This window comes from Centruroides sculpturatus, unplaced genomic scaffold (genome assembly GCF_000671375.1).
Source record: "Centruroides sculpturatus isolate CEXI.00-Female unplaced genomic scaffold, Cexi_2.0 scaffold755, whole genome shotgun sequence".
NCBI classification, from domain to species: Eukaryota; Metazoa; Arthropoda; class Arachnida; order Scorpiones; family Buthidae; genus Centruroides; species Centruroides sculpturatus.
This window is the reverse complement of record NW_019384882.1, coordinates 241,363-302,995: the sequence shown is the minus strand read 5'-3', so window position 1 is coordinate 302,995 and position 61,633 is coordinate 241,363. Positions and strand designations below refer to the sequence as shown.

Here is a 61,633-nt window from a genome sequence, read left to right as displayed (position 1 = left end):
GCCTTCCTACTTTCGGATTCTTCGAACTCGTCGATTAATCGCGTTTTTAGGTCCGTGTAGGGCGTGTTCGTCAACGGTTGGGATATTAGATCGGCGACCAATTCGGCTATTTCACAGTCAAGCGATCCTAGTACATGATGGTATTTCGTAACTTCTGTCGTGATATTAGAGACAGCGAATTGTGATTCCACCTGTGTGAACCATACTCTAACGTTCTTTCTCCAAAAGGGTAGAATTTTCACCGATACACGTGCTACCTCGACGGGGTCTTCGCTCTTGCTCATGACGGAAATATATAATATAAATACTCACAAAATTGGGTAAATAAGTTCTTGTGGTCATGTCCGGCTCACCACTTTGGGGTCTTGATCAAATAATTGCAGATTTCAATTAATAAAACAAATTTATTAAGCGCTCGAATACTGTACAGAGTGCCGGCAGTGTCGTACACGTGGTCAGACAGACTGTCCGGGAGACAAAGACTGAAAACTAAGGGCACGGTAAGTGTTGCCAGGTTGGCCACAGTTTGTTAAGTTATGGAACCCAACACTTGGGAGATCTGCCTATGTAAGAAGGACAGGACACAACACTCCGACGGCCATCGTCTCAAATGGCAAATCAGTTCTCCAGGCAGTCGCCAATGTTAATTTTTCCTCTTCAGCGGTTATTATTGACCTATCTGCAACTATCAGCTCCCACCCAACACCCCTTGAAATCGGGTGGACCCCTGGTCACGTTGGCATTCACATAAATGAAGCGGCAGACCAAGCCGCTAGTCATGACACTCCCATCGGCTCCTGATGGAGACCTCTCATGGCACGTGACCTCATACGTCAGATGCAGGAATCGATCATCCGCAACTACACAGATACCTGGTCTACTATTCTTCGGGGAAAAGGTCGCGAACATCTCCGACCTTTCGTCCCTTGGATATACCATCATACCTCGTCTCGCCACACAGAAACCCTATTGGCTAGACTTCGAACCGATACGGCCACCTTAAACAACTTCCTCTATTCTCGACGCCAATGAGACTCGCCTGATTGCCCCCACTGTGGCTCGCCAGAAACTTCCGTTCACTATTGGCTTGTCTGCCCGAAATACACACGGACCCGCCAAGAGCTAGGCCGTCTCTTAACCTTGGACCTTACGATCGTCCGTACATTAACTCTGATATACTGGCCTTATACCGACCTTCCTCCTCGCCAACATATCGAAATCTTGGAGCGTTTTGTTCACCGCACCAACCGCTTTACCTAATTTCTAAGCGGAATGATTCGGAAAAAAAGCCAACAGGCTAGAGTCTCCATATTAATAAGACAAGAAAGAAAGAAAAAGAAAGAAAGAAAGAAAAAGGTCAGGACACGCTCCCGTGATTCTATGCGGCAGCGGCCATTTTGGGGCTTATGGATAGATTATACTCCACACGTAGTTCCTGCATGAGTCGACTATTATTACGTATATAAGTACACAAAACTTTAAACAAATTGTAAAAGTAAATCTACAGACATTCGATTGTTTAGATTTCCCGCAAATAAGCAGAGGAAAGCAAAATGTAGCGTAGGCATCAAGGGATGGTTCATGACGCAATTCAAAGAGTTTGCAACAAGTGGTTTAAACCCGTGGATATTCTTCGTATCCATGAACGAACTATACATGGAAATTTATAAATGACATTGGCAATCCAGATATAAAACAAATGAATTTTTTTTAAATTTTTCTATTTGATGATAAAATAATTAAACATATAACTGTTTTAATATGACCATATTGTATTTAAAAATAAAATTATGATGATGGTATTGACTTATACTCTCAATATTTATTAATAAAACATTGCAAAAAAATTTAGTTTAATAATAATTTATACTTAATTCAATTTAAATAAAATTTACATTAATTTTATTGTTAGAATTTTTATTTTAAAAGAAGTGATGGAAATCTAAATACAGTAGAGCGTCGTTTATCCGAATCAATCGGGGACTGGAGTTGTTCGGATAACTTATTTTTCGGATAACCGATTATGTACGAAAAAATATATTAACCTATCCCGTGTTGAAATTTTTCTCCGTTGCGTGTCGCTTCGCGTTGAATTTTCGTCGATGTTAAGCCTAACGTAAAGTTTTTAAAATAATCGTGGCTATTGTATCGTTATAAATGATTTTTTTATGTTTTACAAACGAAATAAATACATTGAGAAATATAAAAACAAATAAAAATTATACTTTAGGCCGACTGGAATTCTTTCGAATAACCGACTTTCGGATAAACGACGCTTTACTGTATATGTAATTCTTATAATCTAGAGATTTTATAATATTGTTATTGCATCACTTTACGAAGTGCCTATATACGTAATTGCATCAGTTTTAGCACCTATTTAATTAGTTTCAATCACGACAGCGAATGATATGCATGATTGTTTCTTTTAAACTACAGTAGAGCGTCGATTTTCCGAAAATCAATCATCCGAAAAAATTCCAGTCGCCAAATTTAAATTTTCGCCAGTGCTGTGGCGCTTCAATCTTTGGCTATGTCTTGGATTACTCAAATATTTTACGTTTTTAATACTAAATTAACATCTGAAGTATAATTTTTTTATTATTTTTATATTTTTAAATATATTTATTTTGTTTGTACAAAATAAAAAAATAATTTTTAACGATACAATAGTTATTGTTAGGCTTAACATCGACGAAAATTCAACGCGAAGCGACACGCAACGGATAAAAATTTCGACATCGGATACGTTAAATTATTTTTTTGTACGTAAATCAGTTATCCTAAATATCAGTTATCCGGACAACCCCAGTCCCCAATTGATTCGGAAAATCGACGCTCTACTGTATTTGATGAAAACGTTACATAAAACTGGGGTTGAGTAATCATCCGAAATTATTATTATATTTTCGACTAGAAATCATTGGATTTATGCAATTTTAATTTAATTAATGTCGTATAAAACTGACTGCTCGTACAAGCCCCAAAATGGCGGCTCAAGAAGTAGGTCACGCGTGTCCTGACCTTCTTATATAGACCTTGCTTTAAAAGAAATGGCATTCAGGATACGTATTACCTATTATTTGGAACTGTGGTCATACTTAAGCATTAATATTTAAACATTTTAGAAGATTTTAATGAATCTTTTATGTGGCGTATAACATGAATATTATATTTATCAATGACTATCGTATAGACTTTATAGATTATCAATATTGAAAATGCATTATTGCAACTTTTATACGTTGCAATTCTTAGTTTTATTGATTTTCAGATGAGAAAATTCGTGAATGGTATAAAAATATAATGTTAATAAAATAAAATTTTATTATTAAGTTATATTTTCTATTTTGTTTTAGTGGATAATAAAAATAATATGTACAATTTTTCAATAACAAAAACATATTCACGGAGACAAACACATTCATATTTCTTTTTTTCACAACCTATAATACACGGAATTATTGCACGATATTGCTCGTTTACGTCTGAAAAAATGTCATATTTTGCATTTGAAGTTCAGTGTTATTTACTGCTGCTGCCGCCCAAGCAGGAAAAGTGTCTAAATTAAACATAACTTTGCCTAATGTATTGATCATGGTAAACTGTACCACTAAACAGATGATATTCATGGCAATTCCAGCTTTCATCTATAAAGAGAAAAATATCTATCTTTATAAGCTATAAAACTTGTAGAAGAAGATAATAAATAGAGAATTTACCATGTCAGTAACCTTCATTTTTGAAGCATCGAAAACAATGGCATTTGGAGGAGTGGCAACTGGTAAGAGAAATGCATAAGAAGTGGATACCGTAACGGGTAACATTAAAAATAAGGGATTTATTTTTAAGAATACTGCCTGAAAAATTTTGAAAATGTTCGCATATTAATTAAAGATTAATTAATAAATTTATAATATGTTATCTTATCTATTGTAAATACTTACTAGTTGTATCATAACGGGTAAAACTATAGTTGCCACCGCCGTATTGCTAGTGATTTCAGTAAGAAATAAAGTAATGAAACACATCAGTGCAATTATGGCTTCTGTGGGAAGATACTCGAAATATGTCAATTGATGTCCTATCCATTCGTCTAAGTGTGATGTCTAAAATTTCCAATAACATTAAAAAGTAATCAATTTTACAATATTTTCTAAATAAACTAATATAAAATGCATTAAACTTACTTCAGCACCTTTAGCCATGGCAAATCCACCACCAATTAGCAAGATAATCCCCCAAGGTAATTTCAATTGAGCCGTTTTCCAGTCTAATAATGGTGGACTTCTTCCTAATTGTTTAGGTTTGGCCGGAATTAGAAAGAGTAATATGGCAATGGCTATGGCTGGTGTGGCATCATCTACTTCCCTGTTAAAAATTTATAAATTTAATACAGATAAATTTTAATGATGGCATCAGGCGATACCTCATGCACCCAAGTTAAGAAAGTATGCCTTGTAGAGTTGGATTTTAAGTACAAATTGCAATTGGATTGAACTGAAGATAATACAGTATATATTATATCTTGCGTACTGATATAAAAACTGCTGGAAATCGCGTACACAACCAAAGGGTTTTAAACCTCTGAGTACCCTATATGGCTTTAACCGGGTGCAAATTAAAATTATTTGAAACTTTTATATTTTCTCTTTATTTTAGAAGCGATAATATGATATTTTAATTTAATTTTACTTTTCTAATAATGTTTTAAATGTGTACATACACCGTTGGATCGAACAGTTCCACCCATCCTGGAATGAATTTCGGATCCCTGAACAACCATAAAATCACTAAAATAATAAACAATATTAAAACGGCGCATTCGTGGAATCTGAAATTAAATAAAGAAAATATTATTTTGAATAAAATTGCATAAATAATTTCGTTAAATACATAAAATACATTACGTAATTCTTCCTAATTCTAAGTACTTTTTTCTTATCGCTTCCGTTATTGTTTGATCATCGGAATCTTTTCCTCTGAAGATAATATGTAAGTTAATATGCTATAATATATATTATGATGATGTTAAATATTTAAATTTATTACCTGTATTTCATGATAACAAATGTCAAATATATCCACGCTAAAAATACACAAATCAACATCCCAGGCACATTGTACATCATCCAGGTGGCAAATGTTATTTCTCTGGATTGTGGAAATTTTCTAAAAATATTTAAAAAATACGTTAAAATTAAACACTTAAAAGTTGAGATTCTTAGTACTTTTTACGTCCTCTCACTATCCTTGTAAGTGAATTTAATGTTTGTGTTACTCGGCTTTTCTGCAAATGCAAAAACTAATCTCAGACCTTCCTACAGAGGAACTTGTTGCTCCAACTCGTACGCTTCCGTAGGGAGGGAATTTGAATGGGAAACTTGCTGTTCCCTTACAAAATCGGAGGAAGCCACAACAAAAAAAAAAAACGAGGAAAAAAGCGGAGAAAGTAAAAAAGCTAACAAATTATTAGTGATGAAAAGTTAAAAATTGATACTCTTTCTTTCAGAAAAATCAACTCTCTCTACCTCCATAATTAAAGTGTCTCTGTAAGCCCCTATATTCGTTTTTCACCTCTTCTGGGTAAATGAAAAAAGGTATTTGTTGCATATTTGTCTTGAGTGAAAAAGGCGCATACTTATGTGAAGTCGAAATGTAATTACAGCATTTTAAAGAAAATAAGCATGCAAATGCCCCATATTTATCGAATTGTACAATAATTTTCTTCATTATAGTAATCTGTTCTACTCCTTTGTGGGGTATTGTTATTTTTTTGGTGCACAGAACAAGTTTGCTGTAAAATGCACGTGTAACTTTCCTTATTTCCAACAATTAAAATAAATTGAATCAAATTTAAACGCGTATCAAATTAACAGAAGCAAAAATTTAAACTCGTTATAACGTAATCCATTATAACTAGTTTAATTTAATAACAGTAATTTAATGATTGTAGCAATTATCAAACGAACTTTGTTTTCAGTAACACCGCGTAATTGCTGCCGTTATAACAATAGATAAAAGCAATGATAAGTATAAGTTATGACTTTTTACGAATGTTCATAACCCGAACAATGCTTATAATTTAAATTTAACGCATGACTATACACTTTAAGTAATAACTTCACACGTTTTTATAAATGCAACTTACTCTTCGAGCATCCCTTTCATAACTAAGTTAGGGCCAGTTCCTGTCAATGATCCAGTTCCTCCGCAATTGGCAGCGTAACAGATGCTCAACATTAATGCAATCCGCATTCTTTTGAATGTTTTATCATTTTCATTATCTCTAATAATTTAAAAAAAAGCAAAATGTTTAATATCTACTCAAACATAACACGGGATTTATCATATAAAATAATCCTCACCCATTAATTCGTTCTATGTTCGAGTTGGATACGGTACAAATCGTTTTCACTTCTTTATCGTTCTGCACTATAATAATTATTTAATTTGTTTCTATAAATGTCCTTACCCTAAGTTACAAAGATAGCCCAAAACTACAGGATCAAACTTGAGCATAGTTTAAATGCTCACCTCGTGCATGCCCTATGTATTCTACGAACACGTAAATTAATCATTAAACTTACCACTAATGTCTTCCAGATTTATGGCATTGTATTTGTTAACCTTTTTCTTAAGTTCTTCGATAATTGCCTCGATGATAGGCACCATCATGGCAGTAGTGGCAGTGTTAGAGATCCACATAGACAGGAACATAGTAATTAACATAAAACCCAACATCAACCTATTTTTGAGTTAAACGATTTTAAGTTTAACAATTTTAACTTCCACAGATCAATTTTAATGATTTTTTTTACCAGTGTACTCCTCTATTCATCACTAATAAAACTTTAAGTGCAACCCTCTTGTGTAAGTTACAATGTTCTATGGCCACAGCCAACGTCAATCCTCCTATAAACATCATAATGGTTTCCTGAGAAGAAAATTAATGATATTTTAATCAAATTTGTAAGTAGTAAACACGAATTTTTATATGTAAATCTTACTTTCATATAAAGTCGACTAAGTTCATCCGTATTAACTACACCGAATATAGGAAGTAACACTACAGGCATTAACGATGTAACAGGCAAAGGTAATATCTCCAACATCCAAAATATTGCCATTAGAATGCAAACACATCCCGCTCTCAATTTCTGGAATAAAAAAAAAATAAAGTATAATATAATAATTTCGAATAATAATTCAGACTTAAAATATGTTAGGTTTGCTTTTAAAATTATTAAAATAATCTGTTAATTCGAGTGTTACAGGTTTTTTAGAGCCTGTAGCTATGCTTCACTGCGAAACAAGATGATGGAATTATGATTCATCGCACTTTTTCACGCCATATTTTTTTATTTCCAACATAAAATTACTTTTATACAAGTTAATTATTATCGCTAAACAGTATTTTAGCGTGTATACATTAATAGCAAATCGTATTTTCCCTCTCAAACTGATATTTATCGTGTTATTTACGACATAGTAATGTACAGTACAGTTTAGAGCTTCACAACTTTACGTGTATTAAAATTTAATGGAGGGAGGACCCTGTAATATATTATTACTTAGATCCACAAGAAATCTAAGTCTAGATCTAGTTTAGTCGAAAATTAAAGATATGCTTGTTATATTTAGGTTCTTAACCGTAAATCTAATGGTTTATATACTTTTTCATGGGTTAAAATGCCGGGTATAAATCATTTTTACCATTACAATTTAAAATAATGTAAATTATGCGGAATTAAATGCGTACAAATTTAAAAATATTTGAAGAAAAATTGTGAAATATGAAAACAATAAGAATCACACTGTTCCAATTAAACACAGGGTATAAAGCAACCAGCATGTGGTTATAAACGGAATGCACTTGTTAAACGATTGTATTCGGTTGCAGCGAGAAAAACTTGGCATTATTTCAAAAATAACAACGTCAAGGACGTATATTTATAGATCCTTTTACAATAATTTCATTAACATGAGAAAGCTAAAGGCTTCAGGCTAACAATAAACTAGGCCAAGAATTTAAAACAAAAACTTAATATACAAGATATATATTACATAGAAGATATTGTAGACAAAATTTATTAACCCACCAGTGGCCGAAAAGATATAAAAAATCACTGAACACTGATAGTTTGTCTTGAGTAACCACATGGAGTTTTCTGTGTTTTCTTCACGTTTGCAACACCTAAATAGGAGCCAGTTTCCTTATTTAGGAGTTGCATCCACTCGGCACATCGCCCACGTGTTAAGTAACAAATAAAACAAGCCAATCCTGTATCTTTGACATTTTTCTAAACTGGGCATTCTGTAGGATCACTAATATCCAAATTAGGTTTTTTTTACTGTATTTTTCATTTAAAAAATGTTTCAAGAAGCAAAATTAAATAGTATTGCATTTAAATTTTATTCGTCTAACCAATCATCGTTCTATTAATCACATTTCCAACCAATAAGATCATTACAATTTTGAAAAACTTAAAATCATTAATTTCTTCAGATATGTCAAAGGACCGCCTATATTATCATGAAATAATATAAAATATTTGTAAATCTTTCAAAATTGTTATGATTTTATTACAAAATTATGTATATCTAGAGCATAAATTTCATTTTTTTACGTCGAAATAATGTAAGAATAAACCATTGTAAACATTTACAAGCCATTGCATAATTATCGCGGAATTCCAAAATTTAAAAAAATACATACATCATCATGTTATATTGTTACATAATTATTATATATTTTTAAAAAATACAATTATATTTATTCGAAAAATTATTTAAACATATTTGATGGATGATATAAAAATATATGCAACGTTGCAAACATCTTTTCATCGTCCATTGCAAAATATATCGAAATATAAATAAGTGACGTTTTCGAAGTATAAATATACACTTAATGGCAGCTACAAAGGAAAATAATTATATAAAACTTTTTAAATAACAGACTTTAATGAATGTTTCAAAAGAAGGTTAATACCGATCAATTTAACTTAAATAAACTCATATTGTAGATGAAGCAAGACTTAAAATTATTTGGAGTACCACACTTGTAATTGGATGCTTCAAGAGATTTAACAATCCTCACGTGTTCAAAACAGCTATACGAGTTTATTTTAGAGCATTTATAGAGCAACATTTTGTAATCTGGCATACAGATTGGTTTATTTATGTGTGGTAATACCTGAAATTCAATAACTACCAGAGAATCTTGTGATAACTGTAGAAGATTTTTGAGACATCCTGAATAACAAATTTGTTGTTAAAGATCTACTGAGGCTCTAAAACTGATTGAAAACTACTGTTCTAGAGTCTTGAAATGAATTTATACAAGACATTTCTCATATATTTGTTAGCATTTTTGAAGCACTCTGTGTTTTATGTACACAGTTAAAGAGTAAGATTTAGAAAATAGTCTAAAATTCATATGTCATGTATAATAATTGGTTTATATGGAAGATCTTCCGGAGGGGTGTGTCCTGGGAGTACTTCCTTTGGGAAATTGGTCCCTATTTTAGGTGTTATAAACATGAAGAAAACCCGTGGTCAGGAGACCAGTGTTTAGTAGTTTCATCCACTTATGTGCACGTATAATAATACATTTGCCTGATGACACTTTGTATTCATTATTTGATAGTTTTCAATGCTAAAATATGCAATAAATGATACATAAATTCAAAAATAAAATTTATTTTCAAGATATATGTTTACGATATAAAATCAAAGTTCTAAATACAGTACAGGAAAATTTTCTATTTATAAAAATTCAAATTTCATCATTTTGTTACTGATACGGGGAAAATTTAGTTATTGTTCTATTGAATATTTTTTATTAAATATTTAATTAATTTTTATTTATTTTGAAACTACTTTAGTAACTTCGTTTAGGTCAGCAAAATTTTTATAAATATCGAAAATTTCCGAATAAATTTATGGATATAATTTAATGAAAATACGTGTTAATTAGCGTACTTTTAAAACAAATATTTATGAATATTTCTTGCTAAATAACAGTAAAATCTTCGAAAATATCTGAATAGAATAATATATCCTACAATATAGAAATTTCATGAGGGCATTACTCTATAAAATTCTTCACGAAGGACAAATTCCTGTTTGACTTCTTGAACTCGGCAATGGTGAATAATAATGAATTTTTCCTTTCTTTAAACTGTTTATTCATAAAAAGAAAAAGAATTATAAAGAGAAAATAACTCTTACTTCTGTAATTTTTCCTTGTATTGTTTTCCTTTTCGTGATATGATAGGAGAGGCAGAAAACTTTGATTTGTTTCTTTAAACGTAATTTTATCTATTAAACAATTAAGAATATTTAGGGAAGATCTTATAGAATGAATATCTTTTCTATAACATTTAAATATACAGAGTGTTCTTAATTAAAGTTCACATTTCAAATATATATAATTCGGAAACTAATCAGAGTGACGACGTCATATTTTACACGGAGGCTTCTGTGGTGATGGAATTTTATTTGAAAACATAAGAACAGTTAGTTACAAAAATGTGCGATAGGGCGATAACTGGCGCTGCGATACCGTAGCAGATATTTTCATAGTTTTGAATAGATGTTTCTCTAATATTGCGTGATAGAAAAATAGAGTCAATTATCCCCGAACTGTCTGCAAGATTCCCTCAAATTAAGGAATTTTATCGAAAAAAATCCTCGCAATAATACCGAATTTTCACGTAATGATTCCTTTCCTGTATTTCATACTTTGAAAATTCTGTAAGATATTTAACATTGTATAAACTGGTTGGAAGAAGGAAAAACATACGTAGAACTGTATTTTCACTTTATATTATTTTATTTTAAAATCTTAATACGATCGTCGCACTTTTTTCTTTCACTTATTTACGTAACTTATGATGATGATAATATTAGCGAGGTTGCGGCCGAAGTTTTCATCTCTAAAACGTGAACGTCGAACGTCGAGCGCTGCTTACAAGATAGCAGCGCTCGACGTTCGACGTTCACGTTTTAGAGATGAAAACTTCGGCCGCAACCTCGCTAATAAACCAAATACTCAGTGGCTCGTTAAAGCTACATGGTACCCAGGCGAATTTGAATTAGGAAGCTCTGTGAACGGTGTTGGCTTCAGACATTTTTCTTCAGAGAATTTATGGAGGAAATATTTTCTTATAAAAGATTGGGTTGATGACCTCAGACAATTGCCCTTTTCATACTCTCATCTTGGGTACATTCAGGATGGGATTTTATATTCTCTTTGCTCTGTTCTTTGTATGTATTAAAAATACTGTATATTTAATGACTTTATACTGTATATTTGAAAACTTTACAATTGTAAATTTCAATTAGAAATAACGAATGAATCAGTAACAGGAAAAAAAATACTAGAATAAAACTGGAATAAACAACAAAGTAAATAAACTAAAGAAGGAATATACTGAACACAAGGCATTTGAACTTTAAACGTAAGGTTAAACAGCATAAACAACGAACAGCTTCTGTTCGTTGTTTATGCAGTAATTAATATGTATGCAGTAATTAAATTGTATAAAAAAAAACTTAATTTAAAATACAAGAATTATATCCGTATTAAGGTTAACTGTACACAATAAAGCTTTCGTGCAAATTATCTGTATGATATAGGACTTACATGAGATAAGAGTAATCAACCGGTTGAGAGAGATCTATTAAATATGTTTATAGACATACTCATCGTTATCCACTTCAATTTTTCAGCATACTCTATAATTATAATGGAAAATTAATCTTATAAACTCAATATGTCATTCATCATTTTGATGTATCTAATTGAAAACTAAATTGTAACTTCCGTAAATATAGGAAATAAAGAGAAAATTTCACCAGTTTATTGGCTTTATGATTGAATTTATAAAGGGAGAGGAGAAAATTAATTTTGAACTAACAGGATTTTTGTATTATTTATCATTGTAATAAAAGTCTATGTAGTTTAAATGATGTGGAAACTAAAATTCTATCCGAATTCAGTCATATTAAACTGTTTTTCTCCATAAATTGGAAAGATATGATGCTAAACTTTTAATACAGTAGAGTCTCGAAAACTCGGCACTCGATAACCCGGCAGTCCGGATAACTCGGCCACACCCTGGCAGGGAAAAAAAATCCTTAGTTAATTAATTTTTATTATAGACAGCTTTATGCCTCATAAAGTATTTTCTGAGGTCTGTCTTATCAGGTAAATTACTGTACACAGTGTATTCATTAATTTTCATTTTCATGTAGTAAAGGCTCTATGCCTTCATAAAGGTCGTACTTTTCCTTTGTTTAAGGGTATTTGGGCAGTTTATTCTCTGTTGTATTCTCAAGCAAACAATACATACAAGTACAGTACAGTATTTTCTGAGGAAACACTCATACTTATTTTTTTTAATCCCATTCCCAATAACCCGGCATTTTCACAAACTCGGCCACCCTTCGGTCCACATTAGGCCGAGTTTTCGCGACTCTACTGTATTATAAAAAGAAAATCAGGAAACAAAAACTAGATGTGATTATTGAGGTCAAATTCACTACAATAGAGATGCATTAACGTGCCTCTTATCTGTCTACTCTCGGTTAGTAACATATGGTTGCTTCAATTATGCGTGACAGATTCGTTAAAATTACTATCATATAAATGAAGACAGGTTGGGAGATATCATAAAAAAGACCGTTTAAAATTGTTTAAATAAATAGGCCATACAACACTTGAAAGAATTAGACTACATATGGCATTTTACATGAGAGATTTTCAGTGGGTTAATGATTCAATTGTTGAATTGTTTTGCAGATTGTATAGAAATTGAATTAACATATATTGCTGAATACTTATTAATTTCAAAATACCTGAAAATAATATAATGACTAGCAAAGAATGGAACTGGAGATTGCTTTAAATGGTATAATTACACATACCAAACAGGTGAGCTTTGCAACTTCCTATCTATATTAAAATAATTTTTCTACTTTAATTTGCCTCAAATCTTATGAAAATCTATGAGAATTATGTTAAATATTTCATTACTCTAGTAGTATCTTTTTTAAGTAAACATTTAATTATTAATTAATCTATTAATATTTCTTATAAAATCATAAATGATTGATTTATTGTTAAATTTATTTCTCTTTAACCTAACAGGAGGTTTAAAAAGTCAATTTTTTTCCAGTACAAAGTCGATTCGAACAAAAGTACAAAGTACACTTATTGATCTAACCTTATTTTATGAAGGGTCATCCTTAAGTATAGCCAATTTCTTTTACAAATGAATAAAAATATGATTTTTTTCTGTATCTACCTTTATAAATTTTAAACACTTAATGACTTATGCCTTAATTTTATATTTAGAAATGATTAAGTTTTTCAGGAAATTTAGTTTCTTGGAAATTTCTTAGATTTCATCATCTAGTTTAAGTTGAGGACAAACAAACAGACTAATCATTTATGCTGATATTGTAGCCTTTGGTCTCCAAAATAATATATTTCATCATATATGTCTGAAAGATCAGAAACAAGTATTTGATAAGAAAATATTGTTGATGAGAGACTTAAAAATTTCTTGTTTATAAGGTCATAAACATATTTTATATTTATTTGACATTTAACATGTAATTCAGTGCAGTTCAAGATGCATAAAGAACAAAACAAGTCAATGTTTTTCAGTTTTGAAGAAAGTAATTCATTACTATTTATGTTTTTACATGTTAGTTTACTAAAAGAATTACATTTTTTGAAGAAAATCATACCAAAAATTAATTATTTTATGAATTATTTTAATTAAACATCAAAATTTAAAGCGAAAAGCAGAAATATAAACAATCTTTAAGTGTTTTAATGTTTAAATCATAATTTTAATATTTAATATACAGGGTGGCCCAGAAATCAGTTAACTATACTATGTTTTGATACAGAATTATGCCAAACACTTTGTAATTTATGTATTGAACAAGAATAATCTTCATTTTAAAGAATTGTTAAAAGCTGAACTAAAAAAAAAAGACAGAAATTTAGTCTTTACAATTGTTAATTGACTATTGGGCCAGCCTGTATTAACCAAAGAATATTAATTTAAAAATAAAAAAACAGTAAATCTTGTAAATGTAATGAACTTTATGTAAAAACTATATGAAATTGTATTTTATTAAGTTATAATTTAATTAAATTTGCAGTTTTTAGATTTTAATAGGATTCAAGTACTAAAATATTATCTAAATTCTGTAATTTGAAGCTTGTAAAGATAACTTTAATGACTTCTTAATGGTTGTGAATGATGTAAGATATCAAATTTTATAAAATTACAAAATATATTTATCTAAAAACACTTATCTTGAATAACTTGAGTTGTTGAAAGATAATAAATCTCATTAATTTATCTTTCCATAATAATATTATTTTAAACATATGATAATTGAATGTTTCAACAGTTTGCTTCATCATTTACTTAGTCAGCCATTGAGAAAGGATAGTGAAGGTTAAAAAAACATCTTGACCTTTTTTTAATGATGAATAAGTGTCATTAATAAGTTTCTTCTTAAAAAAACATTAAGAAAATTTATATTTTATCCAATAAAAAAAATTAAATTCTAGGAAACTCTCCTTGGCCTATTTGCTCAAATATGTTCTTAATTAAAAATGATTCTAAACAGGTTGCATTTTCAAAATTATTATCTCTAAGTATTGCTTTTGTTACAGAAACTTGCTGAATAATTCTTAGAATTTCACATGGGTTGTTTAAATATTCTTCCTTTTAAATTGCTGATATAATTTATATAATAACAAGACCAATGTTCTTGTTATTATATAAATTTTGTTAAAATTATAGAACTGATAGAGCAAGTGATATAGCAATATACACATATGAGGTGACACTAAAGGTTTAAATGCAATTTTTTTTCTGTGAAAAGTGAGTATAATTTCTGTGAAAAGTGAGTATAATTTAAAGAAACTTGAATATTTCAGTGCATATTGAATATTATACTGTAAGTATTGTAATTCCAGATTGGATTTTGATTTGTTGTGGCCCTAAGCTATAAAATACAATAGGCCCTCCATCAAATACATGTAAATATGCAAAGTCCTAAGTTGCGGATTGGTTAGCTTACATGAAAATCCAGTCCTGCGTTACTCAAATACTTCAGTGTGGAAAGAAGTAATCAAACTACTAGACTAAACTGTATTGAAATATTGAAACTACAATACTACTTTAGGATAAAGGTAGAGCAAGGTAAATTTTTCTAGCTTGCTCAATCTTACTAGTGTACACGAGCTCACCAGTAAGGCACATATACAAAATGTAGGTGTGCTAAATTATTTTACAGTTTATTACATATGCATTATTCTGCACATATGGTCTTTAAGTGAGTATGTAACCTTTGGACATACCACACCAGACAATACACCAGACATTTTATAAATAAAAATATGAGTCTTGCAAACATATGAAACATAATTATTATAATTAATACAATACTCAGAAAATAATTACACAAAAAAAATGATAAAAATTTCCTTAATTTATATTATTCTATTTAAAAATTGATAAAATAATTCCTGTAATATATACTTTTTTAAAATGATCAGGAAAACATTCTTTCATTATTTACTTTACTATTTACTAATAGAACTTATATATCATATATTTATATTAATTAAAAATACCTTAATTTTATTTTAAAATTTAATTAAAATTTAAGTTAAACAATAAAAAAATTAATATTAAATTTCTGTTGTTTTAGCAAGAAGTTTGCTAAGGAAAAAAAAAAAGAATAATAGACAAGGTTGCTACTTTTTTTCACTTGTTAATTGAGCATTAACTAATGTTAAACCGGATCTTGAAAATGATTTTAATGGTCCATATAACATTTAAAAAATGCATTTAAAAAAAGTATGCAGTTATTTGAAATGATATATAACATTAAAAGTGACTTTTAACATGATTTTGCAATACAATAATCCATAAAAAAAAAAAATATATATTAAAATAATAACCTCACAAAGTAATATAAAACTCAAATAAAATTAAATATTGTATAACAAAAGTGGAAAATTCAGCATTAAAATCTCCTTTTAATTTTAATTTAATTTAATTATCATTTTAAATTAATTTATTTAGATAATTATCAAAAGTTCTTTCATAATCATAACCTGTTATATCAATACAATTATCAAGTAACTGCATTTTTTTTATCAATTTGTATTATTAAAAGCTTTTACTTTTTTAAATTGGAAAAAAAACAAAAATTATAATTTAATTACAATTTTTTTAAGTTGTAGAATGTGTTTTTATAATTAAAAATTTTATATAATAATGTAAAGAATTTGTTACGCACGTAAAATTATTAAACAGAACAATATTTTCATAGTTCAGTGCGCTTTTGGAATAGTTTTCTTTGATCAATTGTAAATACCATTTAAAAAAAAAGATTTTAATTGTAATTAATGTATTTTATAAAAGAATATTTATTTAAATCGCACGTGTTTTAGAACATTTATTGTAATAATTTATCTACAATTTTACTTATTTTAAAAGTAATTAAAGTACGTTAAATCACTTTAAAAGAGTTAAAAAAAAACATTTTTTTTAATGCCCATAAATTTAATATTTTTGCTGGTATAATTATAAAAGTTAGGTATTAATTAAGTAATAAGAGCTCGCGAATTACTCACCTTGTCTGGACTTACTAATGCTACAGGTATTATGATGAAAAGTAGAACAAAACCAAGAATAACTTTCCATAATTTTAATATATTCCGCAATGTTTTACTTGCCATTTATACAATCTACACGCTGCTTCTCCCCTCAATAATACTAACTAACGATGTGTAGTATATATGACCGTGTGTGTATGTGTGTGTAACGTAACTTGAAAATGACGTCAAAAATCACATTCCCCTGTATAACGAATCATATATTTAAACTAGAATTTAAAATATATATATATGTGTGTTTGTATGTGTGACGTATTTTTTTTTTATTTTTTTATTTTTAACAGACCTTTACGTCATAAATTTATGCAACAAAATGTACTATGAAAATCATGTGAACGGTTGTTTGGTAACAGGTTTATTTTATTTATTTATTTATTTATTTATTATTTTCGTTTTTATATTATTAATTTAAATACATAATTGGTAATTTTTATAATGTATTTATTTATTTTATTAATTCATCCTGCTTCTGATATAGATTTAAATGGTAAATGAAGGACACTTTTACTGATAATTTACGTTTGTCATTGAGTGATGTATGCGTGAAATTTTAAGTTTTTGTGTAATTTTATCACTATAATTTTTGATAAAAATTCAATTTTAGTGCGTATTTTTTTTAGTTTTATAATATTTTAAGGGTGTCAGAGTTATAAATTTAAAAAAAAAAAAACAGAACAAGCCAAGGATATTTTACGATAGAATGTGAAGGTAATAACCAAAGAATAGAGCGGAATAAATACATATATATTAAAATNCCCGCGAAAAAAAAAAAAGTCAAAATTATGTGTGGTGTCATCTGTTACCAGAGTTTATTTAAATAAACATTTTATATTATTAATTATTATAAAATGGCATAAAACTTCATTTTGAGGATAGAGATGAGTTTTAAAAAAATTTACATGCTAATAACGAGTAAATTCATCATTCATTCCAACCCACTCGAGATACTACACATTACCTACTCTATCTACCCATCCCTTGAACCTATAATCATCAAACTTTAATGGCATCAATTCACCTAATACACAAACCTCCCTTCAAAATTTCAGAAATTTTCGACAAAAGGTACAAGAGTTATAACGCTTCATATAAATGAGGATGTTTGTTTGTTTGTTTGTTCACTATACACTCCTAGGCCGCTCTACCAATTGCTACGAAACACGCCGATTACTTTAATATAGTTCAAACTTAGACAATGTCTTACAGCCTACCTCAAAATATTTATTGTATTTCTATATATTAATCTATCGGCAAAAATTTAATTTATAATTTAAAATATATATTACAATGTATTCACTTAATTATTTGTGTTATTGTCCTTATTTTCCATTTATGTCTTTTAGGATTTATCGGTTTGGCCCAAGACAAAACTGATATTAAAAATCCATTAGAATATGGCCTGATACGAAACAATATTAAAGTATTATTATATTTATAGCTTATGAGAAAATAATTAGAACAGTTGACAAGACGACAGTGTAATTTATATCTTAGATACCTAAATTATTCCCTTTGTCCTCTTCTCTCATAAGTAATTATACGTAATTTTTACTTATGAAGAACTGAAAGTTTAGACTATATTGTGTATAGTCATGAATTAATTTTACTTATACTTTTGTGTTAAATATTTTTCTCCTCTCAAATTTTAGCCTGTCCTTTACAGAGATTCAAATATATTTCCTATGAAAATTACACCCATTTTAAATATACTTCCTGTTTATATTGCATCCTTTATAACGTATTTCCTGTATAAATTGTGCCCGTATACGGTGTATTTTCTATACAAAACTTTTCCATTTGTAACGTATTCTCTATTTAAAATTGCACTCGCTTCTAACGTATTCTCTCTGTAAATTAACACTCGTTTATAATATAGGGGAGATCGGGGCAACTTCGGCATGCGGGGCAAGGTTGTCAACCGCTTTTTTTAAAAAACAAATTAAAAGGAGACTTTGGTTATAGGTTAGGCAGTTGAGTTTTATTGGTGGCTTGTTGAGTGTAGTGTTTTTATTGTTCTGCAACAACTTGACCTCATGAAGATTTTGCAATGAATGCAACTTTGGACTTGGATCTTAAGATAATAATTTTATATTATTTATAATTTATGTACTGTACATGATGGTAAGAAAGTGTTGCATTAAATAATAGTTATAGAATTTTTATGGGTTTTTTTAGAAATTAATTTAAGGTTTTGTAGGTTTTTCTTAGTTCATGGCTAACTGGTAAATGATGAGATATCTATTAATAGTTGCAATTTTCTACGCAAGGTTTTGTCTAAAATGATCATAAATTGCATAATATATTGCAGAAAATGTCTTCTATTAAGTCAAGTACGTTACCGGGAAACAAAGAAAAGCTCATTTGAATACAGTAAACTCACGATTTTTACTCATTTGAATACAGTAACTCACGATATCTCATTAGTTAGTATTTTAATTCTTTCCATCCTGTGGCACCAAGAGGGCCTTTTTTAATCATATCTATCACAAGTTCGTCCAGGCCCAGTGATAAGTGATGATGCACAATGCTTTCGACAGAGATCAGGAAAAATTCCCATGGTTTCTTATTCTAACTCATACCCGAGCTTACAAAGCCAAAATTATGTGTTGCAGGGATACCAAACGCATCTTAACTAGTTTACTTTGGTACTGTACCGAAGTAAAGTTAAGGTACCAAACTAGTTAAGATGCGATCCTCAACAAAAAACCCAATAATTACTTTATTAATCATTACAATGACTAATTTGGCATATATTTAGAGGATATACCAACTGTTTAAGTACAAATCACAGTTTATTATTTGTTTAGATTATGTAAAATCTATTTAAACAAAACCTATAGATAATTTTACACTCTCAATAACTGATTTCTAAAAGTTTCCCGAAAATAGTCACTCTAACAATAATGGGATGAAAAAAAAAACCTAAGTCATGGTTAAAACGAAAACTTAGCAGAAATAATTGAAGTTTTGCTTATCAGATATATACACAGAAAATATTTTAAAATATCATTACACATCACCCATGAAATCTGGAAAATCGATTGTGCTTTTTAGATTTCCGAGATGATATGCAATCATTGTGTTCTCAGAAACAAACACTGTCGACAATATCTTGATAATAGCAATTGTATAATGTAGTTAGTTGGATGTTCGACAATTATTTTCACTAGAAATACTTTCATAACACCCGGTTTCCTGAACTCGTTCATAGAAGATACAATTTCTGATTTGTACAAACCGAGAAAAACACATAATACAGTATTAGGAAAATGGCACACACTACAGCATTGTGTCGTAAAGCCAATGGTATTTTTGTTATTTGCTTTGTAATTTATTTATATTAGTATAAAGAAGTGCTATGTCACCATTACTATACATCATCAGTCTGTTCTTTCCTTGCTTATCTAAACAGAAATAAATGTTTTGTTTATTGTAAATACGTGATAAAATATATCAATGGAGTTGCTACGTAATACCTCTAAGCAATATTATAATTCGAATCGTCACAGATTCGCATTCCCATCATTTAACTTGTGGGTTAAATACTTTAATTTTACAATAATGGGATTTCATGGTGAAGTTTCTCAGTTTTCTTCACGTGTCTAATACCTAAATAGAAATAGAATCCATAATGGGCTTGCTAAAAGAGTCCCTCTTAGTGCCAATAGGGTGGAAAGAGTTGAAAAAAAAACACCGAAATAGGGACAAGGTTCTCACAGAAGGTCGTCTCGGAAGGCATCCCTTTTGGCACATCGCCTTCGCGTTGCGTTGCATATCCTATCAAACCAATCATCGTAAGTTGTCTGAAGAATAAAATGAATTCAGTAAAAATTAATACAAAAGTAAAATGTATTTCGGCAATTCTCTAGAAATTTAAAACGAATTTCCTGTTTATTTCATATCTATAAAAACTTCAGCACTTTCCCGGCAAAAAAAAAAAAGTCAAAATTATGTGTGGTGTCATCTGTTACCAGAGTTTATTTAAATAAACATTTTATATTATTAATTATTATAAAATGGCATAAAACTTCATTTTGAGGATAGAGATGAGTTTTAAAAAAATTTACATGCTAATAACGAGTAAATTCATCATTCATTCCAACCCACTCGAGATACTACACATTACCTACTCTATCTACCCATCCCTTGAACCTATAATCATCAAACTTTAATGGCATCAATTCACCTAATACACAAACCTCCCTTCAAAATTTCAGAAATTTTCGACAAAAGGTACAAGAGTTATAACGCTTCATATAAATGAGGATGTTTGTTTGTTTGTTTGTTCACTATACACTCCTAGGCCGCTCTACCAATTGCTACGAAACACGCCGATTACTTTAATATAGTTCAAACTTAGACAATGTCTTACAGCCTACCTCAAAATATTTATTGTATTTCTATATATTAATCTATCGGCAAAAATTTAATTTATAATTTAAAATATATATTACAATGTATTCACTTAATTATTTGTGTTATTGTCCTTATTTTCCATTTATGTCTTTTAGGATTTATCGGTTTGGCCCAAGACAAAACTGATATTAAAAATCCATTAGAATATGGCCTGATACGAAACAATATTAAAGTATTATTATATTTATAGCTTATGAGAAAATAATTAGAACAGTTGACAAGACGACAGTGTAATTTATATCTTAGATACCTAAATTATTCCCTTTGTCCTCTTCTCTCATAAGTAATTATACGTAATTTTTACTTATGAAGAACTGAAAGTTTAGACTATATTGTGTATAGTCATGAATTAATTTTACTTATACTTTTGTGTTAAATATTTTTCTCCTCTCAAATTTTAGCCTATCCTTTACAGAGATTCAAATATATTTCCTATGAAAATTACACCCATTTTAAATATACTTCCTGTTTATATTGCATCCTTTATAACGTATTTCCTGTATAAATTGTGCCCGTATACGGTGTATTTTCTATACAAAACTTTTCCATTTGTAACGTATTCTCTATTTAAAATTGCACTCGCTTCTAACGTATTCTCTCTGTAAATTAACACTCGTTTATAATATAGGGGAGATCGGGGCAACTTCGGCATGCGGGGCAAGTTTGTCAAGCGCTTTTTTTAAAAAACAAATTAAAAGGAGACTTTGGTTATAGGTTAGGCAGTTGAGTTTTATTGGTGGCTTGTTGAGTGTAGTGTTTTTATTGTTCTCCAACAAGCGTAGTTGAATTATCAAGCAAATTTTCATTTTCGTTCAATTCCATATAATATTTTTTTTCCATTTATATTGAATTGGCAGGTTTTGTTATAATTCCATGATAACGAAAGTTACTTTTCCTGTTAGAAGGATGTAACTTCAACTTATTCACGTGGCCAGATCGTGGCTTGGCATTCTGTTCTCAGGGTTGTACTTAATGTTTCGAAATCATGACTAGCGGGGTAAGATCGGCAACATAAAGCCACATTAGAAGCAAAGGATAAAAATCAAACAGATGATAAATGAAAACATGTTTGCATTTGTTATTCATGTATATATGTCTTTGAACTTGCATTTCGTTGTAATAATATTAAATGGGTGTTGGATTTGTATTTCTTTGTTTTAATAGTGAATTCCAACTTATACATTGTTAATAACATAATTTTATATACGTGCCTATCTTGCCCCATTACTGTTGCCCCTATACCAGGGGCAACTTTAATAAAAATAATTAAAATAATTACAACTTTACAAAAAGAGAGAAGTTGCCGATCTTGCCCCTATACCCGGGGCAACTTCGTCAATTTCTCTCTTCTTGTAAAGTTGTAATTATTTTAATTATTTTTATTTCCAAACTGATTTTAACCAGTTCTATAGTAAGGTAACATTCCAATAGACAATATGCAAAGCTTTTTTTTCAGTTTACAGCAGTATTTATTACACAAAATTTAAGTAAAGCTTAACATGCCGATCTTGCCCCGATCTCCCCTATTTCCTATGTAAACTATTATATTTTTAAATTACACTTTATCTATGCAAAAGAACAAAGCACTCAACCCATAATTTGAAGATTATAGAACAAATCTAGGCATTATTCATACGACAGGTATTTACTTTTTTAAATTTCTACTGTTTTCCCCTTGGAAATTCTTAACAACAGCAGAAAATAATGCTGAAATGCCTTCTAAGAACGAAAAACTATCGAAATAATGATGTTTTCTACTCACTTCCTTATTATGAAGACAAAAAGAAATATAAAAAAAGAAAATTAATTGTTTGGTGTTGAACTTCCCAACCTTTTGCAGTAATCAACCTTCTTTATGGTTAGTGAACCCAGTTTGAGTTCGCGAACTACCGGTTGGGAAGTAAAAGTGCCGATTCGTTATATCACATTATGAGTATAGTCAATTAATTTGAAGTGTGTAAACAGCGTTAAAATTGAATAAATTTACGTGATAAAGTGTGTTATTATATTCGTAAGTGCCCATACTTTCATTTAATATCGAATGACATATCCTCGTTACGTTTCAGGGTTAATACCTTTAATAATCCGTCACCAGTGTCGGAAATGGAGCAACGATCGTTTCGTAAGCTTGGAAAATGAAAACAAATAACATTAAATAATCGTCACGTTTATCCACTATTTATGTGGAAATGTATTCAGCGAAAAAAAAAATGCATCTGTCTTCATACGTAACAACTGAGTTTTCGTACGTAACAATTCAATTTTCGTGTGTAAAAGGGGATATTTTTTATTTATTTAATATCCATAAATTTAAAAAACGCATTTGTATGTACAGTATATAAAAAGTGAATTTTTATACGTAACAAGTGAATTTCTACACGTAATAAATGAATTTTCACCTGTAAAAAGTGAATTTCCTTACATAACAAGCAAATTTTTATATAGAAAAATATGACTTTCGTGTTCATAAAATGATTTTCCACGAGTAATAAACAAAATTTCCGCTTAGAAGAAATGATTTTTTACGTGTAACAAGAAGAATTATCCTTTCATTGTTACGAATTAAAACGATTATTAACACGAGAATAGAAACATTTAAGTAACAAGAATGGTGTTGGACTCCGTGTAAATTTATTACTTTCAATCGAAAAACATTCTAGAAAGGGGGTAAGGAATGAACAATTTGACAAATAGTTAAGTCAAGGTCGACTTTTGTAGTAAAATAGAATTTCCTTGAACTCGATTAAATGTCGTCATACTGTAGTTTTAGATTATCTATTGTTATGTAGGTCTTGCGTGTTCTTTCAACATTATGATAATTAATAATTTATAGTGTTATATTTGTTATTTTTAACACTTTAAACTATTGTTTTAAACCCAGTTCCACACACTACAACTGTTAATGATACTTTTTAATTTTATTAATTATTGATTACTACAGTTTAAATATGTTTACAAAGGTATGTCTATCTGTCTGGATTTCATAAACGGTAGGTGTTTAATTAATAGATTTGTTTACTAGAAGGGGGAGTATAAGTACATTTAGACGAATTAAGGCTACCTACAGACCTCCAAATATCATTGAAACTGGCAATAATAGGTAGATTAGTGAGTTTATCTACCTGTGTGCCTGTTCGTAGTGGAATAGATACCGTACAAACTTATTTATATATAGTCTAAGAAGGAGATTCTACGTAAATATATTTTACATTTCCTCTTTGTTCGTCTAGAAATATAGAATAAATTTAAATATATTATACATTTCTAAAGGAAGGCAACAGACAGACAAACTCACTCACCTATTTATTTATTCCGTTACGAAGAATAACGAGTTTATGTGCCTCTCCCATAGAATATATTTAAGCAATTAAATTCATACGTACTGTACGTCTGTGTGTCTGTCGTTAAACAATAATTACACATTACTAACTTTTAGATTAATTTTTAATTTTTATTAATTAATTTAGCATATTAATAGATTTTAATTATAATTTTTAAAAATTTAAATCACATTTTTTTACAGAATTAAACCGATAAATCGGGTGTAGGAAGAGAAAAATTTCTACCGCCATCTGTTAGCGGAATGGGAAGCGAATTTAGATCGAATATAAAATTCGCGTATAGATATATACTGGATAAGGTTATAAATATGGAAACACATTTAATAATGAAGCCTATGAACACCTGCAAAAAAGAAAATTAAATTTAATTACGGCACATTTTATGTAAATGAGGAATAAATGGGCTTACCATATCCTTGATTTTAATTTCTGCATGCGAGCAAATTATGGCGTTAGATGATGACGAGATGGGAAACATAAATGCTAAAGAGCATAAAATGGCTACCGGGATAGACATCATCGACGGGTTTAAACCAAGATTCATTGCCTAAATATCATAAAAATTGTAGATTAAAATTTACTTTTTTTAGTATTTTAATTTAATAAATGAAATAGCTATTTAGTTTCTTGTGGTTACTCGTGGATCCAAGTGTGGCTCTGCACGTATTTCAATATGTGTACGGATCTACGAATGCATCGTTTTAGTATTTTGTTAAATTAGTTAAATAATTTAAAATAATCAATTGCTTTTAAAATTGAGTGTGAAATCCATAAAACAGAGTCTGAAATCTAAAAACAGAGCCAGAAATCCATAAAACAGAATCTGAAATCTAAAAACAGAGCCAGAAATCCTTTAAACAGAGCCTGAAATCCATAAAACAACGTAAACTTCATAAAATTAACTCTTTACACAACAGCATATGAGAATTTCATCTTAATTATTGAGGAATTCTTATCTGTTTTATTAAAATATTTTGCAATCTTTACAATTAAAATTCTTCCAACGTTTTCATTAAAAAAAATATTTAATAACTTTTTACATAAATTTTCGTCATTACCCGAATACTTTAACCTCACTTCGTTTATCTGCCATTTTATAGTGACCTTCACCAAAGTAAAGGTTATTAAAATGATGTCAGTAGGTTTATCGAATAATTTTAATTATTCACATAAATCATTCGAAAAAAAATTAATTTATTTTTGTATAATATCAATATCAATTATAGAAAATTTATTTTTAAAAATTTACATAAATTCGTACTTTGTCGTTTTATCTTGCATCTAACAGGTTACTGCTATATAACTGAATATCTTAACCTTAAGGTAAGCAATTAAGATGCATGCAACACTCTCGACAGACAACCAGTTACATGGCTGAGCGATAAAGGTTTTCCTTTCTAGGAACTGATATAAAACCATGGTTAACTGAAATATTCAAGAATAAGTTCGTCCGAATGCAGGGTCTTGCTCCTTCATTTTGAGCTTGACCGAACTTACATGCATACATAAAATGCCCTTTTAGTGCCCTTAAAGTAGATATATTTAGATTTTAAATACGATTTTCTATGGCATTAAAATTTGGATACTGATGATGATGAGCGCAAAGACATAATCCTACTTTTTTTTTTAAGATTTAAATTGATGACATTCGGTTACTATCAGATTTAAGCTTGTGGCCTTCGGCTATGTTGCATAAAAGGCTCCTGTTTCTCTTCTAAATAATAATAAATTTACAAGCGTGATATCTGTACTTATATTATATGCAAGACCTTAAAGTTAGCGATAATCAAAGTCACTTTGTGCGATATTCTGTGAGTGGAAAGTAATTAGGCATTGAAAAATTGCTATAATTTTTGTAATAATAATAATAATAATGCGATTGTAATAAAATTTGTGACCATTTATATCAATTAATAGAATTTTAGAATTCTTGCATCGGTGACGAAAAGCAGCGACAGAGAAAGGCCGTGTGCATAGTGACAATAAAGATGGCCGATCACTTGTCTGTTCGGGAGCGAGCGCAGATTACTGCACGCTATGAGGTGTGAAAATCAGTGATTGCTATGCAGAGATGGTGGCGTACGGTGGAGGACGTCATGCCACAATTCGTTTAGAAACAAGAATTGCCATTCGAAGCTAATGACCACAGGTTCGGTTGAGGGCGCACAGATAAGCCATCATCCATCCACATCAGGATCACCGGAAGTTTGAAGAAATTGGCCTTTAAATTGAATTTTAACATATACATCCGTATTTCCATTTAACGAGGTACACATAAAATAATTTTTATCGTCTTTGCATTAGAACTATAGAAAATACAACAATTTCTCAATGCCTAGTTACTTTCCACTCATTCTCTACGTATTTGGCTCACTAGTGGTCAAGTGGTTCCGTTTCTCAAACACTGGGAGTTCGGTCGTGAGTTCGCGCCTCGCCAGAACGAGTTGGCAACATGGAATTTTCCGGGTTTTCTCCACGTCTGTAACGCCTGAATAGGGGCCAGTTACCCTTAAAAAGACATTCCCCTAGGTAGATCGCCCAAGTGTTGCGTTGCCATAACTTAATCAAATCAAATATGTACGTACTGTACCTCGTATTTACTTTCAGATCATTATTTTCAATTGTGAGTTCCGGATATTTTTCTATTATAAACAATTATTAAGGTATTATTTTAAAAAAATAATACGTACCGCTTGAGTTACAATAGGAATTATTATAGTGGCAGTTGCCGTATTACTCAAGATCTCCGTAAAAATTGATGCAAAGATGGAGAAGATCACCAAAATTGCACTTTTGGATAAATTATGAAAGGATGCTAAATGATGTCCAATCACTGCAGATAATCCTGAATCCTAAATTAAACAAAAGGATACAGTCCAAAAATTTACATTTGTTAGATTTATACACGGGGTTGCCCAAATACCAGTTAACGGATTCTGTTTTAATACAGCAGGTTGAGAAAGCGCGCCAAAGCCGTTGTAGTTGTATATTAGACAAGAAGGATGACATTTCGAGCACTTATAAATAATAAAGTATTTGAATAAGAAAGTAATTTATTCTTTAGAATGATTAACTAACTTTTGGACCACCCTGCGTTTTAGCATAAGATATCCATATATAATGATATCATTAAGTTACTCACATTAATGGCACCCGCAATGGCAAAACCACCTCCACGAAGCAAGAGGACACCCCATTGCAATTTACTTTCTACAAGCTTCCACTTAACAGAAGAGAAACCATTTTTACTTTTATATGGAAGAATAAAAAGAAGTATGGCCACGAAAACGCAAACACTTGTATCGCTTGATTTCCTAAAAGAGTATTTACTTTTCTTGAATATTTCATAATTAAATTTTGCAATGATTTCAAGTTTGCCATACTTACGAGTATGGGAATAACGTACTCCATCCTTTTATGTAATTCGGATTACGAAAAATCCATAAGATCATCATTAAGAATAGCATTACCATTACTAAAATCTCGTTGTATCTATAATATTTTCCTTTAAAAGTTAATTTATGGCAATTTATGAAAATGGTAAAATAGTGAACTTACTTCAGGGATCCTAATTCTTTATACTTTTGGTCAATTATAATAGTTGATATATTTATTTTCTTAAGCTTTAATTTCTTCCTAAAATTATGTAAATAATAGCAAAAACTTAATTATAAATTGTATAAAATATTTCTATATAAAATGTTTCTCACGCATAACCGTAATGAAAAGATTTGATGCTTATTAAAAATCAGTGCACTGTTATGCAAATTTTCTTGAAACTACAAATTGAGTTCAATGTAAAGAGTCATTTTTAATAAAAATAATTGATTTTTTAACATTTTAAATTTAAGAAAATTGCTTGAAACAGTACAATTTTGCGATTCAGAATGTTGAACTTCCATTGCTTCTTGTATCATCCATAGATTCAAATTCGAAAACTTTCAGAATTATCATAAATTAAATAAATAATTCTAAACTTTTATGAAAGAATAGGCTGTTTTTTACTTACAAGCAACATAAGCATGCACAAAATATGCTCCAAGTTGATATAATAAGCAGCAAACTGAGTGGCACTCCATATAATAACCAAGTACCATAAGTTATCGTCACTGATTTGTAAAGTCTGCATACAAATATTACAAAATTATAAATAAATTATTATTATTATTATTATTATTATATACTGTAATACACAAAGAAACTTACTCTTCCAATACAAATTTCAGGACTAGATTAGGTCCTGCGCCCGTTAATGTTGCTAAGCTTCCTATATTTGCTGCATACGCTACACTCAAATAAATATATTTTCGAAGTTTTTCAACTTCCAAAAAATATTTTCCTTCTCCCATTTTGATACTAAAAAGAAACAAATTTTAATATTTTTAAATAAAAAAAAAATTCTACGAATGTGAACTCACGTCATCTTGTCAGATTTTGATTTTGAATTCTTGTTTTCAGGTTCTAAATAATAAAAACAATGCAAAAATTTTATATTTATATGAAGGAATTTTACGAATTTGAAATTATTATCACCTGATAAATTATTTTCGTGTACAGTTTTCATCGATTCTGAGTAAATTTCATTGACAGCAACGTCTATGATTGGTATCATCATGGTCACTGCTACGTTAGATATGCATGCAGCAAGACATGATGTGGATAGCATAAATCCCAAAATTATCCTGATTTTATGATACAAATTCTTAATTAATTACTGTAAAAATTATTAAATTAATTAAGGATTAATTAGAGAAACGAAATATTACCATTTCGGATCGGACGAAAATCTCTTCAATATTGTTAGAGCAATTCTTTTGTGTATATTGCACTCTTCGGCAAAACTTGCAAATATCATGTTTCCAATAAATAACATGTTATTTTCCTGAAATATTATACATTTACATTATATTTAATCTTTAACAAAGGATACTAATGGTAATTTACCTCGAAGTAATATTGGCAGATTCTTTCTGTTGATATTACACCTAGAAGTGGGAATAGTACCACAGGAAGCAAGGATGTCACTGGAAGTTCTACTACTTCAGTAATCCAATAGGTTATCATTATTATAATTACATAAGCACATTTTGATTCCTGAAATATGATAAATTAGTGATCTGGAATTTATTAAATTATGATTGAATGGGACGAAGGATAGAGAAAAAGCATCGTTAACTAAATAATCAGGAAAAATAGATATAAAATTAAATATGACGCTTATTTTATAATAATTATATGTAAATAATACTTGTAGTTTAATACAAATCCTGAAAACTTATTTTTTGGAATGTACATTAAAAGGTTTCCAGAAAATATTATTAAAATGTCTATCCGAAGAAGTGTATAAGAAAGAAAAACAGCCAAATGTTCCCCAGAAAAGGTATCTCGCACTCTCGTGGGCATGCAACCGATGAGAGTGTGAAATAGTTTAGAGCCCCCATCAGTGGTCGTGTGGAACCGCTCCCAACTACCACTTGAACACCGGTAGTTTGGCACGTTTTTGTGCCTCATCAATGTGCCAGCCATGTAAAGTTTTCCAAATTTCCTTCACTATGTATAACACCTAAACAGAGGCCAGTTTTCTACAGAAAGTTCGTCTGAGAGGTGTTCCCACTTGGTAGATTTGGTTTGGTTTCCTCCTGGAAGGGCTTTCATGGGAAAACTGGCCCCTATTTAAGTGATACTAACGTGAAGAAAACTCCACGTGGCCAGTCAGTTGGCGAAGCGCGAACCCTCGACGAACTAGCCGCATTCAGTGGTTTTATCTACTCGTCCACTGGTGGATCCCCTCTCGGTACATCACTCACGTGTTGCATTGCCATCAAACCAAACTCAAGTAAAAAACCATTAGCAGAGGATGTAATTTACAGAAAGGTAGTACATGCAAAAATTCAAAATTAAACTTACTTTTGTGTTTATTGTGATGATCAATGGTAAAAGTAGAATTGGAGTTATGGATATAACTATAATTTTCCAAAATCCGTATAAATAGTGCTTCATATCCACTTAGCCAATCTGAAAAAGCATATAGAGAATTGTTAGTAAGTGATCCCTTTTTCAATTGCTTAATTATTTAAATATGTTAAGATTTATTAGAAATGTTAAATACCAGAGCTGAATATATGAGCTTGCTTAATTTGACTTCTTTTGAATTAAAGACACGGTGGAGTGCACTTATATACTTCATTCTTACACCCATTATAATAGGAGCGGCCCTGAAATTTCATAGAATTAATTTTTAAAAACTTTTTTTTAAAGAAATAATGAACAGCAAGACGTTTCTTCAAGATTTTTTTTTTTTGGAGAAACGTCTGGTTGTTTATTATTTCTGTAAAAACATTTTGCAGTGTAAAATTGAATTAATGTTTAAATGGAATTTGGTCATATTGGATTTCCAAAAGTATATCATCTATATAATAGTTTTAAATTTCTAAAAAGTAGCAAAATTTAATATAAAGATTAAGTACGTTTATCCAATGAATAAAACACAATTAAACTTTTATTTTTACATCTTAACGGTTTCTTGGATACTCGTCGTAAAGCGAACCATCGGAATTCTTATTGATTAACTGCCACAAATAACGTTACACTATATACATACGAACTACGTATCATCACACTAAGATAATAGAAAGCTCCCGTGCGATTTAAATAAGCATTTTGTATAATAATTGTTGAAAATTAATACCAGTCGTAAAACTTGGGATTGTGAAGCAAGAGATCGTAAAGCGAGTATCTGGTATAAAATTGAAAATGTATTTATTTTTGTATAGCTGAATTAAATAAGTATGTTGTCAGCTTATTTTTACAGACATAATCTGTAATTTTCAATGTTAAATTAACCATTTTTTTAACATTTTTTTTTTCTGAAAAGTAACAGGAAACGATCTGCTCTATCTAATTATATAGCATTTATGGTTACCAAGGTTATCTTCTAAAGTAAAATTTACAATATAATTATTTTTATTTGCCAAGCTGAAAATATCTTATTTGTTGATTCATAGAGTTTTAAACGTTAACAGCAAAAACATTTCATTTAATTAATTTTTATTGTGTTATTAACAGAATACAGATAACAATTTTACTAGTGTACATTCAAAAATGCATGTTGTTTGCACATTTAAAGGCCATGATTAGATGAAGAAATAGATGTTTGATCAACTTCAGCATAGAAATATGTAAAAACTTCATAAGAAATGGAAATTTACAGTAATTTTAAGTATAAAGTTACATAAATATAGATAGGACTGTGTTTACGCGAGCTTCAGCTTAGGGCCTCGTTGTTATAAGTCTATATCTTAGAGCTTCATATTTTTAAATGTATCATTATTTGGGAGAGAAGAAGAACCTGTTACATGTATACCGGTAGATTTCACTTAAAATGCTCAAGTTTAATAACAGATATTGGGTTGCTGAAGAAGATTGTTCTCATTGCTTCCAACTAAATGACAGTTTCTGTATGAATCTCTTTCTGCTCCCTTCTTGTAAAGATCTCAGTTCATGGGTATATTTTATGAACTACAAGATCTATAAACAGTAGTAAACATAATAAAAATTTCTGCAATTTAAAGATTTGTACTGTATGTAACAGTAACTTAAGGAAACGGACATTATTGTAGAAAACTTTACCATCTACAAACAAAGCAGTATAGCCAATAGGTTCTTCACCTGTCTGAAATTTTTTTAGAAAAAATAGTATCATGGAAATGAAATAACGATTACAGTAAATAAAAGAGAGAATAATTATTTTCTTTCCAGTTAATGTATATACAAATCAACAGATGGAGACACTCACCTGCTTCCATTTTGCATTTATGGTTTACATTTTCCTGTATTTTCCAGGCAAAACTATACGTAGTCCAATTTCTTTTATATTTTATTTTAAATATTCAAAATAATAATTTAGAATTGTAATATACAGATAATAAAGCATTTTAAACATTTTTGGTATATTAAAAATAGTGTTCGTTTTAAGTCCTACACATAAACACAACTTGATAAATGCGGTTCCTATTATGGCGTACTTGATTGCTAATGTCTAGGTCATAGCAAGAACTCTTAATTAACTTTATTTCATTAATTTAGAAACATCCCTCGTATTTCATTTGTTCGAAAAAAATACAGAAAAGGTTAGAGGCCCGCTCTACCTCTTGGTCACACATAAGCTTTAAACAGCCCTTTTATCAGTACAGTCTGCCAGACGTCCCAGTTTGAGGCAATTTGCCAAAAATTAATGTAAATTAATTGAAAATACAGAAGAACAACTTTCGAAAGCACTCTAAACCAAGAGAGGTGGCTGTAGCATGGCTTGAATTTGACGTCCAGGGCTTGCACTGTGGCTGCACTACTGTCAGTTTCCTCTTCCTATCCCACCCCTATCACGTTCCACTTCTGTCAAATAAGAGCAAAGACAAGATGCTATGTGCCTTGATCAGTTAGTGGCTAACTTTTAAATCTAAATGTGCTGCAAGTATATAAAATTATCAATTAAATCTTTAAACCGAGAGACAGAATGTAGATTACGTGCCATAGATAAAACTTAGATTCTGATTGGCTGTGTGGCATTTTTTATGCTTATTCTTTATGCTTAACCCAATATGCCAAATGTTCTTTATGCAAAACGATTAAAAGTTGTATTAATTGCTTTGAATAATAAATTTTCAATAGTTATTTCTGTGTAGGCACTTAGATTATAGTTATAGCTGATAAAGTAAACGATTTGTGGTTTACTAGCAGCAAAGATTTGAAATATATTCGATTGAAATAGAGACTTTTCTTTTGATACGGCTGATTTTGATGTTCATTTGAAAAGGTAATACAAATTTCGTAATAAAAGTGTCAAATTTTTATTTGTTTTTAGGTTAATTTATAAAATATATACTTAAATCCTCTAGTAAAAAATATTTCATAATAATCTTGTATAAAATGTAATAGCAAAGCAAATACTTAGAAAAGTTGAATCCGCGAACAACTACCAATGTTCAGTGATTTTATTCATCCTGTGTCCCCATTTGAATGCCGGTAACATACTGTATCGGTAAAAGGGTGTCGATGCGAGGTTTTAATGGTGTAGTGTTGTATTAGGAGAAGCCATGGTGTTTGTTTATCTTAATCGTCTTTATCCATTTGAAATATAACAGAAAATGAAGATTACTAACCTATCAAAGGGTTGGGGTAACGGGAATACACGTGAAAATCGGTTCGAGTTAAAAGCAAATTCGATTTAACAAGATCATACTATACATAAAACCCTATATACTCTGCCCAGGACCTGTTGACAGTTTCGACTTAACGCAGTTCAAATAAGTGAGGTTTTAATACTATAGTATTCATTAATTTATTACAGGTTATCTCAAGCTGGTAGTTGATTTCGGCTCCATTTTCGGTCGATTGAAATGTAATGACTATTTAAAACGTATAAATCAATTTTTATAGGGGTGTTTTCATCAGTCGGTTAATGAAAAGTTGGCATGGATATCGTACTAAATCAGTATCGGTCTGACAACAAATTTTTCCCTCGGAATATGAACCAAATGCGGGCCCATATCCTATAGTATCGGGTGGCGAATCTTTTTGAGTCCGCGTAGCGTCGGGAAGGTATCTAGTTACATAACTAGAAGAGATATTAGAAGGGATCCTAAATTAGGAGAAAAACATACATTCACCCCTATACCACTGTGGTACAATCACTAGCGTTGTAGATTAAAAATAAATTCTAAACTCATATATTGTATACACATGGTTATAAGTGCATTTGTCATATTCAAATCTTTCCTGTACTTATTTTCTTTCCATTTATTTATTTACAAAGGTAAGATTTATCGGGCATGTCTGCTAGTTATTAATAAAAATATAAAATTTTCAAATGTCTTTGTTGTTTCAATATTCAGTATGAAACGATTCCTAGTAGTTCCGATTCCGGAACGGTTCCAGTCCATAAATTTCCATATCTATAACTGTTTATCTTCAGGAAACTTAAAACGCTATTGATTCAGTTCTATTAAAAACTACAATGATACTGAAAATGAACCATATTGGAAGCTAGGTCATAATAGCGCCAAGGCTGAATACTGTTTTACAATATTTCATTAACTTTATCTCTAAATACTGCCTATTCTTTTTAATTTAAACATGTTTAGTTCCCTAAATCTCTTATATCCAAAAATCAATGGACTTAAGAGCATTATGTATCAATTATTTTCATATTAAATACTACATTTACTAGTCAATAGATGGAGACATTACTAAAATTTTCATATTTCGTACATGTTGCCAACTTAACTATCAAATTTCCAAGTTGCTTTTAATGTAATTTTTAATTTATTTAGAAATATTTTCATCACTTTATTCTTTATGGAGTTAAACTTGTCTCATGTCTTAATTATCTTCTCAATGTCTTCATTTTTACCTTATGTTTCAATAAGATAAATTTCAAGACAGTCTCTTTTCTATAGAGTGAGTATATTTGTGATTTAATCTAAGCTTTCTCGTACAAGAACAAAGATATAAATGTTTTTTATACTTGAATTATTCAATTTAGAAGTATCAGAAAGCTTTTTCGAAAGTTTCAAATTAATCTATTATGTGACTTATTTTAGTAGAGTTAATTATAATATGCTAATTTCCTAATTACGTATTCCTTAGGATATGTAAAAAAATCTTCCATTAAAATTTCACATACAAATTACATGAAGACCCTTGATCCACATAATTGTAATGCATCTTAGAGCTTCTTGAATCTTGTAATTTCTTCAGTTATCATAGTAATTTCCGTCATTTTATTACAAACATTTTTATATTCCATTGAAACAATGGAAATCTCTTAAAATGCGTTCTTAAAAAAATGGTTTGTTGAGTGTGAAAGACAAACAAGAGCACAATCTACAATACAAAGTTTATTTTAAGACTTGACAGTGATCGACATTACAATGGACGGATACTGATTATTAGCACAATTATTAAAAAAAATAATAATAATCTACTCCAAACCTTTCTATGTACTTTTATGAAAATCATAACAGTAATCACTGCTCTTTACAAAAGAGCATCATCGAACACATGGACTTACAATAAAGTTGGTGCAAGACAATTGGACAATTTATAGTTAAGTCCAATTCCACGTATCTTAATTATTTTTGGCAAGTGTAAATGGAAAAAAAAAAAAATATCTTTTTTGACAACCGTTCCCGAAAATACATAGAAATAGCCCACAAATATAACAGTGTAAAAAAATACAGGCTTTAACTTTAAATTGTTAAAAAAAATTATTACGTCAAAAATTTCGACTAAACTTGAAAATCGTGTGGAACATAATCTACCCAATCGACAAACCTCTTTCTTACTTCTATTGATGGCTGTGTTTTTCTTTCTTCGCTCTCTGTAGTGGAAGTAACGTCAACTTTTGTTTCTTTTTCTTCTTCGGATTTTGGTGTCGATGGTGGTTCCTGTTTGGATTCACTCGATGCTTCTGTTGAATCTGTTGTAACTTCGTGACTTCTTCCTGCTTCTTGTTTATCTAAAGTTGAAGTTGGCAATTCGGTTACTTCTTCTTTGACAGCTGGTGCTGTTTCTGCTTTTAATGGTTGCTCTTTAGTACTGGCATCAGTGGATGGACGTTCTTCTTCTGATGGTCTATCAGTAACTTCTTTCTCTTTCGCTGATTCTTCATTCTGTCTATATAATACTGGTGTGGTGATTTCTTCTTCTTTTGGTTTTTCTTCATCTTGTTTTTTAACTTCAGCAGTTGTTGAACTTTCGACTTGTTCCGTTGTTGGCTTTTCTGTTTCAACGCGCTTTTCATTTGTATCCACATGAACTTCTTCATTTGATTCAGATGATGTTGCTGTTTCATCTTCGTCAGAACGTCCTTCCTTTTTCAAAGGAATCTGGGTACTAGGTTGTTCCGTTCCGACTTCTCCTTTGCTCTCTTCTGTATCAATTGGCTTCTCGGGTTCTTCTTTCGCTACTACTGGTTCTTCTTTGGCTACCACTGATTCTTCTTTGGCTATCTCTGGTTCTTCTTTGGGTTTTTCTGATTCTTCTGTTGATTTTTCGGGTTCTTCTGTTGATTGTTCAGATTGTTCTTTAGGTTTTTCCGGTTCTTCTTTGGGTTTTTCAGATTCTTCACTAGGCTTCACGGGTTCTTCTTCAGAAGGACCCGATGCATAAGATGGTGCTTTGGCAGTAGTAGTAATTTGTGAATCTGAAGATTCTTCTTTTGGGCTTGTTTCTTCCTCTTGCTGTTTAGGTTCTTCTTTAGTTGTCAGTTCAACGGATGGCTGTTTCGTTGTTACACCTGTTTCTGCTTCTGCGGTGCGCTCCTCGGGTTTAATATTGGGCTCAGCAGAGAGCACACTTACATTTTCTCCAACGGCTCCATCAGTCTGTTTAGCTTCATCTTCTGGAATCTTAGTGGACACTCTATCTTCAGAAACTTCTACAGGGAGAGATTTAACGGTAGTAGTTATGCTCAATAAATCACTCTCAGGTTCTTTGGTTTCGCTTACAACTGATGTAGATTCGGCTGCACCTTCTAAAGTATAAAATATGTTATAATTAAATATATGCATTTGTTAAAATTTTATCTTTAAATAATTTTTTAAATTTTTGTAAAAGATAATCTGAGTTGACTCGTTATTAGAGAGTAAGTGTATTATTGTTACAGATTCTTATTCATAATGAATGTATTGTGGAGTGAATCCTGTGAATAAATTATAAAATATATCAAATTTATTCAGTATTTATTCGAAAATATTTGATAGAAACATAAAACTACAGCACAAAAACAACAAAAATTAGACAGGTTATAACTACTTAGTCATAAGTAATTTTAAATCTTCAACAAAGTAAACTAATGTACAATTTTAAAAAGTTTGCAAAAATAATCATTAACTACAAAAGAATGAACCATCAAATGTTCTTAAACATTTACTCCTAATGAAAAATTGTATATCAAAGATAAATTTCCTTCACTCGTTATCCTTGACATCGATTAACATAAAAACAATTTGACAAAACTCATTATAGAAGGAAGCAAAAAAACATTTTTAAAATATTCCAAAGCATAAACATAAGAAATTATATAAATAATTATATGATTCTGTACGATTTTTCCGCGCATAAATCATATTCAATTAATTATAAAAATAAATGGAGTCAAAAAAGAGGATAATTGGAAAAGTTCCACACCGTGAAGAAGTGTCCAAAAATGGATCTGCTAGTAAAATATTTGTTTAAATGGCTTTTAAAATGTTAAAATAAGATTAGGATGTTCCTGTGTAGGAAAACCTGTTGGAAAGGGATGCTTCAGCATCCCTTTCCAACAGGTTTAAAGCGAATACTTCATATTAATTTGATGAGTGGTCCGTATTTTATTTTCACTTGTAAGTAATCAAAATCTGTAGTTAGTCATCTGACTTACCACATTGATAGGAACAGCATTCTCCTGGTGTCTTTACTCTCTGACAACCTTTCTTCTCTTCGCATTCAGTTAGAGTACAGGCAAAACCCGGAAGGCGACAAATACACATTTCACATGGATCACTACTGGGTACAGGATCTCCATTACTATACAGCACTCCATCCACAATGCAGGCTAACATCATGAACGACACGAAATTTCACTTTAGTCACTAACATCATAACACTCTATCCTTAAAATTTATTGCTTAATATACATAATAGGCCTACTACGTATTGCTTAACTTTATAACTCAAATTAAACTTCTTTTTTTTTCAGGTAAAAAAAAAATGTATTGTAAAATAGACAGAAATTTGTAACGAAGAATAGTCATTAAGAGTTAAAGATTCGGAGCTAATGACTTTTTGGAGTTAAAATTAGAACCTGCCGAGCCTGCATGTAGGTGCTGTATGAGTAGGAGATCGGCACTTACTATTGAACAAAACTAGTAATGACTATGATTATATGATGCACGATAAACAGGTTGAGCATACTTTCTAAAAATTCCCCCGTAAAAGACCAAAGTAAAATATGATATCCCTAAAATTATAACCATTCAAATAAAAAAATAACTGGAGCAGCTGAGGAAACAAGAATTAGACATTCTAAAAGGACTAGTTCTTGTTTACAAATCGAATAACTGATTAAAAGGTGTGATAAAAAAGTCAATTTTTCATAGATCTACAATTTAATTTATGTAGAAACCTCACTCGCTCGGCTAATATTAGAATGCCAACAAAACGCGCAAATATGCAAATGAGCTTACTATCCAACACATTTAAAGCATTAACCGCAACATATAATTATTTTTTTTTTAAATAAATTAAGCATCGTGAAGTTAATATGTTCTAAAAAAACTTCAATTTAACAGAGTAAATAAAACAAAATAATGTATTTAAAATTGAAGAAATAAACTTACCTGTTTCATTAGCGCTATAGATTTCTGCTCTTCTAAAACGATAAAGAGCTCCTAAAAATAAAAATAAATAAATCTTTTATAAAACTAAATAAAATAAATATAAAAGAAAATCAACAAAAATTTAGTACAAATTTTCTTATGTTTATTTAAAAATCATTCGTGCACATCGACTGCAATTGTAGAAAATAACGTTAATTTACTTTAACGATGTGTATTTCCCTTTAACAATAATTGGTAAGCAATTTACTTCACCAAATAATAAGAATAATTCTTCAAAAAAATTCCAATTTTTTCAAACTTAAATAGGTCAAGTAAGAGCATTTTTTTTTTCTCTCTCTTACGAAAAAAAAAATAAAATATTTAGATTTTTCTCTCTCTCTCATCAGTCTTTTAGAGCGTAACAAATCATTAATATAATTATTCGTGCGTAACTCTAAAAATACCTCTTTCTTATATTTAATTTATGTAGTAAGCGGTTAAGAGAAAGGTAGTGCGACCTTCTAAAAGTCGTGAAGGTCATGTTTGAGAGGGGAACGACACACACACACACACACACACAGTCGGATCAAACTCCAGCTTTAGTGTATAAGAACTAAACTTAAAATTTATACATTCAAGCTTAAAAAAATATATATATAAACTGGTTTATATATTTAAAAATAACGTTTATTAATCTCTAAAATAAATATAAATTTAATAATATTTTCGATTTACTTACTACTTTCAACGGGGGTGACGAAAATCCAAGTGCCAACGCACAGAACTGACAACAGCAGCTTCATTTCTAAATTAAATTTAAAACAAAAAAAAAATTATGTTATATTATTTCCTTATTTAAAATTTACATCTTGATGAAGAATGGTTTGTTATTTTAATAAATAATAAATAATTCTTGAAGGTTCTCGGCCACACCTTTTACATTTAAACATGTCAAGGTTTTTGGCGCTTCAAATTCAACAATAGCGTGTTTAAAAATTAAAAAAAATAAGTTGATTTTATTTCAAAATTAACTCTATTTTTTAATAGAATTATTAAAAATACCTTCTTATTTTTAAATAAAATTATATTTAAAATATTCAGGATGTAAGTAAGTCCTTACAGGTTTTTTTTTTTATTACTGTATTATTATTTATTTCTGTAACAGGAAGATCATTTCGTCTTCTTTTATTCAACTTTTTATCATTTAAAATCTAATTTATTATTCATCTCGTACGTCAAAGAAAAAGATAATAAATTCAAATTTAACTGGTCATAAACACTAATTTACTTTTTGTAAGTTGTTGGGGTTTTTTTTTCTTTTGATTCAGTCACGTGATATGGTCAAGATATCAACGACCTTGCATCACGTGATCGGAGGTCAAGTACCAAAGAAAGGGTCGACATATTAAATAATGCAGTAACGCTGCATACGGGGGGAGGTTAAAAGACTGACTAATGCAGGTATGCTGCATACATGGCGTCAATAGGAAAACTACAAACACATGGTTGAAATATTAACGTAATACAAGAACATTAAAAACACTATATAGGAGCAAAATATATGAAGTAACACTGTAAAATAAGCACAATATATCAAGTAATATAGGAGAAACACTACAGAAGAGAAGGAACATAAACTTAACATATTTCAAACTGGAATTTAAAATAATTTCCCCATTTATCCTATCAGATAGCCTATATTATGGATCATTTTTGCTTAATAGAGCTTTAATAATACCTCTAACGTACTCATTTTCATATTACTAAAATAGTTTTACCTATTTTTCAAACCAGATAAAAATGTATGTTATATATTTTTAACGTAAATGATATTATAAATTTTCAACAGGTTCTTAAACCTGTATTTTTTTATAAAAATTTCAATTATTATTCCAATCATGTAACATAATTGCAGTTACAGTTATGTAGTTATAGTAATACCTTACATAAAACATATAATAATAGTTATGTAAAGATAATATTATAAATACAAAAAAAAATTTCTCCAAAGGAGAAGGTCAAAATTGTCTATTTTACTACTAAACTTCTCCATAAAGGTTATTATATTATAGTGTAATAGTATATAGAAAATAAAATTTATACTTTTATGACTATTAATTTATATAAAAATCTACTAAAATAGAGGAAAATACTTTCCAGAATTGTAAGGGTAATTAGCTCATATTACTTAAAATTTTAAAGCTATTAAATGATATAATTAAGTAAAATATCATTAAAAAAATCCCCAAAAATGAAAGGACTTAGGGGAAAAATCTAAATCTCCTAGAAGTTTTGAAAATTTTATAGCAATTTAGCTTTAATAAAGTCATTATGTGTATGAATCACATTAAAAAAAATCCCTCAAACTGCGAAAAAATACAATATTTTCTCCCCCGATCCTTCAAAATATTAAAGTATTACATACACACTAGAATGAAGTGTAACGAACAATTGAACTTACCTGATAGTTCGCTTTCCTTTTCGAAAGTGAGAGGAAGATCGCCAGGTATATACTGTATGAGTGGGGTATACAGAGGACCCGGATGGTCGATAACTTTCCTACTAGTCGTAGTGGTGTGTGCTGTATATATAGACAAGAGCTCGTACAGAAAACCTGTTGTCTAGGCCTTTAACTGTAGTCGACCGCAGGGCACAAGATTGCTCGTTGGTGCTGCATAGACGTAGACAGTGCGCAATAGGCGGCCCACTTCTATAATTCTTTACAAGAGCTACACCTGATTCACTTAACTCGTATTCTCTGAACTGAAAAGCATCCAATGGCAACTCCCATTTATCTTTTGACAAAAGGCGTATATTAACTAAAAGAATTCGTTCTAAAAATCTTCCGAAAAAATAAAGAAAATTTTCTTTTTCTTTATTAAATAAATTTTCTTTAAAATAAATCTAAAAAATCATTAATTATTCATGAATTCTTCAGTTTAAAGTTTATGTATTTATATGCTAAACATACTTCATACACCCCTTCACTGGAACTACTAAACAAAGTCTTATGAATTAATTTATATAATTATACGCTTCTCGACTTTATAAATTATAAAATGTTATACTTTTTTTTTACTTTAAATTGTATAATTTAATATATATATATTTTTTTTTNTCGGATTCAAAGGCGATAGACGAATATTTTACACTTGCCACTTCGTAACGGAGTTTTGTTCGTAATTCGCTACATGCTTCATCGGTACAAAATTTTATCTCAGGTCTTCATTTAAATTAAAAATAGAATATTCTTTAGTGAATGACGTACGTTTTTTTTTATTTGAAACTTCATGATTTTAGGATACAATAATAAGATAAAAACTCCTACCAATCCATAGTATGTTTAAAATTTCACATTTGAATGTAAACCGTGTCACTTTCGTTTATCAAAATAGTATTTAACAATTCATTTTTATGCACAAATTTAATAATTAAAATAAATATTACCCGTAATAAACCCATATAATATCTATTTAAACACTATTCAAAATCATTAACAGCTCAGAGACAATTATATCTATCGGCTCTAATAGCATCAATGTCTCTTATTTTATTCTTAATTAATTCTTAATTATTATCCTATCCTGAGATATTAAACGAAATAGACGGTAACACATGAAATTCTTTGTCTTTCTTTTTTTACTTTTTTGGATTCAGGAGATCTCAAAACGTAGAGATTTGCAAAAAAAAAACCGATTTCAATACTTTCCTTTACTATACATAACAGCCAGGAAAGTAAAAGAAAATATATTACAGTACTGTATTTTATCTCAGACTTATTAATTCTTTATTTATTCGCGTAGAAATCTTGGAAGAATTTATAGTAGAAAGTAAAATTTCTCTCCTAGCATTAATTAAACGTGCAGATGACATTTTACTTTTCTATTTTTATTTACAGTAGACCCCCCCTATAACACCGTAGATAATTCCGTGTTATATGAATTCCATGTTGTACGAGTCACTTAGATTTTACAAATACGTGTGCCGGGCTGTGAACGGCTGATGTATTTGTAAAAGCTAAGAGACTCGTACAACATGGAATTTATATAACACGGAATTATCTACAGTGTTATACGGGGTCTACTGTATTTATCTCTCAATCCTATGAAACATTAAGAATTTCATAAGATTGATAATAATAATAATAATAATAATAATAATAATAATAATAATAATCGTTTCATGAGTTTTTATTAAATTTTTAAGCACATTTTATTGCCATAAAATTATACAATTATTATACAATAAAACTTTTAATATTGCTTTATACATTATTTCGTTTTATATGTTTTATATGAAAAATATATCGGATTTATTCTGTTCGTAAAAGGATTCATAAATACCATATTAATATATAAAACATCGCTTAGATGACAAGAATTTATAATATTTTTTTACAGAAAAATTCTTTCGAGTATTCAAAAAATTTCCTGTAACATCTTCGAGTATTTGAGTTATATATATATTTTTTTTTTTAAATAAAAATGTTTCTATGAAGTATCTAAAGAAGTGACTCCAAGTCATTACTTCCAATGCTTTATATTTTATAAAATAATTAAATTTATAAAATAATTTCTAAACTTTTATAAGGTAAATAAGTTTATAATTTATTCTAAAAAGTTATAAATAAATCTAAGACGATTTTAATATAAATTTTAGCAATTTTAGATGCATCTAGAGCTTAAGCTAAACGAGCTACTGCTTGGGTCCTCACGTTAAGTGGGCACAAATTAGGGCCTCATTGGTGGAGAAGGACCTCTCATAAGGTATATTTTAGGGTCACAACTAGTTTAAATCCGGTCTTGAGTGTATATTTTTGTACTGATCTCGTATAATGGACAATACTAAAAGTGGGCTGACAGAGATCCTTTCGTAAATACACAAAAAATTATATGAAAAATCTTTGTTTTGGGTCTTCTATTTTTAAAAAAAAAGCAACGGTAGTGAGTCACTAGCTATTAACTTTATATAAAATAAAGAAAACTGAATTGATATCCGCAATATTTCTACTAAATATTGACTCATTCACTCCTTTGTTTATCGAATTGACAGCTGTGTAACCTTTCGGATATTGCTTTTATAACTACAAAGAATATTCTTTACACATCCTATACTATGAATTATAAAATAGTCACTAGATTATTATTAAAAATAACGCATTCAACGTTAACAATTTTATATATTTCTCACTAAACTTCAACATAAACTGGGATGCAACTGCCCATCTCTATACTCACTTGAATGTATATCCTATCGTGTTTAAGTGGTGTTACACTCATTTATGAATAGTTTTTTTTAATGTAGTACATTGTATTCCTTCCGAAATAATGTTAGAATAGTAAAAAAACATAAAAATATGTTCTAATTTACATAATATTCACGTGTATAAGAGCACGTGTAACAATACTGATCGTATAGCTAACTGCTCAACACTCTGCAACTAACTATAATTACTTATTTAGAATGAATTATAGCATTGTTTTCTATGCTATTTTCAACATTTTTACTTCAAAATAATATACAAAAGAACGTACACAAAGTCAAGTTTAAGTGTGAAAATTGGGAGTTTTAAATGTAGCTAACTTTTTAGAATTCTGTTAAGTATCTAAATTCTTAATTAACTGTAAAAAAAAAATTAAATATATGGGGTGGAGTATTTCCTTTATGATTCAGTAAAAAGTTACTAGGACAACATTATTCAATGCTGCTTCCTGTTAACTTACTACAATAATTATTTTCTTCCATCCTTGAAAAATAATGAATGGCAGTGAAATTATACCTATTTTTAACACGAAACATTATATATCTATATAGAAATTTCTAGTTATCTCTGTTGAAAGTATTTGTAAGAAATAAATCCCAATTAATTTGTATGAATGAGATCAGTTACACACGATTTTTATGACAGAAAAAAAATGTCTTATTTTTTTAATTAAATTAATAATATAGAAGCAAATTTAAAACATATATGTAAACAATAATTCTGTTGTCAATTTTCTAAAGATATAAAATGACAAATTGCCACTAAACCACACCCTTTGACAGTTTTTGCAGGTGTGAGAAAGTAGAAGAAAGTACACAACTACATACGAAAAATGTATTCAAAACTGTAAAATAATTTAATTTAAATACTTAAAAATATAATTTAAAGGTTCTAAAGTATGTAAAAATACAATTTTTTTATTTAAAAAATTAAAAAATAATATAAAAAAATTTAAATTTTATTCCACCCCAAAGTGAAGAAGTACAAAGGGATGAAGTGTTTATCTAATTTTTTTTTTCTATTAAAAGTATTTATTATAAACTAAATTTATAACTCGTCTTCGAAATTTTCTAATTATTTTAAATTTTTATCAATTATTATTACTTAAAGTTGTAGTCGTATAAATTTATATGGACACTATTTTATACTTATATAAATAAATAGTATAAAAGAAAATATTCGTGAAGGAGAAACTATTAAAAAATTTCCATATTGAATTAAGAGAAATATCACGAATTTAATTTTCTGTAAAATATTCACAGAAACGAAAGTTCAAGGAGCTGAGATCTAAGGTAAAAAGTCAACTATAATACGCACTTGGTAAATGTAATTGTTAATACCTTCCAAAAAAAAAAACAAAAAAAAATCAAATAGGAACCAATAAATACGATTGTTACTACTTTCCTATAACTTAAATGCAGGTGCCACTAAGTATATTTGTTATGAATGTTCCATAAAAATCAACTAGAAGATAAGTAAATAGTAAAATACAGTCGACCCACCCCCTATAATACTGTTGATAATTCCGTATTATATGAATTCCATGTTGTACGAGTCACTTAGATTTTACAAATACACAGCCCGGCACACGTATTTGTAAAATCTAAGTGACTCGTACAACACGGAATTCATATAAAACGGAATTATCAACAGTGTTATAGGGGAGGGTCGACTGTAAACTAAACAGGGCAAAGGCCTTAAGTTTTCTGTTTTCTAAAACATAATTAAACGTTTTTAATAAATAGAAACAATTAAAAATAAATAAATAAATAAAGTGTAGATTAATTAATTTCAATGTACTGTATGTACCAATTATCTGTTATTTTACGTGTCTATTCGAACTTGATTTTTTTTATTTATCATAAATAAATAAATGTACAATTACTACTTTGTAAAAAAAAATTAATCACGAAGTAAATAGACGTAATTATTATTAGAAAATGAGTAAATAAAATTTTTGTAAACGATCCATTGTGGGTAGGGGAGCAAAAGGAAGTATGGCATTACAGAATAGAACACACAAATTACAAAAGTCGACCTTGAGACAAGGTTGCTTTCCTATCATTAAATCATCCGTTAGTCAACTGCTGAGGGAAGTAAAGTTTAAAACTAAAGATTGAGAAGGGAATGAGAATTAATAATAATAATAATAATAATAATATGTATATATGTATATATATATAAAAACAAGAAACATCACTCGAGTTTTCAAGGTCTGCCCGGAAAGAACCTTGACCGGGCATAATCAGACTGGTTCCTTTTTAACTTTCCCATTTTCAACTATCATCTCCGTCTGTTGAACTTTGACCTTCGATAATATTATATATTCGGGATCACTGATTCGTGTCTAACACTAATACTTTATTGCCTATTTTGTATTCATATTTATTATTATATTGTTGAACTCTTAGGTTCAAAAAACGCAAGAAAAGAATATTCATTTTTTTTTTTGGATATTTTTTTAAGGATATTTATCACTAAACTGTGTGAGATTTTTTGATATTATGTGACGAGTTATTGTGCACTTTATCCTTTGTTAGTTCTATTATATGTTATATTGATGGCACGTTTTTCAGTATATTTAAATTATTTTTTTTATTAATTATTCTTTGATTTGTATGAAGTTGTTTGTCATATTTTAATGAATGTAAATCTTAAATAATTTTTTTTTTTTTAAATTAAAATAAAATTCAATGTGCTCTTCGAAACTGTAATACGAAAAATGCGTTAGATATGTTGAAAAGTACGCTGGAAATATTGGAAAATGAGCTAAAAATGGTGAAAAACACGCTGAAAATGCTAAAAAGTACGATAAAAATGTTGAAAAATAAATATTTTTAGGTAAATTTTTCTATTATTCAATACTTATTACTATAGTATTTAATAAAACATATCATAATTTAAAATATTGTATTAAAAAATCCCAAGTTTCCACTCATTAAATCCCATTAAGATATAGTATTTTAGACAAAGAACTACCAAAAAATCATAAATTTCCTTAAAAAAAACAAAAAATATATATTATTAATACTGTATTATTATACTTTTTAATAAGAAAAAAAGTGACCCGAACCAGTTGAATATTTTAAATGTAACATAGTTAAACGAATATATATATTTATATTTTTAGAAAAACTTTATTTATTTATTTATTTATTTTTAATTTGAGGTTATAAAATCGAAGATAAACAAAGTAGTAAATATCGATTATCGTTCTAACGATAGTAAAAATAAGGTATTTAAACTATAACAAGATGTACATAATCAATTCAATGTTCCAAATACTGTCGTTAAAGGGGGTTCAATTGCCTTCAGTTGGACCGCCTAAACCCTGTACAGACCTCATCTTGTTCTTGACTGACCTCACAACCTGCAACTCCTTTAGATAAGAGTGATTGGCTCGTAGACTATGATTACCTGGGGCTTATTCTAACATCAACTACCCTTAGTTTTGACGAGGAGGTAATTTTAACCTGTTCGTATTTGTGTATCGATTAAGATTTCTGGCGCCGCTGTCTGCATACAATTTGAAATATATTCATTTCTAAAAACATTATCGTTCCTTCTTTCAAAATTCTTCTTCTTCTTCTTCTTCTTCTTCTTAAAGTCTGTAATTAAATTACTCGTTAATCAAGTAATTAAATTGACGCATATTTTGATTACTTAATAAAATTTTGTGATGTGTTCCACTATAATTATTATTCCTTTCTAAAAATAACTAAAGAAATCCTCTCCTATAACTACTCATTTCTAAAAATAACCACGTTAATTCATTGACATTTTCCTCACGTAAACTTGTATTTATTAATATTATTATCTTCTATAGAAATATTTTAAAGGAACGAACAAAGGGAAGAAGAGTAATTTTAGGAAGAACAAATAACAAAATTTCTTGTTTGTTCTTCCTAATAATAATAATAAAACAAACATATTTTCTCCTTCTTCTCTTGACGTGTAACTAAGTAAAGTAATTAAACTGACATTAGTTTTGATTACTTAATTCTAACCTTCAACAATGGCTATTTCTTTTCTTTTCTTTCTCGATAATCTGATAAGAAAAATGTCTAAATTTAGATAAGATAAAGAAATAAATATATATATATTTTTTTTATTTCTGTACGTGTAGTTACTTAATTAAAAAATTAAATTAAGATTTCTAATCGATTCTATGTTGTTTTTTTAAGATAGAAAATTACAGTCGACCCCCCTATAACACTGTTGATAATTCCGTTTTATATGAATTCCATGTTGTACGAGTCACTTAGATTTTACAAATACGTGAGCCATTTACAGCCCGGCACACGTATTTGTAAAATCTAAGTGACTCGTACAACATGGAATTCATATAAAACGGAATTATCAACAGTGTTATAGGGGGTCGACTGTAGTAGAATTGTTAGATAAGTTGTGTACTTTTGCTTGTTTAAATCAATTATAAGTGAATAAATCTATAATTTTGAATATATCGAGAACAGGAAGATAAAAATTTTCCTTTGAAAAATTGCTAATTTTTAAATATTTCTACACAAATGCTAGGTTAACTGTCTTGTTGTTCGACTTACTATAAAAGAAAGGAGGGATGGAAGAAAAAAAAACCTTATAAATTATTATTTAATGTTGTTTAAACTTATATATAGAGAATTATAAGTAGAATGGGAGTTAAGAAAACTAAATTAACCAATAATTTATGTGTTTTTTTTTATTAAGAATAATTTAGTTTATCAAGAGTTTAGCTTCCCAACCGGTAGTTCGCGATCGCTTAGGATATTCGTAAAACGTATTGAGATTTTTTTCGTAACGTTATAGGTTGGGAAATACTCGAAAGAATGGTAGTTATTAACCATAAAAAAATTATCTATTGTTATAATAACATATAACTTCCTGAGAAGATAAGTCGTGATGAATTTATGAAAAAAAAAAAAAGAAAATGGTTATATAATTCATAATAAAGTGATCTAAACTTCGATAAGTTTTTATTTTTTTAAAGTATTGCAATTAACTTTTTACGATGATTCTTAAAGTAAATTATTTATACATAGTTTATTTTATTTATTTATTTATTCAATTTTGTTGTTATTCTTCCAGGTAATTTAGAAAAATTGTTATTAAGAGTAACAATCTTCAACTGAGTTATGTAACTTTGATAAGGGATATATATATATATTTTTTTTTTTAAAAGATTTATCGAAAGACTTATATCGAATCGACATGACATCAATAATTAAAAGTGTAGTGGCCTTTTCAAGGTCAGTCGAGCTTAAATGGTCAGAGAATGTTGGGTGGTTCCAATACACGTGCCACAGACAGGCCTTACTTTGATATCTTATCGCGAATAATAGACTCGGGGAAGCCACGTTTCTTCAAAATGATCTTATCTAACTTCAAAGTAATTCTGTCATTCCTCTCTCTCTCTCACTCAATTTTTGTTGTAGCTCTTCGAAAAGAACAGCAACCATAGAACAAAAATTGCAGCTCTTCTTGAAGAACTTCGACTAAAAATTCCAGTTACTTGCTTGAAATTTCGTTCGAAAAAAACCTTAAATTTATTAAGGATTTAAGGGAAAATATATAATTTAACGATCCTTTTTAGGATAGTAGTTAGATACTTCGAATTCTTGTATGAGTAATGTATGAAATATGCTGGAAGAAGCCGTTGGGTTGCATGCAAATGAAGCATCTCAAACGTCCGAGTCTGGAGCCAACTGATAGATAAGATTGACGATGGTTTTATGAAAAACTGGATAAGTCAACTAATTGTACACGTGCTAAGAAAAAAAAAAAAGTAAAGAAAATACCACACCTATATTTACATCATTTAGCCAACATGTTAACATCATATTTATACAGTCTGGATACGTGCTTCATAATAAGAAATCAACGTCCGTAAACAACTCGAGGATGCTGCTTTCTTCAAAGAAATTTTGTGAATAATTAATCTTTTTTTTTTTTTCTCCTTAGAAAAACTTTGAATAACTTTTTTCCTTATCTACATAATACTCATGATTGTATAGTGTATTGCTTTTTATAGGCTATATTTCGTTGTTGTGATATTTTTTACTCTAAACATAGTGTCTAATGAAGTTGGTTTTGGTTTTTAACCTATGGTTCGTTTACTTTATGGATAAATATTACTAAGAAATATATGATAAATAGGCTAGTTAATATGCTGTAAATGAATATTAACTAGAATATGACAGAATAAACTTAAAAAAAATAGGAAATTTTTACTATTTTTTTATGGTTAAATAGGGGTGTTTATAGAATCATACTTTGTCCTATCCAAAAGAAAAACTGAGAGACATAAATAACACTTATTTTAATATAAAAATATTGAAGTTTATTATAGATATTTTAATTACAATTTATGATAATTACTGTTGGATTTTTATTTATTTATTTATTTATAAAAATCACACATATTTAGTGAGTATGGAATTCTTGTGGTAAAGGATGTCAGACATGAACTTTTCTTTCTTCCTTTCACACAAGTTATTTCGACTGACAAATGAAAGGGTAAAGTTTTAAACGACGTCTTCTCATGAAGTGAAAACAGGTTTCTTATCGTTTGACCATGACAATATTTTTGTCCTTTTTTAACTTTTGTTTAATCTTAAAGCTCTAGTCGGGTATTTGGAAACAATAGACATCACTAAGCTGCATACAATAATTCAGTTCTGAAGGATAGAATTTTTTTTTTTTTTTTTGGAAAGAATGAATAAATTTCTTTTCTAAAAATTCCTAAATAATAATATTATTGCTATTTTTTTATTGTTTAAAAAATAAATTTTATATATATATATATTTTTTTTATAATTATATTCTATACACTGCAAGGTCATTAATGTTGATAAACATGCTATTCAATGTCCGTTGGCATTATAATTTAGTATCTTTGATAAAATTTATTTTTTAAAAAATACAGTTTAGCAATAAATTATTTTAAAAAGTATACATTTTTCTTTTAAATTCTCTATAAAATATATATTTTTTTCGGACTTTTTAATATAATTCTTCGCATGTTTTCAACCGAGTAAANCGTATTAAAGTCGACCCCCCTATAACACTGTTGATTTTTCCGTTTTATATGAATTCCATGTTGTACGAGTCACTTAGATTTTACAAATACGTGTGCCGGGCTGTGACTCGTACAACATGGAATTCATATAAAACGGAAAAATCAACAGTGTTATAGGGGGGTCGACTGTAGTGTACACCCCTACCAAATACATTCTTCATTATTTTCGTCCATTAATGAAGTATATAAAGAATGTATTTTTTGAAATTTTTATAGAATATATCAATAATTATCATCTAATTTTATTTATAATCAAATTTAAACACTCTTTAAATATAAAAATCTATAATTTTGTAATTAATCATCCTGACACTTCAATTAAAAAACGACAGGGTCTATTTAATTTCGTAAGTATTGATCGTTGTAAATCTTTTCTAACCATTAATTTATTTAATATACCTCATCAACATTTCATGATGATGATGATAGTTAAGTTTATAAATCAAAAAGTTGATGAAATTAAATAGTTTACCGCTCCTATCTCAAAATAATAGTAAACTTATAGGTGAATATCATAACAGATGATGATGATGATGATGATGATGATAAAATAGTATTTACTTTTAGAATAAATAATGAAGTATTCTACGTATTTAAAGCTTTATATATAAGTGTGTTTAGAGTTTATACACAAGAGTAATAGGCTCTAAATATATGTAAGCTGTATAATAAACTTTTATATCTATACAGTACTTATGTAAAGCTTCATTATACACATAAAGCTTTATCCTTTGTCTAGAGTTTGGTGGAAAGTTCTTTATGACGATTTAAATAAGAAGTTTTACAAACAATATTAGACTTGTAGCCATAACTCGGGTCTTAAGCAGCAGATAAATGCCACTAATTTTCAACCTTACATTACTAAGATTAAACTTTAATACTAAATTTAGAATCTTCTTCTATAAAGGTGATCTAGATGCTACTTTTCTACATAACTCTATAATAAAATGCACTTATATATTCTTACAAATCGTGCTTAAAGTATATAATATAGACTTTAAAGACTGCAAATGTATACAAGTGAACTTTTTTTCAAATGAAATTTGCTTTGTAAAAAATACTTAACAAGTCGTTAACTTTCTAAGAAATATTTAATATTATTTATTTTGTTGTAAATATTAAATATATAATTTTTTTTTCTTATTGTTAATGATGGTTTTTAATGATGATAATTCTATTCTAATGTATGGTTAGAGTTAGCATTAATCGTATTTGACAATTCCAAGAAAATATCACAAAGATAGGAATTTTTTGAAAGAATATAAAATTCTTCACTATCTTCAAACACGATTTACTTCCTCATAATAATTTGATTAGCATTATCCAAGTACTGTACTTAGAAATCATTATATCTTTCCAATAGAGTAAATATTATCCTTTATTTTTACTGATTTTTTTTCCTCATTATACATCATCTATTAAACATAATAATCATTCTAAGAATATTTCTCCGATCAACGTTGAATAATATTAACGTTCTTTTCTAGTGTTTTACATAATTTATTTGTGTAAAAACTCGCGTTTTTTCCTCATTTGCATCGTACAAACTTGCACCCTATTTTTTTAACTGTGGATAATTACTAAGAATTGATCCTTTGTCAATGGATGTAACCCTTCATCAATACTTAAACAGACAAAAAAAAAATGGTTTTAGAGAAAGAAAAACCGCAAACAAAATCATAAAAGACACGGAGAAGAGGAAGATATCAAAGAAAAAAAAAAATACAGCCATCAGATGAAGTTGATAAAGAGTTTTATAGATTTGCTAGAAGGATGGTGACAATGTGAAAAACAAACAGATCGTTTAGATTGGTCATTTTCCAAATTACGAACTGGTTTGTTGGTTCACCAAAAAAGGTATCGTTATGACTCCCGAGTGGATGTTGCCATGAGCTATTGTCATACCTGATGTTGGTCTTGTTGGCGTCGTCTTGAAGCCACTGTCCGACCCTGAGGCCTTAGGTTGTTGTACTTCATACACTTGGATGGGATATACGTCTCTCTCGATCATCGAACTGAGCTTTAAACAAACAAAAAGTTTTTAAATAAAAACTTTATTTTATAAAAAAAATAATAAATACTTTAACAAAATAAATAAATAAATAAGTTTACTTCATAAATAAATTATTAAAAAAAAAAAATATATCGAAATTTTTATCAACCGAACGAAGAAGTAAACATGTAAATGCACTTTTCTTTAATGAATATATAAATAATTATGATTTATAATTNTCTCTCGATCATCGAACTGAGCTTTAAACAAACAAAAAGTTTTTAAATAAAAACTTTATTTTATAAAAAAAATAATAAATACTTTAACAAAATAAATAAATAAATAAGTTTACTTCATAAATAAATTATTAAAAAAAAAAAATATATCGAAATTTTTATCAACCGAACGAAGAAGTAAACATGTAAATGCACTTTTCTTTAATGAATATATAAATAATTATGATTTATAATTTAAAAAAAGCATTGCAAAGTAATCTAAATAGAATTTTTAATGTCATTTTTTAAGAAAAATTCTTCTATAAATTGAAAAAAAAAAAAAATCAGGCACAAAATCATACTGCAAAGTATCCTGTTCTTTGTATTAAGTATTGATTCTGTACTTCAGTTTTATCTTAAATCCTTCTTTTATTGAGTAATACTGTCACGTTGAAAGTTAGGATAACCTTGAAATGCCTTGGTTCTGGTAGCGTTATGGATGGCAAAGCCAAACCACAGAGGCCACATAGGTTAATATCTCTCCTCTCCCCTCTGATAAATGTAGATGGAATGATAAAATAAACATAGAAACGTATCATTTAATTCGATAAATAATGTTTTTTTTTTTCTGAATTATAGGAAAATCGTTTACAATAATATTATTTTTTTATTTGTCTTTTTTTTTTCTATTCCCTTCTCTCTCTGTTCCAATTCGAGCAGATACCTGACACTTGTATATTTATTTAAAAAAATAAAAAAATAAAATAAATTAAACCCTTTACCTGCTGCAAAACAGTTGGAGGAAAACATTAAGAATTAAATTAGGTCAGTTTAAGGAAAATTTGATAAAATATTTAATAAAAAAAAAAGCAAGCATCCATTTTGTTCACTTACCTTTTCATTTTAATAAATGTAGTTTTATGGGTTTTTTAAATAAATTTTAAATATTTAAATTATTTTTTTTATTTTATTAGACACCGATTTTTTTTAAAAATCCAATCATCAGCCTACAATTTAAAATTTAAATTATCTCTATTGTTAACGATTTTTTAAATTCGACCAATCACGAGCCTTCGATTTGAATTTTTGAATTTTTGAATTTTTTTAAAAATAAATCAATTACAAAAAATCGAAATTTAAATTATCGAATTAACTTAATAATAATAATACCCTTTTGATATGAATTTCATTAGTAAATTCCCTAGTTTTCAACTGTGAATAGGTTATAATTATTAATTTAGATAAGAAATTCCACTAAAAAAGAAAAATAAATAAAGTACGGAGCTTTAAAATAATTCGAATTTACTTTAAAAAAAAATAAATAAATAATGATAATAAATTTTTAGAGTAAATTTGAAAGTATGGGTGACCCAAAAGTGAGTTAACCTGTTACGTTGAGTTTCTACCAATTCGGTTAACCGACTTTTGGGCCACCCTGTATTAAATTTTACTTTATCGCATTTAATCTTAATAAATTTAATTTGTGTGAGTTTCTGTCAACTTTTAACAGATAAATTAATACGAAAAAGTCGAGAAAATAAGACACGACAGTTGTGTTAAAGTGTATTCAGCCATTATAGTAAAGACAGCTAAATAAATATTATTAAAAACACTTCCTCTGTTAATTCTCTATAATATAATGTTTATTAAATATAAAATAATAAATAATAAAAATTTAACGTCTTTTTTTTTTCCTTTTAATTCTATAAAACTTAAAAGAAAATTCGCCATTTTATTATAATAAAAATCTTTATAATGAAATTAACTTTTTATAGTTTTAAATAATTTAAAAGCTATTTAATTATATTTTTTAATTANTTTTTAAAATTTTAAGTTTTATTTTATTTATTTATTTTATTTTATTTTTGAATTATTAAAAGTTTTTAACAGTGCCATCTGCCGAGAATAGGTGACATTAATAAATTTCTATATTATTGCGAATTTAAATTACAAATATAAATATTTATTATTTTAAAATAGATTTTGTTGTAATATTTTATCAATAGATGGCGATAGGTAAACTTTTTAAATTTTATATCTTAATTAAGATTGGTTGAAAAAATAAAGTAGGCGGAGCTGTTTTTTTTTTGTATATTTTCTATTTATTCTCCGCCTACGTCTCTAAATCATTGTTAAATTAATCGTACTTATTTCGCAATGGACCGCTTATGTTTTCGAAAATTTTATTTTTTAAAAGAAACGATAAAATTATTTTATTAAAAGTATTGTTTTATGTGTCAAACGTTTATTTATTATATTAAATTTATTAAAAATTTTTTTTATTGGCACGCATATTTTTTATTGGCATCCATAACTGTACCTAGAGAAAAATAATCAATCATAACGCTTTAAAATTATTTATTTTAGTATATTTATCTAAACTAATAGTTTTGTCGCTAATACAACTTCAAATGAACACAATGCATGTATATGAGCATATATTGTAGACTCCTACAGCTGTATACTGTACATAATCGTATGCATACCAAAATCATACAAAGAGAAAAGGAAATAAATTGTATCTTTATGTATTACGTTTTCATAAAAGCCATTTTTTTAATAATAAATTCATTACAATCAAAACAGTTAGTAAGATCAATGCTGTTTTCTATGATTCAGCATTTTCGGCAGCATTCCTTCTCAAAGCTTACTAATAGCCGAACGAATAAAACCACTTTTCTGACAGTTGGTTTCGGATTTGCGCCCGACCAACTGGTAGGCTATGTGACTTTTCCATGCTTTCTTTACGTATCTAACACCTAAATAAGGACCAGTTTTCCACGGAAACTCTTCTCGCGAGTCAGGTGTTGCGTTTATTCCAATAATCCAATGCTTTTTCTCTCAGTTTAGCATCTTCGTTTTCTGTAATCCCAGTACTCTAACTTGTATTTTTATCTGATTATTCTGTAACCTTGCATACCTCTTGCAAAAACTCCATTAATTAATCCCGCTCGAATTGATAAATGGTAAGATCTCCTATAATAGCTTCTCAGTATCAAGTAATTGCAAAAATTCTTGGAACGTATTTCGGGTGCATTTTGATCAAGATCTTTTTCAGCAAAGTCGTTAAGAGATGTTTTCCTCGTATTGCGTGCCACGAATAGATGAAGTTGTTCAGGATGTCATATATTATAAGATTTCTTTTATATAAATATTATTTGTTATAAGCCAAGACAGGAAGTGATATCAGACCATTCGAATAAATTTAATTCTGAAAATAATGTGTCGTGTCAGGATATGAATCACTCCCAGTAAACACCTCACGTAGGCTGATCTGATTACGTAATTTGATTCTAAACTTATTTTCATTTAGTTCACAATAAAAATTTATATAATTTATATTTATGATTGATTTTCTTCTTGAAATGATACTCAAAATTCTTCAGTTAATTAATAGAACATTACTAGTAAAATAAGTAAGTAGATAATTTTTAGAAAGCGAGTCCTTCCTTAGCCATTAGATAGACCAACGATGGAACACGACGGAAGATTGCTAACAGAAACTGAAAAATTGACCCAAAAAACAAGCTAGGCCAATTCCTGTGATTCGCTGGCCTCAATCAAAGGCAAGGAGCAGACAGCTTCCCAGCCGCAGAGTGGCTGCTACGCCATTCACTGCAGATACCAAAACCTCTCCTTTGATCTTAGCCAAAAGGCCTTTTGGCTGAGATCAAAGGACCAAAGGATCAAAGGATCAAAGGATCAAAGGACCAAATTACACACCATATTCTGATTCATAAAGTATGATTGTTCCATATAAGTCATATGACCGTGAAAGCAGAGAAGCTTGTTTGAAAGCTCTTATAATGCACTTTATCAACTGGAAAATTTAATGAAGAATTTAAAACAGATGAAAGAGAAGGAAAATTGCAATATTTTTCTGTTTAAAAAACAAAAATCTTTAATTGAAATTATTAAAGTTGTACATATTTCACATCTATAATACATTTAAACATTTAAAACTTATTCTAGATTTGTGATAATTGTTTATAAAGGAGTAATTTGTCTGTTTCTTTTTTGGCATTTCGTAACTAAAGGCTCCAACATCCATAAAACTGAAGAAAAAAATTGCACAGCTGCTAATAAGAAGAAAAGATAATCATATCGATTTATTCCTTCAAAATATCCTGAAATAGAATTTAATTGAATAAATTTTTTTTTTTTAATATTTTAACAAAATAATTTAAAAATCTTACCTATTAAAGGAACTTGAAGGAATAGGACTACTCCAATAATAAAATTCATTAATCCTACTGCAACAGGCAATTTATTCATATCCAGATATTCTGAAAGGAGAATGTATTGTTCTACTCGCAAACAGCCAAAAAATACGCCCTGTGCACAAAATACTACCATGAATCCAATATACTCCCATAGATAGGGCATAGAACAAGTTAAACCTCCCAAACAAAAGTAACATATCACTACAAAAGTTACTTTTTTGATGATTCCAAGATCTAGGAGCCATCCGATGGCAAATCGTCCAATAAAATCGGAAATCGAGTTAGCAGACACAAAAAACACAGCAGTTAGTTTACTTATCCCTTTCATTATCGCGTAGTCCACCATAATGGTTTGCAACGTGTACATGTATAGATTGTACATTGAAAATGTAAAAGATATCATTAGAAAAATCGGATGTTTAAGAATTTCCCAAGTTACCTTTAAGGCACTTAACTTTTCTGTTTCCGATGTTTTATTTGAAGACTTCTGAATGTCCTTGGCCATTTGTGGTTGACGATAAAGGCAAGCAGCTGGCAAACATTGAAGTATGATTCCTCCTAAGATGAGGAAACTTCCTCTGATTCCGTATGTTTCGATTAGAAGGTAAGACAATGGTGCCAGTGCGAATGATCCTACAGATGCACCACATGTTGCAATGCCCATAGCTGTAGTTTTGTAACGATTAAAGTACATGCTGACTATAACAGGATTAAATGTTGAAAACAATCCAGTCCCTATACCTGTAATATATTACGCAGTTATATAGTAATTTTTATTGTAGAATTCTAATAGTTAACAGCATTCTTATTATGACTTACCGTTTATAATACCTAAACCGATGAGAATGAAAATAAAATGTGTAGAAAAGTAACACATTATGCTTCCTGCAGCAGATAAGATGCTTCCAATAATTACCAATTTTCGAATTGTTAGATAGTATATCAAGTGAGAAAACACTATACCTGTAAAATATATAAATTATTGTGCTTAACGTTGTAAACATAGCAAGTGAATTATATGACACGACCCCTTTTATCTCCCTAACCTGTCGACCTTTAACAACAAAAATTTAATAGCATTAATCCCCTAATACATAAACCTCCCTGCAAAATTTCAGAAAATATCAACAAAACGCATAGGACTTAAGCTTCAAAGAAGATGAACAAAACATCTGGACGACCACCCTCGAAAAACCCTCAAGCATTTTCTTTTCGAGGATGCTTTGTCCTGGATAAGGTGAGCCCATCCCTCACCACCCGGTTGCTTCTATTGTAAGCCTGGCCGAAGCCACAATGGGTATGAATAAAAGGCTCTCCTGGTGTCCAGTGTGTAGAAAGAGTGAAAGATAAAAAGCATTTTACCTGACATTTGTATCAACGCTGTCATTAAAGTGAAAGGCCACGTTGCTTCCTCGCTAGTGTAATTCAAGCATATCTTGAAAGTTTCGTAGTAGACACTCTTCGTTCTCATGAATCCTAAAGTAGTAAAAGTGGATACAAAAGCTGCAAAAGCGACAACCCATGCCCAACCTTTATCTCTCTCGTCCTTATCCACTTCTTTAGCTTCCATGGGAGAGATCGAAGTGGCTCGTCTTCGCTTAATCTTAGAATTTGACTTTCCTTATTGTCTAGTCCCTCATTTTACACTTTCTCAACCAATTATTTAATAAATTCTGCAAATCAGCATTACGGGTATGAAATAAAAATGTCTTTAGGGTGTGAATATATAAATTTTCCATTCTAAAATAATTTTTATAACTGTTGTATCATTATTAAGTTGAATTAAGGTATTGTGAATTCTTAATCCTCTCACAATGGAAATTTCATAATAATATTTTTTTACGTTGGGAAATATATAATTTCTGTTCTGCTTTAAAAAATTAAAATACTAATTTTAGTTTTATTAATGTGAATCGAGGTGCCGTTTCCAATTAATACTGGCCAACCCCATTGAGGGTTAGACTCATTACAAATGCCCTTAATAGAAGGTTAGATTTATTTGTAATGGGTCTAACCTTCTACAATATTATAAAGGGCATCATCTTCAAGTAATTCAGTGAAATATAAAAGACAATGTAAGTTTAAGAAGAATTTTAACAGCAGAATGGCCGAGCAGTTATGCTGGCATCTTATCGCTCTGTTGGATCCAGAATCGAACCCGGAAACTTTAGGAATTTTCAAATGAATTTATGAGCAAGAAGAGGAATTAATTCTTCATGTTTTAACCGAAAAATCAGTTAAAATATTATTTAAAAAAAAATTAAATACATTCAGAATTTTTTACGAATCACCTCGTATTACACACCGAATTTACACAGGAATTTCTTAATCATTCAAGTATAATACTTTATATTGTGTTCGATTGTTAGAAAAAAAAATTGGGAATTTCCAACGTAGAATTGTCTTTCAATTGAAAAATATTTAAATATAATTAAATATTTTATTATTTTGCATACATCACGGAACTGACTTTTACTCAAAATATAGAAAAATAAATCATAGCCATTATTTAATTATTTATTATATTATTTATCTAATTAACAATATTTCAATTTAATGTTTTGCATTAGTCATGACGTATTTTATATTAATTTATTTCTGTATTTACATATATGTTCGATGGAAGAACATACATCTATTAGGATAACAACTATATTTCGTTATTTATTGGATTATAATTTTAAAAATATGATAATTATTTTCCCATCATTATCTTCCTCCTCTTCCTTTTGTGTCCTTTTACTTTCCCATCTATTATACATAATAGGGGTGAAGTATTATATATAACAGCTGGGAAATTATGTCGATCAGCCAAAAAAAATGACCCCCACCCGAAGACTTTTACATTTTAGGAATCGGGAATCTAAAAATTTTGAGAAATACAAAAAAATTTAGGGTTTTTTTCTGTACGTTTGTATGCTAGTGTGTGGGTGGAGACACTCACTTTGAAGCTTAATAACTCCTGTGTTTTTTGTCAAAAATTTCTGAAATTTTCCAGGAAAGTTATTGTATTAGAGGAATCGATGATATTAAATTTTGGTGGTTAAAGGTCGAGGGGGTGGGAAGTTATAGAGAGTCGTATATCGTATTTCGTGTTGAATCGGACTTAATGAAGATTTTACTAATTATTAGCATTTACAATTTTGTTTTTTACATATAAAATTCGTATCTACTCTCAAAATTAAGCTTTTTTTATTATTATTTTATAATAATTAATAATGTAAAAAGTTTTTAAAATATCATAACAGATGGAGCCACACATAATTTTCATTATAATTAACGTTTTGCCGGGAAAGTTACGCAATTCGTTATTGGATTTTTTTTTACTTGGTAAGTCAAGGAATGTCTGTGTATAATAGCATTACATAATAATAATTATATTTTACTTAATTTACTTTTCGTTTAAATACAGTCAACAAGGAATAAAATATTTATTTTTTACGTTCATGTCGCGCCATCTGTTGTCATTTTGAAGAGTCACTAAACGATAAACAATATCATTTTATATACATAATTTTATTATGCACATTCATTTTTTTACACATTACTAAAGGATTTATAATTATTGTTTATATTTATCTATCATTGAATTTAATACCTACATTAATAACTATTAAGTAAGATTAATTTGTTTCGTCTTTCGTTGACATTTCTGAATTAATGGTTCCAACATCCATAAAAACGCCGATAAAAATAATGCAAAGGATAATACATAAAAAAGATAATCGTATCGATCGATTTCTTCAAAATATCCTGTAAAATAAATTTAGAAAAAATTAAATTATATTAAATATACAGTAGACCCCTCTATAACACTGTTGATAATTCCGTTTTATATGAATTTCATGTTGTACAAATCACTTAGATTTTACAAATACGTGAGCCGTTCACAGGCCATCACACATATTTGTAATATCTAAGTGACTCGTACAACATCAAATTCATATAACACGGAATTATCAACAGTGTTATAGGGGGGTCTACTGTATAAGTATAAATACAGGGTGCATCTGAACTGATATAA

At 29.1% G+C, this 61,633-nt stretch overlaps 4 protein-coding genes across 5 annotated transcripts in view; all 4 read right to left on the bottom strand.

The window, feature by feature from the left end:
• Window positions 1-3,433: 3,433 nt before the first annotated feature.
• On the bottom strand, window positions 3,434-16,865 carry LOC111631053 (solute carrier family 13 member 5-like). Its single transcript, XM_023375246.1, has 13 exons — window positions 16,685-16,865; window positions 7,011-7,160; window positions 6,822-6,937; window positions 6,591-6,748; window positions 6,369-6,435; window positions 6,152-6,289; window positions 5,053-5,172; window positions 4,911-4,982; window positions 4,727-4,834; window positions 4,191-4,371; window positions 3,948-4,109; window positions 3,723-3,860; window positions 3,434-3,650 (listed from the first exon to the last, which is right to left on the bottom strand). The coding sequence occupies exons 1-13, from the start codon at window positions 16,787-16,789 to the stop codon at window positions 3,483-3,485; spliced, it is 1,683 nt and encodes a 560-aa protein (XP_023231014.1). The 5' UTR covers window positions 16,790-16,865; the 3' UTR covers window positions 3,434-3,482.
• A 7,802-nt stretch (window positions 16,866-24,667) lies between these two features.
• LOC111631044 (solute carrier family 13 member 5-like) lies at window positions 24,668-29,562 on the bottom strand. Its single transcript, XM_023375236.1, has 12 exons — window positions 29,428-29,562; window positions 29,250-29,365; window positions 29,014-29,165; window positions 28,902-28,944; window positions 28,690-28,839; window positions 28,493-28,606; window positions 28,042-28,119; window positions 27,871-27,975; window positions 27,626-27,797; window positions 27,174-27,335; window positions 24,893-25,030; window positions 24,668-24,826 (listed from the first exon to the last, which is right to left on the bottom strand). The coding sequence occupies exons 1-12, from the start codon at window positions 29,545-29,547 to the stop codon at window positions 24,668-24,670; spliced, it is 1,509 nt and encodes a 502-aa protein (XP_023231004.1). The 5' UTR covers window positions 29,548-29,562.
• Window positions 29,563-35,365: 5,803 nt separating this feature from the next.
• LOC111631057 (proteoglycan 4-like) lies at window positions 35,366-54,308 on the bottom strand. Of its 2 annotated transcripts, XM_023375250.1 has the most exons (8): window positions 54,281-54,308; window positions 53,084-53,198; window positions 47,577-47,711; window positions 41,302-41,603; window positions 39,580-39,645; window positions 38,862-38,912; window positions 37,904-38,077; window positions 35,366-37,015 (listed from the first exon to the last, which is right to left on the bottom strand). In XM_023375250.1, the coding sequence occupies exons 5-8, from the start codon at window positions 39,641-39,643 to the stop codon at window positions 35,769-35,771; spliced, it is 1,536 nt and encodes a 511-aa protein (XP_023231018.1). In that variant the 5' UTR covers window positions 39,644-39,645; window positions 41,302-41,603; window positions 47,577-47,711; window positions 53,084-53,198; window positions 54,281-54,308; the 3' UTR covers window positions 35,366-35,768. The 2 variants fall into 2 exon arrangements, with proteins under 2 accessions (XP_023231018.1, XP_023231019.1); XM_023375251.1 differs by lacking the exons at window positions 37,904-38,077; window positions 47,577-47,711; window positions 53,084-53,198; window positions 54,281-54,308 and having other exon boundaries at window positions 41,302-41,635.
• A 3,065-nt stretch (window positions 54,309-57,373) lies between these two features.
• LOC111631043 overlaps window positions 57,374-61,633 on the bottom strand; it is a 17,445-nt gene continuing 13,185 nt past the window's right edge. The window contains exons 10-13 of the mRNA XM_023375235.1: window positions 58,972-59,212; window positions 58,429-58,572; window positions 57,583-58,350; window positions 57,374-57,513 (exon numbers count right to left, since the gene is read on the bottom strand). Of these exons, the coding sequence (XP_023231003.1) occupies window positions 57,374-57,513; window positions 57,583-58,350; window positions 58,429-58,572; window positions 58,972-59,212 (1,293 nt within the window). The remainder of the gene's footprint in view (window positions 57,514-57,582; window positions 58,351-58,428; window positions 58,573-58,971; window positions 59,213-61,633) is intronic.

Bases quoted from the DNA above. Each gene is read 5' to 3' on its own strand.
- LOC111631057 (XM_023375250.1), bottom strand. From the start codon at position 39,643: ATGAAGCTGCTGTTGTCAGTTCTGTGCGTTGGCACTTGGATTTTCGTC. The intron at 38,913-39,579 runs GTAAGTAAATCG...TTTTATTTTTAG, and splicing joins CGTCACCCCCGTTGAAAGTA to GAGCTCTTTATCGTTTTAGA. The intron at 37,016-37,903 runs GTAAGTCAGATG...TTTATACTTTAG, and splicing joins ATGCTGTTCCTATCAATGTG to AAGGTGCAGCCGAATCTACA.
- LOC111631044 (XM_023375236.1), bottom strand. From the start codon at position 29,547: ATGATAACCTATTGGATTACTGAAGTAGTAGAACTTCCAGTGACATCC. The intron at 28,120-28,492 runs GTAAGTAAAAAA...ACATAATTTTAG, and splicing joins TGTGCATGCTTATGTTGCTT to GAAGAAATTAAAGCTTAAGA. The intron at 27,336-27,625 runs GTGAGTAACTTA...TGTTTAATTTAG, and splicing joins CCATTGCGGGTGCCATTAAT to GATTCAGGATTATCTGCAGT.
- LOC111631053 (XM_023375246.1), bottom strand. From the start codon at position 16,789: ATGGCAAGTAAAACATTGCGGAATATATTAAAATTATGGAAAGTTATT. The intron at 6,938-7,010 runs GTAAGATTTACA...TTTTCTTCTCAG, and splicing joins TTAGTCGACTTTATATGAAA to GAAACCATTATGATGTTTAT. The intron at 4,983-5,052 runs GTAATAAATTTA...TATTATCTTCAG, and splicing joins TTTGTTATCATGAAATACAG to AGGAAAAGATTCCGATGATC.